The sequence below is a fragment of the Nymphalis io genome, chromosome 4, assembly GCF_905147045.1.
Source record: "Nymphalis io chromosome 4, ilAglIoxx1.1, whole genome shotgun sequence".
NCBI lineage: Eukaryota > Metazoa > Arthropoda > Insecta > Lepidoptera > Nymphalidae > Nymphalis > Nymphalis io.
In genome coordinates this window covers 7,649,819-7,721,907 of record NC_065891.1, presented here as the reverse complement: position 1 = coordinate 7,721,907, position 72,089 = coordinate 7,649,819, and the positions used below count along the sequence as shown (strand labels likewise).

General features: G+C 32.5%; 2 protein-coding genes across 2 annotated transcripts in view; one reads left to right on the top strand and one right to left on the bottom strand.

Annotated features, from left to right (window-relative positions):
• Nucleotides 1-18,259: 18,259 nt before the first annotated feature.
• Nucleotides 18,260-51,170, bottom strand: LOC126768214 (LIM domain only protein 3-like). Its single transcript, XM_050486184.1, has 7 exons — nucleotides 50,804-51,170; nucleotides 28,865-28,955; nucleotides 22,127-22,358; nucleotides 21,577-21,702; nucleotides 20,970-21,111; nucleotides 19,732-19,920; nucleotides 18,260-19,612 (listed from the first exon to the last, which is right to left on the bottom strand). The coding sequence occupies exons 2-6, from the start codon at nucleotides 28,908-28,910 to the stop codon at nucleotides 19,762-19,764; spliced, it is 705 nt and encodes a 234-aa protein (XP_050342141.1). The 5' UTR covers nucleotides 28,911-28,955; nucleotides 50,804-51,170; the 3' UTR covers nucleotides 18,260-19,612; nucleotides 19,732-19,761.
• A 19,281-nt stretch (nucleotides 51,171-70,451) lies between these two features.
• Nucleotides 70,452-72,089, top strand: part of LOC126768175 (DNA repair protein complementing XP-C cells homolog) — an 8,162-nt gene continuing 6,524 nt past the window's right edge. The window contains exons 1-3 of the mRNA XM_050486116.1: nucleotides 70,452-70,948; nucleotides 71,395-71,510; nucleotides 71,837-72,089. The exon at nucleotides 71,837-72,089 is cut by the window's right edge and continues 18 nt beyond it. Coding sequence (XP_050342073.1) covers nucleotides 70,570-70,948; nucleotides 71,395-71,510; nucleotides 71,837-72,089 — 748 coding nt within the window. The 5' untranslated portion in view covers nucleotides 70,452-70,569. The remainder of the gene's footprint in view (nucleotides 70,949-71,394; nucleotides 71,511-71,836) is intronic.

The following is a 72,089-nucleotide window of genomic DNA, read 5'->3' as shown; positions in this document are numbered from 1 at the left end:
CTCATTACGACGCTTGGCTTTAATTACCCGCACGAACAGTCTTATATACATACCGACTACAATTTGATTCTCATCGACTTTTTAACAATTTTCAATGCTAGTGCACCTCTATCATTTTATTTAGACACTTAATGCATTAAAACATTTAAAAAAAAGAAACAAATATTTGTATGTTTGCTTTTATTCATTCATTCATCCATTCACATGGTAACTTCTTAGATTTCTTAGACTTCATAGAGAAGTAAAAATAAAACAATCGTATAGTTTGATGAAAATAGAAAATATTTTGGATTCACAAGCAAGTCGATCAATAGCCGATGCGGGTATCGTACTCTTTAAAAATATCTAAAAATTGATTGTGTTGATGTTTGGAGGATTCACAGGATGTCTGATAATTTTTATATTATTTATCAAAAGCCTTGAATGGGTACATACAATATGAAACTCTGTTCAGGAAATTATACCACTATGGAATTATAGAATGTGTTTTCAACCTTTTAATTTCTTATCTAACAATATATTGCAAAAGGGCGGCGTGAAAAAGAAAGTTCTCAGTTAGTAGAAGGGTACTTCAAAGTTCTGTCTTTGATCCTTTTCTACTCGTTATACTAATAACTTACTTGCGCTATCTTGTAAATAATAAACCTTAAATAGCATTGTTTTTTAATGCTGATACATAATTAGTTTATAAAATAAAAGTAATGCGTAGCATCAGCCATCAGTTAAGTGTAAATAATTAATCAATAAACAAACAATTGTTGAAAATTATTGTACATCAAACGTAAAAAAATGTAAAATCTGATGTACTTATCAAAGGGGAAAAAATCCTGTAAAATCAACCAAATTTCTTGGTATTATTTACTACGTTACATTAAATAAGACAATATATAGATGTTACTACTGATCGCCTGGTATATTTAAGTATTTTTACAATATAATTTGTTAGCAAACCAGCAAAAGAGGTCTATTCGCGCTATATGTAACCTAGGAGATATTAGTTAAGTAATTAATATATAATCGTATGAAATTAAATTATTGTCTTTTGTTTCTCAATACACATTTCTTATTTATGAACGTTTAGAAAATTATTAATAACTTATTACACCTGATATTTGAGAACTCAGTCAGTAAATCTTTTGTGGGTTTTTCTTTTCAATGAATACGGTTTTATAAAAGGGTCAGTGATCCTGAAAACTATAAACGTCCCAATTACTTCTGTTACTAAAAATAAAACGTTGACGTGTGGACGTTTGGTTTGACCAAACAATTAAGAAAGTTATAGGTTAAAACACACCTTGAACTGAGACAATCGTCTCCTGGTTGTTTCTTTCTTCAGTTCTTTTTAATTCTAGATATTTTTTCCGAACTGTTAAATTACAAACTACGAGCACCATGTTCTTTAATTTGAATTTAGAATTTTTTAAGAAGTAATTCAACCAGATCTTGTTTTTAAACTTTACATTGTTCTATGAAAATAAGTATATATAAATACGAATTGCAAGATAAGCTGTCGTATTGTTCATGTCATTTATTTTAATTAAATTTGTTTAATGAATATATAAACTTATGCGTTCTATGAATACTTTTTAATGATAACATACGTTATTAAGAAAACATAAAACTAAACTAATAAAAAACACTATAACTCTTATCACCTATCACCTATCTACTATTAATTTTTATGATTATATATTAAATACTGTTAAAAACGATAAAATAAAAAAAAAACTCCAACATTTTCAATTTAAATTAGTCGCGTTTCCTAATAAAAGACAATAACGTAAATGACAGCCGCACTGTGGTGCAAGGTACCTAATGATGAATTACACGGAATTGCTAACCTCATTCCATTTGCCGTGAGGTTGTTTATTCAGCTGTATTAATTAGCAGACAGGTGGATTACAGGGCAGTTGAAGCGTGGCCTAATTACAGAGGGATACATGTCTGTGAATCTGCTTAACGTGCACACCGAAATTTCTGTACCATATATGCACTCAAAGCGTTAAAACTATACTATAATATAGCTATAAATTAACTTACATAGTTTATATATTGGCGTACGTAACGCCTTTAAATGATCCGCAAGTTCCAAAATGTAATATTGTAAATGTGTACAAGCTGTTCTTAGTTATCAAAAGTATCCCTGCAAATTAAATTCGATCAAAACGACTTATTATGTTATCCATTTTAGCTTTAGTTTAAAATATTTAGTCAATCAAACATTAGCAAAGTTTATAGATGACTAATTTGAAATCGCAGTAAGCTCTTTTAATGGTATTAATTTGTCTAACCAATAGCTAGAAATGGTTATTACCTCTTCAAATATTAATTGATGGATAGTAAACAGTACTCACCGGTGTCCATTTATGTCTATACGATGGCATAGCAATGAAATCAATTAGGTCCGTTTGCGAACTGCTCCAATAAATACTGCTATCGTTAATTAGAATCAATCGTGGGATTGCGTTGGAGTCTATTCTGAATAAGTCTAGTCGTCGTGTAGGCGAGCTCACGCTGACAGCAATTGACTTATTAAAAGAGAGAATCAAAACGTAATAGCCCACTGAATCATTTATTTTGATTAAGTCATTTATAGATGTTCTGTCATGAAAATTGTATTGACAAGTTCTTTATAAATGAAATTGGAGAATATAGATAAAAACACTGTTCTCGGTACTCGGCATAATCATAAAATCAAATGAAGTTTTACGAGTATCTTTAAGCGGCTTGTAGTGTAAAAATAACCGGAAAGAAACTTAGTTACTACTTTCTGTACCCATTAGTATTAAACAATACATTACAAATAAATAAACCAATAAATCGTGCATAAAAATCAAGAACACGAAACACACGCTTTATTATCATATATAATCTTGTAAAAAGTAACAAGTTTTTCTTTATACATTACTAATTATACATGAACCATATTATCATAAGAATTTATTTTATATCGTACAATAATATCGTAATATAGTATTACGATAGGACTACTGAGAGTCTGGCTTCAAATGAGCCGTGAGGTGGCAACTCTGCAGCTTTTATTAAGAGTAACTAAACAATGGAGTTAATTGAGTTAATTATTGCGCCTTTCACGGTATGGCGACTGCGAATTACGATCGTAGTCAGTCAGCTACAGAATAAATATCGTAATAGTAATATTACAGCATAATTGATTAAAACGTGTTATGACAAGCTTAAATTGAATTTTGAAATCCATTCTACAAAGAATATAATGGTTATATGTATATATGTATGTATTATATGTATATATAACCGATTAAAATTCAACTTAGAGCAGTTCGAATTGTCGACAATCAGGTTCTCCTTCCTTTTAATCCTTTGGATTTGCGTAGAGATGTCGGGTCCTCTATGTCGTACAGCTAGTCTGTGGAACCAACATTCGCCGGTGACTTTTCCGAACCAATGTGACATAGAAACCTTCAGGAAAAGAGCGTACTCATTCCTTAAAGGCCGGCAACGCACCTGCAAGTCCTCGGATGTTGCAGGTGTCCATGGGCGGTGGTAGTCACTTCCTATCAAGTGAGTCTCCTGCTCGTTTGCCCCCCTCTCTTACATAATTTTTTTTTTAATAAAACAAGATTGCATATTTATTTGTAAGAATGCCAGCAACGATTAAAATAACATAATATATCGATAATACTTTGCCTCGAATAATAATCTTGGCAATCAGTTGAACCTAAATACCTTTCCCTTTTTATCCTTTGTAATACTAATATTATACAGAGGAGGGCTTATTTTATACCACTATACTACTAATGTACATACTGGCCACTTTGTTATATTATAAGCGTTATTTGAAATAGAGAACGACATTAACTTTTATTTACAATTTTTTGTTGTTTTTTGGATATGTGAAATTGAAGATTCAAAGAATGTAGACGATACGGAGACAAAGGTCAGGGTAACATTGTTAGAAGATATCTTATGTTAAAGGGTGGGTTTGGGGGATGTATTCGTAGAGGAGTGCGTATGATTCTCGTAACATATGTAATGAAAAGTAGTAATAAGGTAATACCATAATTTTATTTATACCAGAAATTTCAAGTGTCCGAAAGAACACGAGAAACATGTTCGTGACATAAAAAAAAACTTTCATATTACTTAAATATTCGCGAACAAAATTGTCACTGGACAGGTTTTTTATTAAAGGAATAAGTAAATTAGCAATCGAGTTTAATTAATAATATGCAAATAAATGTAATTCCAATTAACAGTCTTGCATTATCCGTACGCAGTTGTGCTAAAGTCAATTAATCATCGCTTAGCGTCGATTTGAATACTGATTAGACTTACAAGTACAGTCGGTAACATTAAAGTACCTAATATCATACAGCTCTTCGATATGGTTCTTATTTTTATTCAGACATTTTTATTATATAAAAGTAAAGTAACAGCCTCTTAATGTCCTACTGTGGGGGAAAAGTCTTTTTACCTTTTGAGGAATTGGGTTGGAGTTCATTGCGGATTGGTGGCTAATTTTATTCGACATATACAGGTTTCCTCTCGACGTGTTCCTTCGCGCCAACTACAACTAAAATTATTTGAATACACAACTTTCGTTTAAAATCAAAGTGTTCCATTCACATTCATCTAAAAGCAAAAAACCCTAAAAGCTTTTTGATAAAATAAAAATGTAAAATTGGTAATTCGAAATTAAAAAATGTATGTTCTGGCGACAATAAAAAAAATAGAATAATCCATAGAGACTAGAAATATTAAGTACCTTGTAATTAAAGTTGATTATATTAATCTGTGCTCAATGCATTTAAGGCCTTTAAAGTGTTTGGTGGGATAGATTTATCGGCTTCGCTTAAGTCATATAAATCATTAGATAAATAGGGTTAAATACAGAGCACAATATCACTCATATTACTTTCTAATTCCATTTTGAAATACAGTATCACCAAAACCTTTGTCGACTTATGTACAATAATACCTTGTAGCAATGGACGTGACGATAAAGGCCGTGTTGTACGCATTTAAAGCTTGTAGCGCCCGGTCTGTTACTCCCCACGCAGCCTGTTAAAGTGTTAGTCGGGACAGGTTTATTGGTATCTCTCGACTCTTATAATTTTCAGACATTGTTCTGGATAGCCGCGCTGAGTACAAATAATGTACTCTCTTTCTTTTTATTGTCAAATTTGACGTTGATACTGAAAAAAAATTGTAAATATAATAAATAAAGACACAGTTTTTAATATGTTTTACAAAACAACTTGACTTTATTCATGATGACTTTCTTTTGTGATAACATTGCTATCGCAATATTACTTTTCGCCCGTGCTCACACAGAGCCAGCCCGAACATTCACGAAAGTCAAACTAGATGAGACGGGCTCCGCACTCGCTATCTGTAATTAGGATCAAGAGCCGGAAGAGCTTCTAAAGTATTTGGATGTCCGACCCGGGCAACCGGGCACAATCCTTCCATAATTAGATCCTATGTAAATAATTAAGAAATTAAATTAATTTATTCGAATACAAAGTGTGTAACGTAAGTCAATATTTATGGTCGTGCCAAAATCGCTTGTCGATAATATTCATTGAAAATTATAGCGTTAATGGATTGTTGCTACTGACTTAGCTTAATTAAACAAGCCGAGAGTCGACACTCAGACGCATAATACTGCTAATTAAACGCGGGTTTATAGAGATCCGAAAAAGAGGCACTCAAACACGCTTAGCTGGTATTATTACAGTGTATTCAGGAGGCTCGGCAAACAGGCTCTCGTCGCCGAGGGTGCTACTCTCAAGTTTCGCGTTTAATTAGACAGATAGAGGCGCGGACGGGCCTTATTAGTATTGTCTACGGGGGCCCAATTAACACCCGGGTGGCACCGTGGGTGGCTCCAAGTTCGTTTTAATAATCAAGGGATACCCTTGCCTTCGTTAGCCGAATAACAGGATCGAGTTCTCATCACAAAAACCTGTATACATAGTTAATGTTCCCGCATCTTTGTTACCGGCTCGAATATATCATCCGCTTATTAGTAGAACGTGCCTTGTAATTAGAGCCCGGTTTGGTGTTTCTAAAAAATAGCAAATACAATTTGTTTCTAACAAAGTAATGAAAGATAATTGCGTCGTAATCACAATTTTGCCATCTTATAGCAATTTTTATTAGCGATTATGAAGAAAACAGTCATTAATTAGTGTTCAGTGGATTCTCTTTGCCGGCCGGTAATGGCTTTATTCATTATTCTTTGCTTTTAATTATGATACAAAGGCTTGTTCTTAATTAATTTGTATGTGGGCGCTATCAATTAGGCAGGAGCTCGGGCCGACAGCGCCTGCAGTCTTGCACCGCATGAAGCATATCGCTGCATCTCCGCCATAAAACTCTCATTACTGAAAGAGCAATTTCTCTCATTAATGAACATTGCAGAATATACGTTGTTTCCAATTAAGGATATTACTTAAGCTCAGTTATTTTATTTTATTTCATGTATTACGAACGTAATGTTTAATTTAATTAATTTTATTTTATACTAGCTATTTCCGATGTTTTACCTGCGTATAATTTAAAGAAATAACTAAGAGCAGGCTTTTAATATTTCAGTGTACAGTGTACAACATTACATTTTTAGTTTTATTTTCATGAGATATTAGTATTTATTGGTTTTCGCCGCACCCGGATCTAGATAGGGCAACTATCAATTGGCCATAAGAAAATAAGCATTTCTTTAAATCTATTCCGACATACTTAAATGTCTTTCCCTGTGCTTTATTTATTGTGATTGTAAAGGATACCTTTGCACATACATAAACTTTTCCACATCTAGTAAGCGTAGCCATTTTTAGTTTTCCTTTTTTTAATCAAGGGCATTTATAAAAACAAAATACTGCGATTAAAACGATTACACAAACAAGGACGTACACATATACGATATCATCTAAAAAATAGTCAATGTGCTTGTGAGAGTTCGAGCGATGGCATACGTGAATACTTATAGCATACAGCATTATATTTTTTTGTTGGCATCATTAGTGTATGTATCTGTGACAGATGTTCGATGCGAGTCATTATTAAACTACCCATTTAAATCCGTACTTGGCAGACGTTTACAATAATGTACGTAAGCTAAAATTGTTTAAATAGTTACGTCTGTACAGACAAAAAAAGTGATAAGAAGCGAGAACTAATTAATGTTTTATTTTTTACTTTTAAATTTATGTAATATTATCCTGCAATTATTGCGTTTTTGTCCTGTAAATGGCTTTTGATACTGCGGTTTCAGTCCTAATTGCAATTAATTTACGATTGAAGTAAATGTCAGAAAAAGTAGTATGTGAGTCTAGTTGTGGGGCTTGGTACAAATCCGGAGTTGCTCTTCATAAGGCCTCTTTAATCACTGATTCTGTATAAATGATCCGTTAAAACCACTGTCAATTATAACAATTCTTTTAAGGCATTGGTCGCTAATTAAATGTCATGTTACATGATCAAATAGATAAATAAACGATTGCGTTTTAACTACGGGGGCTTAATTATAAGCTACTTCTGTATATTTTAAACACGTACATAATATCGAATCGTTATCTCAATCATCAATATTAAGTAATAATTTTAATACCTTTTATAAATGACCAGTTATATTTCTGTTAATGAAATAATATGTGTTTCGATTTTTAAACTTAATATATTTAAAAACAAGAATTGTTTTAATAGGAACTGATTTTAATGAATAATTATGTCAAAGTTGTAATTGTACAGTAACATTTAAATAATAAAGATTAAAACATTTGTTTAAAATCCAGAACATGTGTTCATTAAAAAGGAAGTATCATAATGAAAATTGCTTAATGTTAAGTCATAAGATTGGCGCCAACGCTGGAATTGCGCATACTCTATAACATAGTGACCATAATTTGTACAGCTTCATTTGGACATTAAACTTAGAAACAATATACATATAACATCGTAATCATAAAATATACATTAATAAAATTAAAATACTTGTCTCTTTGGTTGTTATTATGATTCAATAATTTTTATAAGCATCTATAAAAATATAATTGTTTATCGTGTATGTATATTGCTAGGTAGTAAAGTATTAATTAATTATTTTATAAAGATTCAACAAAAATCGAGAATGTGCCGACATGGTTACTATAGTACTTGCGGTACTCCGCGTCGACGCCGCGGGCTCGAGTGGCAAAACGTGCCCAGTAATAAGGAGCAAGTTATTCATTAGTGTTTTAAGAAAAAGTTATTAGTGCCGACAAGTTGAGCATGCGCATGCGCTTGCATTTCTCTACACAATTTTCTGGGTCAAAACGTAAATCTTATGAGCTCGAGGGTATACCTAACAACAGGGCTCCGCTAAATTTATGTATGTATGCATTTTCGACTAATATATTAGGAATATATATACAAGAACTAACAAATATAACACAAATATAATCAATGTCAATATTCATTAAAGAGCTGTTGTACATGTACGTGACTTGGGCTGCGTGGATTTCCATGTCCAAAAGAAATAGATATATCAATCAATTGCTAATAAAGACATATAAAAAAAACATCCTAAAGGTTATTTTTTAAAGTTACTATTTATTTAGTATTGATACAAATAATGAAAAAATAAATAAAAATTATAATTCTTACCTTGATTTTGATAAAAATTTATTTCAGAAACTATCAATATTATTGCTAATACACAGCCCCAAATTATCTGTATATAGGCTTATACATTTATGCCCCTAGTCGTCTACAGGCCCTGCGATTCGTGATAAAAATAAATCTAAGTAGCAATTTTAGTTTAAGGGCCTCCTTGATTTGCATTGTGTAGGGGCCTCGACGTAACTGAATCTAACCCTTATAATATACTTATGATTATTTTTACAAAATAATCATACGTATAATATAATAATGACTTATATTAGTAATTCAAGTGACGAAATATTTATATCATAACAATGTTAATAATGTAACAGAAATTAATAAAATTTCATGTCTATCCGTTTGAAAGGAAATACAGCACACATTTGATGTTAGTTTTATTATGATAATATGTGATAAAAATGCGCGGGCGCATATAAAATTTTATGACAAAACCATCAACGGATATCGCCGACGAGAAACAGGTATGTGCACGACCGGAATACTCTTGAATTTATTGTCCTATAATAATAAATTGTTAGTATAACAATATCTGCTTTTTTTCGTTCAAATCTGCAGGCGAGGCGTTATGACGGTTCAAGAATTATGCCATTGGAAATTATTTTATATAAGCTTTTAGCCCGAGTTATCTGGGTGAAATAAACATAATTATCTGAAGAATTTGTATTACATCGTGTACAAACATATACATAACAAAAGTAGGCTTGAACTAGGGCTTTAATAACATAAGTTTGTCGTGTGGTTCCCGTGTTTAAATTCCAGAGAACGTTGAGACACCATCCTCAAGTAATTACAACAAATACCAGCATTATGCACGTAATAACATCGTTAAAGACATTTTTGCCCGCTTTAACTCTTTAAAACAAATAATACTAAATTGATTGCTAATTTTACATATTAAGTTGGTTTTCTGTATAAAATTACAAAGTTACGGGCTGTTATCGAACAATAAAAGCAATAACCGTTTAATTGATCTGCTTCAAATCTTATTTTTTTATTTGTTCATAGCGACGATTAACTTTAGATTAGTACAAGTTTAGTAAAATATATATTTAGTATAATATATATTCAGTAATTAACTTTACTATTTATTATTAAGCAGTAACATGTAAAGTTTATGTCCCAACGTTAATCCTCGTACTGGAGTAGTTCATGAAATCCCGCTAATGGATCAAGCGAGACGATGCTTTAAAAATATCCATCTAATCTCGGAGTCGATTTGGCTAAAACATTCCCGATCCATGCCCGCGCAGAAACGGGAAATGGGACGTCTCGCCCACTTATGATGAGCCCTGTCTCACCGCACTACATACTTTAACTTAATCTACGTTTGGCGAAACACAACTTTGTGTACATAACAAATACAAAAAAAGTGTCGTAATTGAAGTGGGAGTACTTTCGGAATAATTTTAGAACTAAAAACAATTTTTTTCATTCAAATTTACCAATAACTAAATTTAAAATTCATGTTATTTTTTTACTCGTGCCTGACGGTGAAGGAAAACATCGTGAGGAAACCTGCATGTTTCTAATTTCATTGAAATTCTGTCACATGTGTATTTTACCAACCCGCAATGGAGCAGCGTGGTAGAATAAGCTCCAAACCTTCTCCTCAAAAGGGAGAGGAGGCCTTAGCCCAGCAGTGGGACATTAACAGGCTGTTACTGTTATTTTTTTGAAATAAATAATACTTATAATACTGCACAGGATTATATAAATGATAGCAGAGCTGGAGTTGATGTTCATACAGGATATATAAATATAATTGTATATGATTATTACATGTAATTTTTTTATTGTTAAAAAGAATACCTACAGAGTTCCTTATTGGTTCTTCTCGGTTGAATCTACATTTCGAACCTATGGTAGCTTTATATTAAAATAAAGTACATTTTGACTTTTGACAATAGAACATAACTTTTAGTAGAAATAGATAGTAATATAAATAGTAGGGCGCGGTAATAGTTTTTTAAAACTAATATTAAGAAAAAATCTTGAAAGGCAAAACTTAAAAATACATCTCTTTACTTGCTAACTGTTTTGCTATGAAATGAAGCGATAATTTCATTTATATGAAATTAATAATAAAATTACCTAAGGAAACATCATGCAACTTGTCTTTCAAAATTAAAAATTTAAACAAAATTTGCGGAACGAAGTTTTTACGTGAAATTACAACGATTGAAATATTTCTGTAGAACTTTTAAACCAAAATTGTCTCACTACCCATGCGAAGTCGGTACGGATTGGCTAGTGTTCACTTGGTAATATTTGACGGACAGTTAGTCGGTATCACTGGACACGAGAAGGGAGGTAGATGGTATTTATTCAGCATTAGAAAGCAGGCACTCTCTGTTGATGCGGCACTGACATATCCGTTAATGTCTTTTCCATTTCCCGCCACTATACCCCCGCCTTGCTGGCGGCTTGACCGAAATGTTATTTACGAACGAAATTATGGTACTTAACTGTTTAGGCTACTTAATATTAATCTTCTTGATTATTGATACGTAAAAAACATAATTTACAAAATAGCGCCCAAAACTAAAATATCGCATTATAATCAATTTAGGAACATGATATAGAACTGTAACGAACACGTGTAAAATTTACTTTATATATAAAAATAATAAATTACCGACAAGGTTTAAATAAAATCATATTTGCGGGACATAACAACTTAGGTACCAAGGTTGGTGTAAGGAACGGTTAGTATTTCTTACGGTGCCTATGTGCTACATATATTATAAAAAAACATTAAAAAAACGTTTTACTATAGAAATCTGTGTATTCTACCGGAACCTGAATTAAATGCAAAGGCTTAATGACTTTTGAAAGTTCATCATAGTGTAGACAGTAGATATTAAACTATATTTGACTCAAATCCTTTGATACGAAAGTTTTGATGACATTTAACATGACCAAACATCCAATAGCATTAAAACCTAAAGTATATAATGTATATCTTGATATGTTGAACTATTTCAAATGATTTAATTATGCATAGGTAATATCAAAACCAGCTTTTAATCCATTCCGGTTAAATAATTAAAGAAGAATTTATTTTATCATTATCTACTATGCACTGACATTATATGAGAATATTAATGAGTAGCATATTAAATATCGCTATAATTATATTTTTATTTTACGACGAATATAAAAAGAACAAAATTCATGAACGTTGATTGTCTAAACAAGAAGTGAGAATTTGTGTTGAAAAAGTAATTAAAACTAATTCGTAAAAAGAAGACCAGTGGGATGGGTGTTTCTCCCTCGTTGCATCGCCCTCGCGTAGCCCTTGTGGTTGCCCGCTGCCCTTTTGATTGCGCATTATTCGCGTGTTTATATCTCAGCATAAAGAAAACATTACAAGCGGCAAATATTTATACGAAATTCCACAGGAAAAAAAACAACATGTCAGTTACTTTTGCTTTTTTTATTAAATTCTAAACAACCACAAAAAAATAATGTCAGACTGATCGTAAGAATACCATTTCGTTAGTTTTACATAATAAACGTATATTTAAAAAAAATCATATTTATCAAATTCTATATCTAATTTATCAAGTCTACATTGATTTTTATTTTAATGGTGCCATTTCTAACATATTCTATGATCTCGCGTTTATACAGTCAGATCGTTTCCTAGATTGTTGCTATTGTGATAAGGTTTTTTGTTAGCGCAGTTTTGAAGGGGGCTTTAATTAAAAATGCTTGTTTAGACTGAGCCGAGTGTTTTTTTTCTATTCGTATTTGAATAAATACTCAGTTGGTGACATTGGAAAGCATTTTCATACTGAGTGATTTGTGTGTATATAAGTAATTATTCTCGTGTTTGATATAATTCGTTCTTACTAAAAAACGGATTTGTGCTGATCTGCTTCGGTGGGTACCAACACTCACAAGTTACTCTGCTGCCACTCAGAGATATTTTATCAATAGTCTGTGTTCCGGTTCAAATTATGAGTCAGTGATGTTACAGGCATTAGGATAAATAATTCAATACAAGTTGTATTTAGGTCCCACGATTAGCGGAGCAAAACTGATTTATATTAACTATAGTGACATTATTCGTGGCCGAAGGTAGAACTCTCGATTTCTTCTCGAATTTAAAAAAAGATTTATGAATTATTTATTTATTGATAAAAATAAAATTGTTTAACCACCAACAAATTTATTTACTTGAGAAAAAAGGAGAGAGCGAAATGAAACAAACAGAGTACACGAAAAAAGTATTGTATTCTTATAAATTAAAATATATTTAAAAATGTTCACTAACAAACTAAATAATCTTTCCATCATCTCTGCTCCACCCACATCGTCGTCCATTCATTTCTCCATCGTATTTATACATTACTCACGGCTCAAGTATCCGATTATATAACACGCAAAATTTCAATTACAACTTGTAATTAGTTTTTCGAGAGTTTTTCTTTCAGTAAGGGGGGTGGAGGTGTGGAGGTGCGAGTGTGTGAGCGAGAAACGACTTGCGTACTACTCTAACATGCAGCTGCGACGCGCTTTGAGTAATGTCCATGCCACTTATTTGATTATTTTTATGCAATCTGCGCAGGAAAATGAAGGATTTATTTACTGCATTCCCACCCACTGTTAATTAATTTTGCAAAGTCCAACCTGAGTATAAGCGCACTTATTAGCTTTATGAATATTTTTTCCTGCTGGCATATCAAAAGATTCATCATTTCATTGACACATATTGCTATTAAAACCTTTTGCTTTTCTACTAGATAATGTTCGCATCGTCAATAAGTTATAATATTGTTGTGTGTTAACATTACGGGTAATTAATTCTTGCTATAGTGCTAAGTGTTTTAAATCCAAAACTTTGTATTTATTACTAATAGTGGGTACCTTTGAAAACTTTATTTATTCGGAAACCGAAATCACAAAATTCAAATTTTGTTATAATGCTATGAAGTCATCTAAAAATAACACAAAATACATGTAAGTTTTAAATAGATATCTATAAACGGAACTCACTTGACAACAAGGAAATTTCTATATAAAGTAGTTAATAACTTTTATATTAAGGTGTAATATTTATGTTAGTTGTATTGAGTGGGGAATATTGTTCGGATGGTGACCCTTCTTGTGGATTGGCAGCACCAAAGCTGCCCGCTAATGCACGGAAGCCGAGCCATGCGAATTAATGGCAAGAATAATGGCGATCCCATTATGGATTGCCGCCAACATACTTTAGCCATGAAAAGAACCGAAAGTTACATTTGCGATACTCTGAATACTGAGAGCGCTTGGACGCCTCCACCCGCTACCCTCGGGGGTGGCACATAGAATGGTATAGAGCGATGTTATAAAATGAAGACAATGTTTATAATTTTAACCACATTAGTACAGTGTCTGAATTCTTCTTCTTTGTATAGTTTCTTTACTCAATTATCGATACTATAAAAATAAAATCATGAAAAACATTAATACCATTTATTTTTATTTGACTAGTCTATAGCTGTGTTAAATTTCATATTTGATTCAATATATATTTTTTAATATTCAAAATTCTAATAATTTAACGTCTCTATAGTTTTCGTAGTTCCTTTGTCACAATTTTCTATGTAAAAGTTTGAATGAAACTCTTTTAAAACTGCTTTTAAGAAAATTAAAGCATTAATAGCGACAAGTCTAACGGGGGTCTTACGTAGTGTATGTCTTAGAGTCGGGTGGCGGGATAGAGGGGCGGCGTGTCATCCCGAGTCCCGACACCCGCTTGCAGCGTCCCGGGCTTCAAGCTCGAAGGCTAGCGCGCCACTAATTGGCAATTTGTTCGATCCTTAGATCTGACATAATGATGCGAGTTCGTTTATTTAAATGATTCAACAGAAAGTTCTCTGCGGCGCCATTATCCGAACTCTGATGGAAGTCAATAAATGTCAACGCGTTCATTTATTTTCATTGAATGGTGTTTACTGTGACTAAGTAAACTTGTAAAATTGATAACACATCTTTGAAATTAAGAAAGTTAAATAAATATTTATTTTAATCAGCCACCGACTTCTTATACAATTCTAACGTCAATAATTTCTATACAAACATTTATGATAGACACTTTTTTTATATATTTTTATTATCATTTGTATCGTTATACAGAGGCAATTTTTAAAGGAGGCTTTTCACATTCCGTTTGATTGGACGTTTTCAGTTTGCAGATTTCTAAAAAATGTGTTTTTTCTAGCAGAAAATAAAAACGTTTGATTTGAGCTTTAAAAACACTCTAAAAGAGAGCTTTACTATAGCTTAACATACATACAAACACTCAATACACACAAATTATACTACTAATATAATCTATATTGGATAACCATATATTTAACCCCGATTAGATTTCACGTGATTATTTTTTAATCGATTATATTTTTATAAATACATAAGTATAAGCATTTAAACGTTTTATATATTCATTTAATATATTTGTAATAAATATTGCAATATGCAACCATATTTACGGATTATAACATTTTTTACAGGACCTATCTACTGCAATAAAATCAATCAATATAATGTTTTTAAAAAAAATAGGTTGTGATACATGAACAGACAGACCTCGATCCTATAAGAGTTGGGTTTTTTATTTGATGTACGAAAAATTGCGATTATAAAAAAAATTAGCTACATATAATATCAAGTTGCTTAGCATTAAATTAAAAGCAAAAAAAGCCGAGATGGCCCTGTGGTAAGAACGCGTGAATCTTAACCGATGATCATGGGCAACCCGGGCAAGCACCACTGAATTTTCATGTGCTTAATTTGTGATTATAATTCATCTCGTGCTTTACGGTGAAGGAAAACATCGTGAGGAAACCTGCATGTGTCTAATTTCACTGAAATTCTGCCACATGTGTATTCTACCAATCCGCATTGGAGCAGCGTGGTGGAATAAGCTCCAAACCTTTTCCTCAAAAAGAGGAGAGGAGGCCTTTAGCCCAGCAGTGGGACATTCACAGGCTGTTACGGTTACGGTTACGGTAGCATTGAATAGTTTACATATTTAAAGCAATATTTTTGAATTAATTATATGAATAGCTAATTAATTATAATTTTAGAATTAATATTTCGTTATTTGTGACAGGATGTGTCACGCAAATCTTATTTAAAAAAAATTATAATGTGATTTTTATTTTTAGATTCATAAAATATTATATCATTGTGTATGTTTATTAATTGCTTAACGTACCTTACGTTTTTGTTATTTAAATTTAAAACTTAGTTTTGAAGGAAACGGTGATTATTAACGAAATTATGGACTGCAAATGTCCCGGTGCGGAGGCTTGAAAGTTTATTACAATCATTAGCCTCCAGTAACCTAACTAATTAATATAACATTTTCAATAAAGGTCCTTTATAAGAATCTTCATGGCACGAAGAAAAATCTGAAATTTAATTAAAAAGTTTAAGTGGGATTTCAATGTCGAGCGTACGCTTCGCAACTCTTAATAACGCAAGCAAATTTTATTCTTTTAAAAATTAATTTTGAACATCCTAGGAAAAAAATGATTTGGCTGAGAAATTAAATGCCTATGCCAAGAACTTGAAATATAAACGATAAAAAACTAAAATTGCCGGTAAAATAAAGAATGAAACCATATTGTACTTATATACACCGTCATTAGTCAGTGCGCCGGCGTCGCTTGATACAGAGAAATACGCACACATTTTTGTGAGCTCATTAAAATTACATTACTGCTCTTATTTAAACAGCAAACAACTAAACGACGCTCGTTAATGCGTCTCGTCGTGGAGAATTTTATGGACATTCCCAGCGAGCGCGGTACACAATAAAAACGCAGTGCCGACCTAATTATAAAGAATAAAACACACATGTTTGAATTTGTGCTCTTAAACGTATTCAAAAAACGTTGACCGTCGGGTCAAACATCTCACTCTTTGAGTTTTTCTTGATAATTTTATCATGTTCAAGGTTTTATCGTTAATACATTCCAGTAATATAAGTATTAAGAAAAGTACAATGCAATAACAAATAATTTCATAATGTATTAAGAATCTTTTATTTTTCTCGAGCATATCTCCATGTTTCTAACCGCGATTGCGACGCGCGTTTTGTTTAACAACCTGATGTATTTTTAAGTGATTCAAAAATATTGTTGTTGTATGAGGTCTCTTGCCAATTAGCACAATGTTCAAAGCTTTAAAGCCCCAAATATATTAAATGTCCACGTGAGTTCGTTTAAGTCCATTTTACAAATATAATGGTTTATTTACGAGCGGTCTACCTTTATTCATATTTACTCGTAAATATTTTTAACTAGCATGGTTAGTTGAAACATCAGTTTATTTTTCTTTTTAAAGTTTTATAAAATTATTTAAAAATACTGTTCATACCTTCCTAGTACAAGCTATCGATCTTACAATACAAAGTCATCCTATATTACTGTATATATTATTTCTCATGGGTGCCATCGTATTATTGTTTCTTTCGTTTCTTCGTTACTACGGTTCGTAATAAAAAATAATTAACATTTAAAAGTACATATAATCCAAAGTATTGTCATATACATAAAAAGTTTAGTAGTAGTCCTTGGTATAATAACAAATTTAGAAATATTTGATCTAAAAACGTTTGTACATTATACATAATATCATATAATGAATTATTTTTCTATGTACTTTTTAAATTTCGGTGACGTCGGTTTTATATATTTAATAATATATCTACATATAAACACTTTATAACAACGATATGAATATGTGATGTGTTGTTTGATTTAGCGCCGAAATTTATTTCTATATATGTGTAGAAATATATAAATAATGTCTTTGTTATAATATACCATATACCTAATTAGTAAATATGTACAGACGTTAAGTTTTGCTATTGTGTCTAGTATACGGTCCCTCAAAGTGTTAATAATATGTTTTTTTATTTAAACAACAGTAATAGATTTATAAGTATATTATAGGAAATCTGTCTGTCAAATAAATACCTGGTGTTCACGTCTGCTGATAAACGTTGGCCTTAAGAATCTCAAACAATTACTTAAGTCTTGCATTGCCCATCTCGGAGACTAGCTGCATACATGGCAAGTTATTTTTGTCTGTTATAATCCTAAGTCATAGTTAACGCTAACAAGGCTATTTCATAAGACATAGGCATACATGAAATAACATATAAAATAGTATGTAAGCAGGAGTTATTAATCCTAACTAATATAATAATGCGAAATTGAGTATTTCACGTTGACGTCACTACGTCTACTCTACCGATCATAATGAGATTTTAAGTTGTTGTCGTCATTGTCAAGGGTATAGAAAAGGAAATATGATATCTAACACCTGCCCCCCCCCCCCTCATCACATGCGGGCGAAACTAATGTTTTAAAACACTTAAATGTTGCTTCTTTTACAGATAATATACCTAACTACCTAAATATTTCAAAATAAAATAAATTTATCAGTTCGTTTGTTTCTTTGTAGTTTCACTTTTTTGATTAATACACAGAAATAAACGATAAAAACAGCATAGTTTAATTTTAATAACGTCGTATAAGGGTTTCTAATAATTTTCGTAAATATAATCATATTATTGAGGATTATCTTTTGGGTCTATAATAAAACAAATGAGTAGTCATTAAATAAATATATTTATTTACATTTTAACGGTAAAATAAAAAATAACTTCGTCGATGTTTGAGATTTTTATTTGTTGTCTCTATGATACAACGTGAGAGACGAGACGTACTAACCTAGCAGATAATTCTAAGTAACGACAGTTCAAATTTTTACATAAATACATCTTTTTTAGTCGTAGAAATTTTTATTTTGCAATATGTTTAATTAATTTTAAAATTTTTAAGCATATTTCTGAATTCAGAATTTTCTTTTACACAAATATAAAACAATGTAGCGATTTAACACCGCGTATTTTATATACAGTCGGGATGTGCGATCAACATTCACTGAAGCTATGGCAAAGTAAGAAAATACAATTTACAAAATGTCTTAATATATTATTTATACAGAGGTACTTAACTATCAACCATTGCACCACTTTAAAGTACCAAATAAGGTATTATTAATTATAATCTAGAAAGTAGCATCATCTGCAAAAACTAAAACATCCAACGGAAAGATATCTTTGGTACAAAATAACATTAACATACCCACTTACCCGATTTAATAATTGAAAAAAAAAATGTAAAATATAACCACAATCAAAGTTCATACCTTGTATGATAACAATATTAGGTACGCTAATGTACACATATTTAATTTTTTAACAATGAGATCGATTTTATCAATTATTTTCAACTATGGACCTGACTCGTTGTATGAAAATTTATACACAATATTATATTAACTTAGAAATTAACAAAATTAAAGAAATATTTTATGAATGTACGTAATTCGAAGTTTTTAACTATTGTTACCTCAATTGCTAAAAAGACTAAGCGTGAGTTGCGTGTATGGTACAGTAGAGTAGGGGCAAGAGTTCGCGCTCTACCCACGCGACGCTATCTTAACATGTAGACTCAAATCGTATACATAATGGAAATATCGTGTTCTGACGACGTTATCGCGACTCATCCTGGACATTTTGTAAAGTGGCCTCATGCATGTCCCATCGTCTATCCTAATGTAAAGTACATTTACACGCGGCAGTTTTAACAATGTTCGAGATACTTTGATGTAACTGCCCTCAGGATTTGAATAAAATCACTATGTTCGCTTAAACATTATTACTTTCTAAAATTGCACTTTTTCGTGAATCTGCACTGTTTTTTTTTATTAACTTAGTTTATAAATGACGAGCAGAATAATTTTGCAGTGTGAAACGTGAAGAGATGGACGTAAAACGAAGGTAAGTCCATACTATCTATGTTATTGTATGACGTTGAATGGTGATGACTTGATTGGATGACTTGATGCAATATCGCCTCTTGACGTTGAACACGTTCGAGGCTCAGTGAGGCTTTACCTGTGTGCGGAGGAGAAATTATTGTATTATAATGAAATTAAATAAAAAATAATTATACCATAAGCAAAAGAGACATAATAACATCTTAATTATAATTTACTTAATGTAATAAGACCAACCGAGGCAATTAGTCGGCGTGGCATTGTCGGTCATCGCGCGGCATCGCACACGTCTGGGTCAGGCGGGCTGCCGTACCCGCTGGAAGCGTCGTCTGCTCCAGCGCAGCCTCCGTTATCCTTATCGCCTAATGGGACCCCCGGTCCTCCCGCACATCCACTAGCCCCACCGACATATGCACTACTCGGTGACTGCAAAAAACATAACATTATTCAAACAAAGAATAAAAGCGCAATTCCAACGCTAATTCCATTTCAATGTTAGCAATTCTCCTGTCAAACGCCTAACAGTAGACTGTGAGCGCAATCAAAAAGTCGATTAGAAATGTCGTGCGGCTGAATGGGTTCCCTCCACTCGCGCGACTCATAAAATGAAATAGATTCCCCCACATTCGCATTCCGACAAGCGTTCGTACGAGAAAGATTAATGATCACAAAAGAAACATAATAAAGTGGAGATAGAATCTTCCACTAACAGTGTCCTTGTGGGAGTTATTTACTCCTCCGAAGCCTACTTTTTCACGTGCCTTTATTAAGGACAGGACATTTGAAAGAAATGTATTTACATAATAGTTACATATATTATATACAATAAAATGTGACAAATAGTGTTGTAGTTTCATATAACCAAATTCGTAATAATTTGGTAGGTAAATATATTTATAGACACTATTTGTGCTGTACGATAACGATGCTTCTAAACCTTTTGATTTAATATTCATATTTCTTTAAGTATTCAAATTAAAAAAAACTCCCGTTGGTACTCTGAGAAGAACCGACAAAAGAACTCGGACGGTTATTTTCGTCTAATTTTATAATTATTTACAGTTTTTAATATAATGAAGAAATTGGCTATAATCTTTTATTCCCAAGGTGCGCTATTACTAACCGTATAAATAAATAAGTGCTTAGAACGGACATAGGCCTAATAGCGCTTATTGGTCCACGTTACACATAATTCTGTAATTGATACGACGTGGCGGTCGGCCCGCTGTCCACGTGGTGAGAATCGCAATGTGATACTAGCCTCATGAAAGATATAATATTCACGTAATTAGAGACTGTGTTAGCCAATTATTTGTTTCAAATGAATACCTAGCGTAAAGTAAATGCCGGTTAGCTGCCGTTCTTTAATATATAAAATGATATTACATTTAATATATGTTAAATAGGTTTTAGAATTTGCAACCCTAACTTTAGCATTAATAAAATAATGAATTCTAAATAGATAAAATGTATACCTGTAATCCGCTAACTTGTCGCCTGATATGCGCTAATCCGCTAGGATTTGCTGCCATGCTGGCAAAAACCAGCCTCTCCTCGTAATCATATTCGCAAAGTATCTTGTTGTCACACAGATAGAATCTGTCGCCCACACAGAACCTGCAGAGATTTATAGACACTGTGATACTCGTTGCAAGTCATTAAATAGAATAAGATTACTGAATAATATTTTGCATCTGTTATTAGTATGATAAGTCTTCATTAAAATTATTCATATATAACGGGTATGAATATTATATATAATTTGAATATTATTGAAAATTCAATTTGCGTACCATTTACCGATTACTAAAAGATTTAATTGTGATATTATATATGTGTATGATGGAATTTGGCCTCCGTGAATATTACTTAATTCATTATAAAGTAATAAACGTTATGACGTACACCGTGTAATATATTTTAATAATATAAAAATAACATGCATTAGCTATTAAATTTATTTTATTTATAATCAAAATCAAAATAAGTACTTCCTAAGATATTTATATAAATTTCATACGTGAAGCGTTAACAATGTAGTAAACGTGTATTATTATTATATAACTAAGGAAGGCGGTTTACCTGTGATTGCATTGTTGACAAGCAAAGCATTCTAAGTGGTAAACGAAACTTTTGGCTCGCATTACCATTTCGAAGGCGGGAATGACTTTATTGCACGCCACACAGTTGCCTGTGGCACCGAATAACCTGTTAATATATCAAGTCATATTATATATTTGAAATGCAATTTAAAATCTCGCATTTTACTTACATGACGCATGTCAAGTAAATTTCAATTGAAAACATTAATCTTGAGTGCTACGTTATTGGGAGTTAATGTAAACGCGACCGCTCGCTGATAAATATCCTTGTATGGATTACAAATAGCATCAGAAATTCAATACGAATCCTCAGTCCATAGAATTTGTAATCTATTCAATAGCGCGGTGTCAAGTTACGATAGAAAATGCTAGTAAAAACTGAGATCAATTTACAGACGTGTGTCCTTTTATTATTCTTAAACAATGTGCAGCCTTTATCTTATATTTATTTTCTCTTTATTTTGCTTATAATAAATAAAGCTCGCCTTAATTCTGCTATAGTGCTTTATAAATTTTATTTGTTAACTCACCTTAGATAATCTCTCTTGCAAAGCATAAGATCAGCTTTGTAATATAATTTGGAGCCGACTTCTCCTAGGCGGCAGTCGCAACAGCCGCATTTAAGGCAATCTTCATGCCAGAACCTCTCCATGGCTTTCAGTAGGAATCGTTCAGTGATGACCTTCCCACACTGGGCGCAAAGTCTCGCGCCCCCTGTGTTAGCCACTCCACTGCTAAGCGCATACTTATCTTCTTGTTGGCCTATTAGACAAGATCATTTATTTAGAATTAAGTTAAATGTTCAGTAAATTTTTTGTACATACAAAAAATAATTAAAATAATACTAGATTTGAAATAAGTTAGCCCTTTTTTATAAAGAAAAATAATCATCACAAGATGCTTATTTTAATTACGATGACTTGTTAATGTTAAATTACCTGAAAAAACAGCACTATGGTTACTTTAGTTAGCTGCGAAGGAACGTGAGCTCATAACGCATTCTGTTTCGCTACAGGCTGGTAGATAATTGTCCATAATACGCGATTCATTACGGCATTCATCTAAGTTGATTGTTTTCTCCCATGTAATTGCCTCAATTAATTCGAGCAGACGCGTCCGCGTGACGTGCACTCATTGACGTCATTGAGATGCGCATACGCATTTTTTTGAGCGAAAGAATTGCAACTGTATAAGCGATGAGAACTCGTTACATTAATGGAGCATTACAATTTATGGCGCGTCTACTATATAAAGGCTTTTAAGGCCACTATTTAACTTTCTTTTAGACTTTATCGCCTTAGAGTTTTCTGGTTTGCAATGTTTATTTTTTATTATTCTGCGTAATATCGGACCAAACACGTCTTACATAAAACAACACAAATAATGAATAATTGACACAAGAGTTAAATTATTCAACTTGTTTGTCTAAGAAATCATTATTTATAAGTGATAAATGCATATCAATATCAAATAATTAAAATAAATATAAAGCGGTCACAAAAGTCAATCAGTTTCATGTGACGCGTCGATCCTATAATAATGGCACGTCAAACCAATCAAGGATCCAATTGAAAGGGTAACTAGGTGGACATAACTCATCTCGATCGATCTTGCGCATCGCCGATACATCTCGTTTATTGGAGTCGACGTCGTGACAATAAAGTTAATTGGACTATATTAATGGTGGCTCGTTAATAATAAAATAATAAAGATGACGTACCGCCTCCGGGCGTTGCAAGGAGCAATTAGTAAGCTGCGAGAAGAGCTCCGCCCACATTCGCGGGATTATTTCTTAAATAAGCGCAGTAATTTATGCAATAATTCGTAGCTATGAAACAAAAACTTTTAAATATATTTTTTTATTTAAAATGTTCAATTTTATTAAATTAAATAATAAAAATCACTACCATAACGAGATTTCAAATTATATAATATCTCTACAAATCATTAAAAAATATTTATATATCTGATTTATACTCAATACTAGGAAAATATGTGGTAAATTCTCTTCGCTATAAAAAATCACTAGGTTTATTCACAAACACAGCTGTAATTGTATTTTTCCAAGGAATGCCTTTCGAAGCGCAGCGCGCGCGCTGTTACCAGCACATTATGCCCATTTCAGGCTTCGCATGATGTTAATGTTGTAATTATCGACTTGTTCTAACTAGCGATTATGAAAAATAATAGATTCTTGTCCTTTTTTATACATGCAGTGCATTGTAAACAGAATATTCTTTTATATAATCTTTATTGCAATACTGCAATTCCATACCGATGCTGACTTGATACAAAAACATAACAATAAATATATTTGCTGAGTATTATCAGTACATTTAAACCTATTCAGGTTTCACAACGCAGTGAAACTTTTTATAAATGTCAGAGACATACAAATATTATATATACAAAATATTTTTTAATGGTATTTACAACAAAGGTGTGGCTCGGAACGTGTTGGTATTAACTCACTGAGGATACCAATAAAGTGGAGCGAGTTAATAAAGTTAAATTTACATAAATGTCCGTTAGTGAAGGAAGTCGCTTTGTATTTTCCATTTTTATTGCTACCGCGTTGTGAATTTGATAGAGATTTGGCTGCGAACTGGCCTGCTCGTATAATTTCGCCAACACAGCCGGCAGCCAACGTATTAAGGCGCTGAAATGAAAAGAAACCCGGAAATGGATGAAAAGTAATTTATTTTAGAGCGAGTGAAACGACAATAGTGCGACCACATATTAGGGCTATTTCGATTCCGAACAGCTACATTAAATTTCTAAATTACATATTCCCTGTTCCTTCGTATGTTATTAATTCTAATTTATTTTGCATGTGAAAATATGATTTATTTTACCATAGTTGACTTTTACAGCATACTCAAACAAAAATAATTAATTATTCTTTTTTTTAAACTATAATGAAATTATATTATTTCCAACTATATCTTTTTTTTTAATTTTTAATTAAAGAGACCTCCTGATCAAGTGAGAATAACCAACTGCACCGAACTATAGTAGGGAAATAAGCACAAGTGCACTTTCTCTATTTTACAAGAATCCAATGGGACAGCAAATCCAACAGGACTGGAAAGAGTTCACGTGCTTTCAACGCAAGGGAGCGTAAACGTTGCAACTTCTAGACATCAGACTGAGAATTTTTCACAGAAAAATCCTTAGTCCCGACTTAGTGGGATTTGAAATCGTCTTGAGATCTGCAGCCTTAAAAGCTAGCCATTAGCATTAACGAGGCATAACAAAATAAACATAAACTAGCGCATAACTAATTAACAATATGACGCTTCGTTGAGTTAGTTGTACTGTTTTGTTAATAGAATTTATTTTTAATCACTATACATATAAAAACAATCAAAATACAGTGCAGTGTACAGAAATGTAATAACAAAATGGGTGTAGTGGTCCGTATCTCCATAGTAGGTAACATTCCTTGGATTCAATTAAATGCCAGGTTATTGTAATGAACCCGCATCACGACCACTCCGCAATCATTCCGTGCAATTTACAATCGTTCACTGCGTTTTGCAATTAACGTGGCCTTTCCGTACCAACAAAACGTGATGAATAGTCAATGTGCTACGCACATATTATCCTCCACGGTAATGATTTTAATTTCAGTTGAATTTGTTTTTTATTACGATACATGCATGTATGTTAAATTAATTACATATTAAATATAGAAATTAATTATTAGAAGCGTAAAATTTTATATTATAAAAATAAAGTTGTTTGTTGTAATGTTAAATTAATTTCATTTTGCTTTTTATAATGCACATAGTTAATTAAATTTACAGTGAAATATAAAATAAGCTGATTAACAGATACAATTACTGCGGTTGCTATTCCAAATGCTTTATGGTTTATTTAGTTTCACTTGTCGGTCACTCATTAAACAATGGAGCTGATTGCGTTGTTGCGATATCCATTATGCGGGCTTAATTAGATTTAACCAAATGCGGGTTTTGCCTTAATAATGAACGAATGTAAAAACATAACAAGCAAGTTCTGAATATCATTATTATACTTTCTAAAAACAATGTTCCACGAATACATAAATTGTTCATTATGAAGACGTAGTTTTAATTACTGCGATCGAATAATTAGTTACTTAGATGTATTTAAATGTAGATTTTTTAATGTAAGGCTACACGTCGAATGTTGTAAATATAAAAGTGTAATATAAAGCAGCGCAAAATAATGACCAGCTTACGTAACATGTTTTTTTTTTTAACTTTTAAATTTATTGCGTACAATGGAATGGTGGCTTAGTTATTACTTGGATTTTCACTCGAAAATTTTAAATTTTAATTTCAATCTTAGAAATTTCATAAATGATATATTCGCTGCAGCAATTCATGATATTTAGTAGCGTATATTAAAGATAGACTGATTATTTTTGTTGCTTTCCATTAAAAAGTAATAACATGAACCCAGCTTCATGAGGTGTAACGTACACGCTTACAGTTTATGTTTTGTCAACAGCTTTATTAAAATTCCCACTAAGCAATGGCTAAAGAGATCTCGCCATCACCCTGCCCTTTTCCTCCCCCTCCTAAATCCACCATCGTTAACATTTCCGTTATTAAAAAAGTACGAGACTTTGTCATCAGAGAAGTTAGTTTTTTTAATTAAAATTATGAAATTGATATTGCCTTTACGCTGGAGCTCGCTTCCCGACGCAACCTTGTGAAAGTTTAAATTAATTTTTGAATTAAGCCTAATGGCAGTGGTAAACGATTTCTAAAGAAAGAGTTTTCTGTTTGAGCAATTAAAATTCCAATTATTTAATGTCAGAATACCGTATCTTAATTACTTTTCATTGCTGGTATTAAAAGATAATTTGTTTTTCTAAGAAAATAAGGGTATTTATTTATGCTGTAATTTTCAAGCAATAACTGTAACCACGACCAATTAATTTCTGTTTAATTTGTTTTTGTGTATAATTAATATCATTTATAATTGCATATAGATTGGGAAGAGTTCTCATGGAAATAATCATAATAATACGTGTCGTTAGTATTGTATATGTAGTATATTTTATCGGAAGATTTTATTATTAGTATTCAAAGCTCGATTTAACCCTCCAATATCTATTTTTGTGTTACCAACGCGGTGTCTGATTTATCTTATACCATATTTTTCTTTAATTTACGCTTATTCATTTTTATAGTATGATATTTCGCTTTATATATTTTTGTTTATCATATTATCTACTAATATTTAATATTTTTATGAGAAAAATATAAATAAAAATATTTAACTAATTATGAGTTTAAATTATTTTATTAATTCCGGCATCCGAATTATTAAACCTTTATAATTGTTATGAACAAAACTTAATATGGTACAGATTTTGTTCCGGCAACACCTAATACGATGAACGCTGCCTGCATGAGACGATCAAACGTTGACTAAGTCAACACAATCAACGTCGTAAATTATTTTCGTTGAGAATGGCTACGAGGGCAAGTAAGCCTGACATAAGTGGGCAATAAACTTCAGCCAATTTAGAGATTCGCATCTGGAGGCTCTTATTAAAGCCCGAAAGTTAGTCCTTTTCATCCATCACTCGTAATACGTATGTGAGTTATTGTATGAAAAATTGAAGAATAAATTGAGTCGCTGCAGCAGCGGCGAGACATAAATCCCAACTGAGCCCTCAATATTGTTTTAAAGGGGAAGTGGCCATAAATTTTATCAGGGCCGCCCAAGCAGCCTCGGGCGCCGCGCTGCCTCCGCCACTACGCCGCGCAACGCTACGCCTCGCCACGCCACGCCGCACCGCACCACCACAGTGCGCCATGCACGCTTGTACCCACCCGAATGTCTTTGCAATTTTCCGCAGTTGCTTGTGCATTCACCGCATGAGAATATGTAGCGTTATTACATGAAAAATCACAATACTTCTATGAAAGTCTTTAAGATGCAATTCAGCTGCGATTTTATTAATGTAATAACACCAAGTAATCATGATAAAATGTCAATATTCTAAAAATGTAATACCACGTTAAGATATTCGATTTTCCATCTCGTCGATTTGCTTAATAGCTGTAATAACGCAAAACATGATTTTGATTATGATAAGGGTCCCATAAACTGTGGCAAAGTCGAAACGGAGTTGCCGTCTCAGGGAGTTACTGTAATATTAAGACCGGATAATACAAATTCTCTTAGAAAATAGAGGGAATAGGAAAAGTAATTGGATCATGTTAAACTGTCATTTCGTGTTGGGTAAGTAGATAAGGTGATATTGTGGGCAACAATAAAAAATCGCTTATTTTTATCAATACGATCTGGATGTTGGACATTTCGCATAAATGTGATATTGCAATATCGTTCGTCCCCTTTTTAATATCGCGACGGACGTAGCCGGCGGTTTATGGCACAACCCTTCCCGTTTTATTCACGACCTGTTTGTCCTAATATTATAAAAAATTACGTCAGCGAAAAGAGCATAACTCTGGAGTGTTTTTGTTTTTCCTATTGTGTTAGATAAAGGATTTTTCTTCTTATATAAACGTGTTATGGCTAGGTAGATTTAAGTAGACAATGCAAAACTATAAATAGATTCTGTTAGTAAAAATTGTTGCATGAAAACTACTACGAGAGCCGACGACAAGCCCTGAAACAGTATTTATATTGCGGAATGGAATTAGCGCTTGTGAATTGTTGTACCTTATACGAAGAATATGAACTATCACGATGTTGAGATTTATTGAAATTCGTTTAGTGGAATACGATACCTTCTTTTAAATAAAAATAATATATATATATATATATATATATATATATATATATATATATATAAATATTGGACCCATCCGTATTATCCGTATAGCATATCGACAAATTTAATACCGTTATATTAAAAAATCTAATAAAGTCACTAATTTTGCAAAGTACATTTAAATATAAACATTAAAGACGTTTCACGTCAAATAAAATATCTTTGCAACACATATAGACTAGCATGGCTACTAGGCAATAGAACACTTTGCACTCGCACTGAAATCGACTAAAACAAATCAATGATTTGACTTTCATGATTCAAGCTATTTCAATAAAATATATATAATTATGTTTTATTTTGCTTAAACGGACCTTTTAATTATACATTAATTTACCACGCATTATAATTATATATGTATATTTGTATGTCATTGTTCAGCTGTAAAATTCTTAAAAGTTTATATATATTCGGGTTTATTGCTAGAGTGCCCATTGTTATTAAGGCAAATTAATTAATTACTTACTGTTGGTATTGTCGGGCTTGTGCATGGCCGGCGGATCACGAATCATATTGAGCTTGTCACTCGGGCATCACACAGCGGTAATATTATTATCCTGAAACAATAGAGAAAGAGGATTAGTTGCAATCACTGTATAATCAAATAAAATTTAATTAGTAAATATTATTACAGTTACCGGTAGAGTACAAGTGGCAACATATAGCGTTTCGACAATACTTTTATAAAATTGCATTTTGCAAAGATCAAAGGAGTTTTTATTAGACAGTATTTATCTTAAAAGGCAATACAAGATATATAAATATATATATCGCTGAGAACGTCGGACTTGAGAAGCACGCGTCTCGCAGTGAAACCTCATTAGAATAAACGATATCCTCTCCTTACGTCCACTCTGGACGAGACCTTATTACTCCAACAAAATGCCGTCAAACGGCAACACTAAGCAATTTACGTTTTACCAAAATGTGCCTTCTATCTCAGTAACAAGGTCTTATGTAGAAGAATGCTTATTTATTTATATATAAACATATCTTTGTTCCTTGTGGAGAAGACACAGAGTCCATATTTGAATACAAGGAAAATAATAAACGCATTATTAGAAGTGACTCTCTCAAAAGGTTGACACGTCCATACATGCTGTAAATTGAAACTCGAAGGAGGTACTAATATCTCTCATGTTCGAAACTTGATACACTGAATATAGAGTATACCTACCTATATTATACTACCTATAGGTAGGTATACCTACCATTTATGTAAAAAACTCTAAAATAATGAAATATTTATAATGGTTACAAATATCAAATTGTCTATTATTTAAATTAAAAAAGAGGTATACTTTTCAATGTAACCTTATTATAAAATACATCGAAAAAATAAAGTAATAGTCTGTAAGCGTCCCATTGCTGGGCAAAGGCCTACTCTTTTCTTGGTGAGAATATTTGCAGCTTATTCTACCACGCCATTCAAATGCGTAATAGCGAATACACATGTGGTAGAGTTTCATTTAAAATATGCAGGTTTTCTCGAATTGTTTTCCTTTACCGCCGAGCACGAGATGCAATTACACAATTAAAATTAAGTACGTGAAAAAATTGTGGTGCTTTGGTTAGGCTTCACGTGTTCTTAGACACTGGACCGTCTCGACTCTATTAGTAATGCGTATAATCTTGAACAAATAGTGAAATATCACATTTTATGATAATAGAATAATAATCATATGTATTATAGAATATTTTGCTGTTTAGTCGTATTATTTTGCAATATTTTGTTCCAAGTAGAAATCCTATTTAAAAGGAATAAATAAACTTTCAAAGCCACATCAAAACTCCCATCAGCACCTGTTACAAAGGCGGCTATCAAATTACTCGCGACATACCCGCGGCAGATCGAGCTCGCCTCCATCCATAAATACGATATTCGTTATGCATTTCTCATATTCATGAATCCGTTTTATTGGCCCCAATAAAATATGAACATCTCAGAATGGATACGAGAGAGCGGGCAAATCTAATATGGATTGCTTGCGCCGGATTCGGTCCTATTGGATGGGGGCAGGCAGCTGAGCCGCGATGCGACTTACTGCCGACGTAAGATTATAAGAAGATACAACTATCGTAGCACGTTCTTCCCGACTTAGATATTATAAAAATACATTAATAAGAAAAAAAATCTCAACTGTCCGACTGATCAGTGTATCCCATCCTAGTAACGCAATCACTCATAGTGGGCCCTCACAATAATCTGACACCATAAATCACCGACAAAGGAGTAATTGTCTCCGTGCCTTACATGCCGCATAATGCGAATTTAAAGGCTACTGTCGTGCTAAACCAGGCATAAAAAAGATCAGTCCTTCGCCGACGTGTCAAAAATTCAACAGAGTGCCGGGATAAGTGGAATGGATGGCGGCGACGCAGGCTCGAATAAAATATTCTATGTCAAATCGTACGTCACTGGCTCTCAACTTGTTCTCACCGAGAGTGCTTTGGGGGAGTCTCTTATTTATTCGCTTTAACGTCAACGGCACGGCTCTTTTGTGCCCTTACCGATTTACAAGCGACCATGCGGGTACTTTATAACGTTCTAGTGCGTGATGTGGGTGTTGATTACCTTTGTACTTCGTTCGTTTAACAATATTTTACGTGTTTACTCATTTAAGTAGTTACTTTTATCAACTAGAATATAATCAAATATTTCTTTATATAAATAATAACACATGATGAAATACCGTAACCATTTCAGGTACCGTAGGTTTTTGTTAAATAGCGAGAGTATACCGGAAGTCCATTAAGGCGCTCTAGGGTTGGTACTGCTAGCAAATATACTTTTATTATGATTTCGTTATCAACATGATCAATTAAGCAGCATTAGTACGTTAAAATTCACCCCAGCCGTCAATTACGACACAACCGTCGACAAACGCGACGGTAGACTATCATGGACATTACTACCACATAAGTTTTTATTATTTCTGATTCAATTTTATAATTATTATGTAAAATCTTATATATATTCAAGGCATTTTTAAGTCTTTTAAGCTTATAGTATAATATATATTTACATAATTTTAAATACAAACGATTTTATCTAATCACGCAAAACTAATCTGGCTCCACTCCCTTCTGACTCGACACTGATCGAATTCATTATTCACCAGCAGAGAGCAATTAAACCTCCACTAATCAATCTCAAACTTCAGCTAAAGCTGAACTCTAATCAAGAAAACTCTTATACCGTGAAAGCTTTTCGAACAAAATTTAACTTAATTAAAAATGTAAATTAAATTCCTAGGCGCTTCCACAAGCATCACGTCGGCCCGCGCACCGAGCGCTCGGGGCTTTTGATTGCAGCTAAAAGGTTTGGGATTAGTGCGCGAAAGAGCTTTCAGTGCATTTGTAGAGCTTTTAAGTGGGAAGCTTTCGCTTAAGACACTTACATACAATGTAAATTTTATGTACTACCTCGGAAATGTGTGTCGTCGAAACACAAACAAACGGAGCAGATGTTTATGAGATTTTGTATAACATTAATGTACTCGTAGTAATCTATAAATATCCTAATTATGAAGTGTTTATAATAAGGTATAACCTTATAAAATAAAAAATTGTATAAAAATAATGATACGTCAATTTGTGTACTTGTATGTTAGGGCAGAAGAGTGATGGGACTGCGAAAGGGGTGTGGGTGTAGAGGGCGGTTAGGAGCGCGGGTCGGACCAAGCAAGGAAGTTCGGTGTCCGGAAATAAACCGCCCGTAAAATTGTCAATTCCGAGAGAACTTCGGCGCCTGGACCCGACAATTTTGAATAGTCCGGCAGCCGGCCCGTCGCGGTCTCTCACGCTATACGGTATTGAGAAGTCATTACTTGTTGGTATTTGTGCGAGTCAGCAGCAACAAAATAAATATGTTATTTAAATTATTAATTTGTAACACTTTATATATTTTTCTTTAAATTCTAATGATATAATAAATTTTAGGCAAAAAATTATATAGTACCGATTAATATACTTTTATCCGTTCTTACTTTTGTATAAGCACAATCAACAATGCTCAACAACGGCACGTCAGCAAAATACGCCATGCCATCTGGGTGCGCGCCAAAACAATCACTGTTATTCACTACTTAGTTGTACTATAGAGTAACATTACACTACATTCTCTCTTCGGTTATGCTCACTGTTTAAATTGATGTCGTACGCAAGTAATGCTATTTAAAACTTACGTAATCGGCGCCACGTATACAGAGATAACAAACACCAAAGCAATCCAATCATGAAGAGCAGCGAGCTGGAGCTTATTATCGGTAAGCATTCTACCATCAAGTGTAAAATAAGAGCGGTATAAGGCCAGCGAGCCCGCCCTCGGACTGCACACGTGCATCTCTACTCTACACGAACCCTAGCGCTTTTTGAACTGAGATCATCGCGACACTCATCCGTGAAATTGATTCTCGAGAAAGAAAAGACGAAAAGATAAATAAAAAGGAAATAGGAAAACACAAGCTAAGATTTGGCGTGAAATTGTTTTTCAGCGCCCACCCACCGCCGACGCGTCTATGGCGCCCGGCTCGGGAATTTCCCAATTACAGAGTGTAAATGTATTTACTTGATTATGTTGGCAATGCGCTTAACTGTTACGCAATAAGTTCGGATGTAAGAATAGTTCTTGGTAATGCAAAATTACGTATTACGTGAACACTTAACAAATTTTAAGAATAAACAAATCTTTCTAAGTATTTATTTTTATTATATTCACGTACGTAAAATCCTTTGTCAATCCAAATATAATCAAAATATATGAATCCTACATAAACAATATTTTAATAATAAGAGCATGTTTCGGCATCAGATCGTCCGAATTGGTATCTTAAAACACTGTGACATCTCATCCACTACGTGATCCATTTGGCGAAGTAAGAAGCAATCTCATTCAATACCGGCCTCCCCCACCCAGCGCTAGGGTTGCTAACAATACGATACTTTGTGCGCGCCATATCACTAGACGTAATAAAACTTTATATTTCTCTTTAACTACTTCCTCGTAGTTATCAACGTGTGATACGAAACGGGGCATAAATATTAGCTTTCTTATTGTTTGCATTAAGAGAAATAAAAATATATTCATAGCGAACTTAAAACGTTTAAAATATGTACATAATAAATTATAGTATAATTTTAAAAACAGTAAAAAAATATATATTTGTTTCCAAGTGTTATCAACCCTACTATAGTTGTCAGTATCGCTTTTCCCGATTGTATTAGATTCAGCTGCCCTTTTCATCTACATGTCGTTCGTACCTCTCGAGGGGATCAAGCAGTAGATATGTCTTATAAGTGATAGACTAGTGAAAACAGTGTCATTGGTGACTGGCTGGTGGGACTGGAGGTTAATGAACGACCATGTTCGTTATAAACAATTGACATTAAAATAAATACATGTGAAAAATATATGTAAGTACAGTAATAAAATATCTATGTATCTAATATCGAATAAACTTGGATATAAGTTGTGAATTCGAAAAACTATGAATATGATTATCTACTCCATTCCAAAGGCTATCATCCAATAAAGCTAGTACGTAGCAAAGGTATCAAATCTTTTTCGTCCGTAGTGAAATTGAATATTTATCCGGGTAGTATCTCTATTCTGGAACAATTTTTATGTAGGGAGAACACAATCTCGAAATATTCGGGAGGGCACTCCACGAAGATATTGGCAAATATCTTGCCTACATTACCTTTATTGCCTCACGACGTCGCGTGCCCTACCTGATCTTATCTGAGATTATTTTCGAATTATTCAATATTCCTAAAAAATCCTATACAAACTAATCACCCTTAGGGATGTTTATATTATGTATCCTTCTTATGTGCTATATGCTTGCCAAAACAAAGAAACAGTTTTATTTCATAATATATTAAAAATGTATTTTGTTTGTAGCAATAGATAATCATTTATCATTAAATGAATAACGTTTAAATTATAATAATAAAAACTTTAAAAGATAGACTTTTATAAAAATCAATGCGATTTGCCAGTTATCTAATCACTACATCTATATATCTATGTTGCATCATTAGATGCAACATATATATGTATGTATGTATATTTGGATTCCCAAAATACACGTAAATATTCTATGAATAAGATTATCACATATCGATTAAAATTCCAAAATAAATAAGAAAACTGAAGTAGTAGGAATTCTTTAAAAATCAATTTATATTTATTTATAAAACGTTTATTGGATCAAATCTAGATTTTAATAATTATCACCCATAAAATCTTGATATGTAACCCAATCATTTTCTTGGTTTTGTTTTTTTAGACTTGTCAGTTCGAACCTTTGCTTGGCGAAATATAATAACTGCATTTAGTCATTGTTATTATATTATTTCTTAGATAAAGTATTGTTTTAAAAAAAGAAAAAGAAAATTTTATTTTTTAGAAATTCATATTTCTCTCAAGTTATCATTCGCATTTGTGAAAGTCTAAAATCGATATTCTTTACATCACTAGACGATTTTGACAGTGCCACCAATCAGTGTTGCCTTTGTAAAAAGACTGTGTATAATATTGTATAAAACTAAAATTAAATTTTGTGAAGTTTTTCGAAAAAAATAATAAATATGACATTTTTGAATATCATATTTGTTTCAAATTCTATTGTGATTTAATCATTTTTTGTTAGATACATTTTTTATCGTAAGTTTTCTATGTAGGTTAATCATATAATCGTTTTATTCTATGAATGACTCGATTTAAAAATAAAAATAATGAATACTTAGAATTTGGTAGAAATTGGCCAACGGTCAAGTGCTTGTATGTTTTAAGGAGGTTATCCGTCGTCCTTATCTATAAGATTAGAATCATTGTTTTTTGTAATCTTGCCGGCAAAAGTAACAATTTAAAATTAATATATTTGCAATCGGAGTTTTTCACTTTACTAAGGTATACGCTTTGTTCCAATTCCTCATTTCATTTTTTAGTTGTTCTATCTTATTCTTATTTAAGAATTCATTAGTATCATTTAATTAAGCTTCTTGTAATTAATACAATTAAACAACTGGCTTGTCAGTGGCCACGTGGTACGTACGTGTCGATAACAGAAAATGAATTGTATTATGTTTGCTTTACGTTCGATTTTGTCTTGTAGTATATTGGCTCAATTTTCATTTACTTGAAGGTATGGATATTCATTATTTAACATGATTTTAGTGCGTTTTTTGTTTGTAAGTTTTCTTAAATAGATATTATATATATGTTATTTATTTTGCAGTATTTCATTTTATGAGTTCGGTATACAGTGACGAATTTCAACTGCTAAAAACAAAGTGAAAGTAACGTGCTCTCAGCAATCTTCGTTCTCAATCAGAATTAATGTTCGTTCAGCAAGTGCACTAGTATTTGTCCTTGAAGTGACCTATCAGAGCTAGTGTATAGGAAGACTGTTTGATGTGACTTGACTCCTGCATTTGGTAATATACCTTTTTATTTTCAATCGAATACATAGTATAAAATATACATATTATTATTTTCATTAAGCAATCGCTAACTGTTTCTTGTCATTTTTGTGAACTTAGACACAGATTCGACCAGGCGCGTTTGGGTACGTTATTATTCATTATATATTTCTCTAAATCTCAATAAATATATCAATTAAAATACGTGAATAAGTGTTTGTTACAATTTGTGATGTAAATCAAACAATAGAACCTCGACCAAATCACAATTCTCTATTTCTATAGTATAATCATTTAATTGATTTATTTGTTAACTGTGTCTATAGTAAAATTAAATTAAGTATTCAGAATAGTCTTATTTACATTAAGCATGAGATCCCTCAATGAGTTTTCTTTTCAAACATAATTATTACTAGTAACTTTTCAAGCAAACGAGATCAACACTTTATAGTATAAATATATATATATATATATATATAAGGATAATTACATTAACTCTATAATTTTAATATCAGAACAGACTCGATTTAAGAACTCTCCGAGTTAAGAACATAATTTTTCGTACATGGTTATCGCGTGTACCACAATAAACCCTATTATATATAAATATCGAATTATTAAAAACGATTATTTCGATTGAACTGGCTTAATATATCAAACATGCCAAAAAAACCACTCATTAAATTTAGCGGTTTAACCCCATATCATTTTCCGCTATGTTATTGCTATATTAAATACATGTAAGGCGATTCATGCCACAGATGACTGTTCAGTTTTAATAGTTACCAGTGATTTAATTGTGACGTAGTTTAAAACAAATGCGGCGGTCGGTTTTAGGCCACTGCAAAAAAGTATGCGTGATCGTTGCAAGCAAAGCTATTTTAATAAACTTTAGCAGCTAAAGCATGTTATAAGTGTATAAAGATAAGTAACATTGTTGCCATTAAAAACCACAACAGGTATAAAAGGAGAAAATTATTTTAATTATAGTTGATATAATATTCTGAAACCACCAGTAAACCTGCATTACCTATACTAATATTATAAATACGACAGTGACTCTCTGTTTGTCTGTCTGTTACGCGTTTCTGGCTAAATCACTGAACTAATTTTTATCAAATTTGATACGCAGCAACTAATTCTCGCTCGCTAGAACTAGTTTGTAATAAATTGAAAAACGAATTAAAATTAAAGTGTGGGCGTTTGATGGGTTGATCATTACTTAGGCGGATTAATTTGTTATGTTGCAACGCTTGGAGCGGAAGACGCATAAATTCGACGAGCTAGTGGCTGGCTGACACCTGTGATTGCATTTACAATGCTAATTCACGGCACAATATCACGTCAACAGCCGACGCGCTTCTCGTTTTCACAATCGCGGTGTGCGTGAAATACGAAGCCATCCATCACCACACCCAAAAATCCTAATAGCATAATATTATGTTGTTACAAAACTCAAACTTTTGTATATGAACGTTTAAAAAGAATATATTAAAAATGACGCATTCATTGATTGTTTATTTAAATCTTTAGCATAAATGTTTTAATAATAACTCGTGATTTAGAAATTTAAATATAAATTCGAAATTTATTATTGTGGTCTCCTCGATTCCGTTGAGAGAGTGGGTCACTACACGTTCAGATAAACTGTCGGATATAAGCGACCGCAATCGATTATCGAGCAGTTAATTGATAATTACTTTCTTCCATTACTGAACGAAAAACGCGGTGATTAACTCTGAATCGCTTTAACGAGCACAATGGGTCGGCGTTCAATTAAAAACCCTTGTCGAATGTCGACGACTTCACAGAACGAAATCGAAGCTGACTTAATCTCGTATACATGGAAATAAGGAATTACTCGCGTGCGGAAAGTTTTTAATTAAATATTCACCAATTTATAATTAAGACATGATTCAATTGGGCACAACAGAATTACGTGAATTACTCTCGAAAGAATAAAAAATTTAAACTATGTATTAGTTACAAAGGAAATAAAAAAGCAACAACATAATAAAATTAGATGAGGTTGAGATATTTTTTATTTCACGGGATAAAAATGTTTAATACATCAAACTTATAATATACTAAATAGTTTAAGCGTTAATCGCGTGAAAGGACCGCAAACGACCGACTTATTTTTTCCAAATTTTTTTATGTTTACTAATTTTAATATTATAAATTAACACAAAAACATCCTGATCTAAAGGTCAAAACTTTTGTTTTAATTTATTTACATAATCAACTCACATTGTTATAATATAATAAGCATTATTTTTTTTTTTAAAGGAAAATATATTTTTATGCATTTCATGCATTGCCGTTTTAAGTACAAACATTTTCGGTGTTAAATAAGTTGTATCAGCTAATTAAATAAATGGACTAATATAGGTTTAATACAAGTTTCGCTAGAACAGTTCAATATACGTCTTAGTTATCTCTAAGTGATCCCCAAATGGTCCCACTGTAATCTCCTAGACATTTAATTTCGCCGTTTTAAATGAATCGCTGAGCTCATATCCCATCCCGAAATCCTCGCTACGATTGGCTCGTTCCGGCGTTCGTATAAATTCTGAAGGAAAATCATCTGCAGAATTCCAATAGCAGAGTGCTGATGTCCAAATTCATGATATATCGATGCGAGGGTCGACTCGCCTGTTTATGAGATATTTCATAACACGATTTCAAGTAATACCTTATGTTCATCCCAAATTATTCTACTACCTACAAACTTGGTGCATAATATGGTTTTTGTATCATAAATTTAGAATCAAATAATTGATAATGCATTTAAATTAAATTAATATATTTAAATTAGATAATATACATAAATTGCTATTGTACAAACATTTATTTATGTTTGCGTAGTAAGTAATAGAAACGTCTGGTATAGCATTGTTTTACGTAAATCCTGAAATAGATGACATTGTTCATGTTGCACAATTATATTTGCAACTGTTGAATTACTATTAGCAACTAACTGCTACTATCTACATTTTAGAAGGTAAGGTTTAGTCTATGATCAATTAAATTTAAATATTTTTATCATTAAATTATAAGGAGTTCATTTAAAACAAAGTAAACAAAGTTAAAATTTCAATAAACTACTTAGAAGAAAAACTTTGTCACGTGAGCACTAATCTTTTTAGGAAACATGTCATCGTCTTGCTAATACATACATTTCAATAAAAAGTCGTAACACAAATTGCTGCTTTTAACAGACACGTGATAATTATTAAAGTGCCGCGCTAAATAATACTTATTTTCGAAAGGAATTTGTTGTGATATGAATATAAAACGGCATCAGTTACTTAAGTAAATTATAATTACTCTATATAGTATTAATGTATTTGTTATTATTTATGTAGACTTGTAGACTTTAAATTTATCGTGCAAAGCAAGGACAATAATTTTCCTATATGTAAGATGCAAATATCAACATTATTTTATAATTTATTACTCATAAAATGAAATACAGTTACTTATCTGAGTGCAGTGATTTGATTAATAGAGTTTAGTTATTATTACTTATTAGTGTTACTATCGTTAAATATTCGTATAACCTATTTTCTTAACAAAATAAGCTCGTGACTGTGTTGTGTATTATATCAAAAATGAATCAGAACCCTTTAAAAAGTTTAGCTGCTTATGTAAATATAATTTGAAGTGAGAAACGCAACGCCTGGCCGGGCCAGGGACTGGAGCTCACTTGCTTTATAAACAGGCTTCCGTATTTTTCAATCAGAGAGCTGTCAAAGCGTTCTGACACCCTCATCCTATTGGCTCGCACTCGCCGAGCACCGAAATTGGTTTTCTACATTCAATCCATACAAAGTTTAATGTTATTCGTTTGCGATATCACCGGGATGCCGCCGATGTTTACCGACGCGCCAAATCATATTGGATTTGCAAACTTTTGTTTGCGGACTTTATTTCATTTCTCTGTTAGTTCAGGCCGAGAGAATATAATTTTATATATACCATCTTCCACGAAACTCAACATGATCAAGAAATTATTGTTCTGGAAATGAACATGTGTTTTCGTTTTATACATCAATATATAAATGCCAGTTACAAATTAATATAATCATCCATTTAAAGTCAAAAAGTAAGAGCGTCATGGAGAAGGCTGTAGTATGGCCGCGAGCGTTCATAAATTGAAGGGCTGGTACCTGCGGCTTAATACACCGCTGTTTCCGATTCATTTCCGGACGACGCGCACGGCGCCGGATATTGCTTTTAAGGTTGCGCCGCACGCCACCGCTTCGAAATACTCGCATCATCCGCTCTCGCTACGCCACCCGCTTGCCACTTACAATGACACGCATTCCTCGAAACCAAAAACAACCACCTAAGAAACATTTAATAAATGAATAAAATAATGCCCTTTCTAAATGTAAGAATTAATACTCTAGTTAAAATCCGTAAATATACTTTTAGCGTTATTCAAAATAACGCCACAAATGTGGGTTATTTAAAATGTATACCTAATATTTCTTAATTAAAAATAGTAATAAATAACTCTAAAATAATGCTTCGACGCTAATTTGTATTTTGTTAAATAGGTTCCCACATGTTTCACATCGCATGTTTTAAGTTTGTTTTTTTTTTCGTTTTAACGTTACCCATGTGATTTGTGTAGCTTGAAAAGGCAAAACCTTTTACTGATTATAATAACGTTATAGCATGCGGATTCAATTAGCCGGTTTTGCAACACATTCAGTAATTAAAAAATATGAATTCGAATAAACTATTAACAATTTTTTATATCTACATACATACTTTACTCACAATCTTGGTAACCAATTGATTATTGTATTTGTTTATATAAGAAGTTCAAGTCGTAGTATTCTTAAGTTACACTCACAATTATAAAAAAAAAAACATTAAAAAAAATTCAGTTGAATTTGACCGAATAGTTTCTGATTTAATGGTATATCTTCGTTATACTTGGGTACACGCTATCATATTTCTTAAGTATTAATCACTCATAATCTGCTCCAGATAGTCAATGTATTTTGTGATGTATTCTTTTAAAATGTGATAGTTATAGTATTTATATAGGAAATATTAATAAAAACAAACATATTACCAATTTAAGAACAAATTATAGTTTTAATAAAACCAAAATAAAACCATAAAATATTACAATAGTTCGAACACAATTTAATAAAAATAAAATGTCATAATAATTATAATTTTCAAAGTTTATGATACACAATACTTTTATAATCAGCTAAATGTAGTTTCGGTTGGTACGCTATAATTGAACAAACTTGTTAACTGTTTCCATAGTTTTGGATTATGTACAAATTTATAACGACTTGAAATATACATAAAACCATTTAGAAATTTTAGTAAAATATTACGTCAAAACGGTATGTAAATAAGAAACTCGTCTTATCGCAGCCTGATTCTGGTCGCGAGTATATTAAATCGTTTCCATTACTTTAAGTAGATTTCGATGTTTATGTCAAACGCAGCGGCGATAATACAGCGATTTATTATAATATACTCTCATACTAATGGGGTGTAGGTGGAATGAAGCGTTCACTCAAATTAATAGACACGTACATATTTTCACATGATTACTATGAATATTAAATCGTATCTTATACCACTAAGAGAACACGCAGACTTATGTTTCATTTAACGTTGTTAAGTCATAATTTATACATGTAATGTCTATGTTTGGTTTTCATTTTAAACGCTCGGAGAATTGCATGTCTAAAAACCTGAATAGTAATTTATATTTATATTAAGTATATTTTAACTTAAATAAAAAAGTATAAAATAATTAGCTAAATCATAGATTAACAAATTCCATAAAACAGTTTTTAACAAGCTTGCGTACTAATCTTTGAAATGGTTGTTTTAAATTTTTACTAACGCTTTTATACTAAACAAGATTATTAGCTATTTATCATTTCAGATAATTAAAAACACACATAATTATATATATGCTTTATCACAAAGCGTTAGTTAAAAATATTTTGAGCATGAAATTTGTTTTAATATAATAAATAGGTTCATTTTAACTTAATTTTCGCCAACAACATTAAACATAAAAAGAACAAAACTTTTAATATTTATTTAAAAAATTGAAACAAAATTTAAAAATAAAATTATGACAGCCATGAAATTATAATAAGCTTGTATTACTATGGGGTAAATCTCCCTTCCAACATAACAAAACCCTACGATCCCTTTTAATACGATAATGTTCTCTATCTTTCGTCTGCAGTCACACACACGACCCTCGTGTGCTAATTGAATTTAAGGAATAAAATCCAATCGGCCCGATTCTTTATTATTCAAGATCCAATTTGGATAAGGCTTGATCGGTCCGCGGGGGGCGGCGGGAGGCCAGTCGAGAATAAAATTGGATTTGTCACTCAAAACATAAGACTACCTTAAAGTTTCGCAAGAAAGTATTGTGTATCCAATTATTATTGATACATCGCTTGTTCGATTATTATATTGCGTGATTTAAATAATTCATCTAACTCATACTGTTAATTTACTTTGGCATCAGCTAAGAATTAAAGTATTTTCGTTTTGTATTTTGATTTCGTTTGTAATATTTCCTTTTATATCTATATAAAATTGTATCACATTTCAATGGCAATCTATAAATAGAAAAACTTACTGTAGCTCTACAAAGCATACGCGACAGACCAGTATCAGAACTAACCCATAACATTAAGTCGTGCAGCACAATCAATGATAACAATCGTTGTTTGCCTTTGAGTAATCCTACAATGTGTAATTTTAATTCTTTGCCAATATTTAAAGAAAATTTATTATCAATTACGAGTAATGAATGTGACATTAACGAGATTTAAATACCACTTAGAAATGGTTATTTATTATAGACGTTGATTTAAAAGTCATATAAATTAAAATAAATTCTGAACAACTTTTATTTTAATAGTGATCTTGTTGTTGAATACTTCTTTATAATAATATTTTAATTTAATGTATGTGAATTAACATACATTAACATTTTCAAAAAAAAGAGATTGTTCAAATTGAAAAAGAGACGAGTTAATCACCTATTTGATGAAGAGGGGTATTCCTCGCACATAGACATTCTTGTTAAAGAAATATAAACTATTCTGTAAGCCATTTAATCCAGAGATCTAAGCTGTGTTAGTTGTTTCATTGGCTTACACAACCTTCAAATCGGAACAACGCGATACAAAGTAACAATTTGGCGGTAGAATAATTGATGACAGAAAGCTACCAATGACATAAGGTTTTTTTTATCCACTAGACACCTAGACTGGACTGCTCAAAGATTTTATTCAATTTATATATTATTTCAAATCTATAATATATGCAGACCCTCAAATTATACGAAAACATCTAATACTGAAGATATTCCACCGCATCGTATCAAAATATTTAAACAATATATTTGAGTGGTTAGAAGGTAAACATTGACTTTATATTTGTTAGCCACCCTTTAGATTATTATCGCATAAGACAGATCGTCCCGGCTGCTTGGCGGGAATCTGCAAAGAAATCTAATACTTATAGTGAAATGCACTCTATAAGATGTGTTGAAGAAAATTTTATTTAGATACTTTTTTTTAGTATAAAATAATTATTTTATGTAACTTATTCAAGTAAACTCCTTCTAAGAAGATATTTACTTAACTTTGTTTCTACCTACTTCTACTGTAGTTATGAAATCAAAAATCTCGTAATAAGAACGTTACAAATGAGAGGCATTACTCTACAGTTACAATAACTAGATACTGTCATACTAAGTAACTTTTCACTTTCTGTATTATTTTTACTGCATCTTAGAGATATAATGTAAAGAGCAAGCAATATATTTTGTTGACGACTTGCAGAGCGAGCGATGCGGGAACATCGTGGTGTGCAAACGTGAACCCGACGTGCGCGACCTGCCCTAATTGCCGCTCTCTTGTCTTAGTGTTTTCGCGCAAAAGCTTTGAATCTATTAAAATAATTACAGTAGAACGTATTTTTTACCCCCATAATTAATAAGTATTCTACTTATCGTAATATATAAAACAGAAAATCTATAATTTATATATTTAAATTCCACTATGATTGTTATTACATCAAAGTCAACTATTAAATCGTTTACATATATATATATAAATTTAAAAAATGTATATTCGTAGAATTAGAATACATTATTTACATAACATGTACTATACGTACATCTAATTAAATAGGTCTTCTCATTTAAATAACCATTACCAAGAATATAAACAGTAACCTAATGTTTATTTGAGGCCAATAAAGGTCAGCGAAGCAGCAGTCGCAATGTTACAATAGCAATAAAACTTTATGGATTTGATATTTAAATGCGAAACTTACGATATATAAATAAAATAGGTACTTCCAAAGTAGTATTGAACAATAAAGTATAATATTAAAAATAAAATATTTCAATGCGAATATAAATTTCTCTCTATTATGCAATAACTACTAGGACCGAATGTTCGCGATATGTACTCAATATGTTTGACTGTTGGCGGTGTAAAATTACTTTCATTAAAAAGTTGATTCAATGCTTATCTGACGTGTCACGAATAATAATCTATAAATACACTTTTAATGGAAGCCTTATAATAATATTGCGTTGTTTTAATTTATATTTTATTTTTATTTTATCGTTTTTTGTACATATAATATCTGATGACGATAATAAGATCATCGATCAGACGTAAACAAAATCATGTTTGCGAATGTTGTATTCGGTACTAACATATTCCGCTCCATCATAGTTATTGAATCCCATTCGAAACTAAGTTTTTTCTTTATTAAAATATATAAATAAGAAACATATATTACAGCAAATTATGTACCCAATAATATATACTAGCATTTCATTACTCAATTTCTAATCAAATGATAGTGATAAACGATGAATAACTAAACGGCTATAAATGACAAATTAATTTTGCAGCAATAAATAAATCAAAGGTAAAATATGAACATGCACTTTCTCCAAGAACTAAGCAAAATAAATCTCATCATGCAATAATTGCATAAACTTTCAGAAGATGTTTAAAGCGCTGGTGTAGTGAATCATTCGACGATTCACTTAGCACTAATTAAATCCGCCGCGGGGCGTGCAATACGATTGAATCATGCCGCCTCAACTGAATCATATATTACCACTGACTTGCGGATTAGCGTGTAACGAACTGCCGTCTATCTGTTGCACACTTAGTTGAATTTCAATTGTAAAAATGTTATATTTGTAGTAATTTGTCTGCTTATATGAGCAGAGATAGCAGTGGTTAGAATACGTAAAAATCACCGATGATTCAGAGTTCGTGTCCGGGCAAGTAATATAATATATTTTTAAGTGCTTAATTTGTATCAATGTGTAATTCATCTCGTGCTCTGCGGTGATAGAAAAAATCCTGAGGAAATCTGCATGTGGCGCATGAAAATCTACCACAGAGAGAGGAGCCCTTAGCCCAGCAGTTAAGGACATTTACAGGTGTTTAATTTTTGCATGCTTTGTAACTTACAAAAAGGAGGTGTCTCTCGGCAGTATATAACATATTAATGGATATTTGTTTTGTTTGTGAATCGATATTGATGATTATTCTTGCATTGGGCTCAGTACAGCGTCAAGACGGCCCCAGCTTAATTTCATTAGTATTAGACATTGTTTTTATCTGAAGCATACATTAAGGCAAATATCTGAAGTTAGTTTTTATTTATTATTCAAATAAATATATTTGTTATTATATTTGTAAAAGTACAAAAAACTGTTTAGCCTGATAACTCATAATACATAATAAATAAGATATTATTCTGCATAACTAGTTATAAATATATCAAATAATATTACATGCAACGAACGAGATCAGAAATTTAAAAATTGATATACAACTAGGCACACAAACGATCATTGGCGGCGCGGAAATTAAATAGCCGCTCATATCCGGACTGTGAAGTGTGCCTCGACGCGCCGTTCTCGATAGACCGATGCACGTACTCGTACATCGTGCATCGGACGCAGTCTTCACAAGCCATTCCAGTTTTACAAATGGCTATTCTCACTCTTATTCATGTTCTACGTTTCATGGAGTGTAAATATTGCTCTTTATACTTTAATCTCTTCGATTCCATGAATTGTTTGTTTCCGCTGCTCATCGTGGCCTTTGACACAAAAGCCAACATTTCGTCGTGTAACTTTCAATAAAAGTGTATATGTAGTCTATGTTTTATTAACATAACATTTTATTAGTTACATATAAGCATACATTACTTAAAATTGAAGTTAGAACTAATTCTACTTGAGATCTTATAAATGCAATCGATTGTTATTCAAATACATTTATCTCAATAAGCAATTAAAGCAATGTTTACAGCCGTTCCGTCGTATCAGCGCACGCGCAACAAACGTGAGGCGACAATCAAAACATATTATAGCCAATCAATTCTGATCAAATGCTGACACAGATAGATATTACCAAGAATATAAACGGGGCAATTAACTCTGACAAATGTGTAGGTACAAAATAAATCGTAATAAACTGTTTTAAGTACAGACAATTATCACAAGATCTTTGTTTATATCATGCATGTAATTTTTTTTTATAGTACCTATTTCGTTAGGAACACGCTAAACTTACTTGTTATCTTCTATATAACGTATCTAGGTAAATCATAATTAATACTATTAACAATGACTAAAATAATGTAAAAGAATTGAAGACAAACACGATCTTTTATATTTTTAAGATATTCTTTGTTCGCTTACATATCAGTTCGATTATGAATTTTTAAAGCTGTGTAAACACAGATTTAATAGGACAGGTGTAGTCAAGTACCGAGACCCTATTATAAGTAATGACGATGAACGAACATTTTAGAGAAAAGCACTCCTGTTAGTGCTGGCGAGCCAATTAGAAGTGTTAGGGAGGTAGCTACTGCCACGCCGAGTCGCGCCGCCGGCTCTCGTCTTCCAATTAAACTCACACCCGTCGACAACGTACCGCCAGAGCCCGGAAGCAAGTACGTTCGCGTAATTGTGTAACTTGTTTCTAAACAAACCTCAGTTTTTTATACCATAGATAACAATAGAATTATGTCAGACAACACAAGAACTCCCCCTGCATTCTGCGTAAGTATTGAGTTGTTAATTAAATTCACACAGCTCTATCGCCAGTCACGACTTGAGCCTCTTGACGCAGTATTACAATTAGATAGGGGCGATTTCGCGTCGATATGAGGGTTTCGATCGAAAACGTTGATGCTTGTTTAATTACAACAATAGTGGCCCCTAATGAGAGTTTGCGCTAATAAGCGCAACAGAATGTAATCAACATGCTTCGTCGCTCTAATGAGCTGAGTTCCTGGCAAAAACAAGCGACGTCGACATTTTACTGAAGATTAATTAGGCGTTCTGCCTATACAGGGACTTGCACTGCCCGCACCGGAAACTCTTCTGTTTCTAGCTTGTTACTTATTAACATGTTCCTTAGGCGCTGTACGCTGAAAACTCTCTTAATTAATGATTCCATAGAAATCGCTATTTGCGTCATTCGTACATTTTCACTCTTTTTATAAAAGACTTTATTTGTGTACAACAAAGACGTAACTACGAGCAGTCTTCTTTAAGTAACTTCTATTGACAAAAAGTATACAAACCTGTAAACGTCGTTAACTTAAATAAGCACGTTTGATTACGTCGTAGCTAGCTACCCCATTAAAACTTAACGAGGGGCAACCCTGGGGAAAATAACTAACCCAATTTCCCTTTGCCGGGAAATCATTAAAAGTCTTAAAAGGGTCTTTTCATATATTTTTTAGCCTGAAGCGTACGTGCAAATAAACACATTTTTACATACTCGAACAAACAATTCTCGTAACGAGGCGGGAGAGTAACGAGCGCGCGCAGGCGGCGGTGACCAGCGAGCCGCGGATCCTATCCGCGCTCGCGTCCGCAACTCCGTCCGCGTTCGCTCCCGCGCTCGCCATCTCACTAATTGGGAATATACAGCCGGATATGTGTCTCGTTACTCGCGCCTACCTATCCCATCTCACTGACACTGCCGCTGATTTATCACGGGCTATACATTAAAATTGACTACTAACCCTTTACCAGATTTGACACCAATGACACTAATATACGTATGTATGTTTATACTAATCGACTAACGATACTTAGTAGCAAAACTCTTAACAGTGGTAGTAAAAATTATGTTTTTTGTATTGTTATAGGAAATCATGTAAACTCTATTTATAGTACTTAATTTAATCTATGATATATATACCACATAGATGTATATGTTTTATAATTATTATTTTAAAATACAAATAAAACGAACCAATTAGAATACTACCCAATTAAAAATAATTATAATTAGCGACAGTTTCAAGCTTCTTAATTAATTATTAGATTTTCCAATTAGCTATGTTTGCGTTCACTGTTTAATTAATGGATGTGTGCCGTATTAGTGTCGGTTACAATCTGATCCGAGACTCGGCAATTACCGACGACTACAAAACACATCGAATTTCGCGTAATTGCTGAGAATATTACGGCTCCAAACTAAATTGTTCTCGACTTAATTAATTAAGCTTTTGTTTCAAACTAACAGCAAAGTGTAGAGTTGGCAATTCTAAATTGGATCTTGTAATTACCTTACCCTCTTGTGCAGAAACTGTCTACTTTCAATTATAGCCAAAGCTTACTTAATGGAATCAATTATAATTGGGACACAATACGGAACATAATTAGTTAATGTTTGTATAATTAATTCTAAATATTCTAGCCATATTAGCACTTATAGAATACGTATTGAAAACAACACGACCGACAACTTTCGTTAGGACGATTCATTGTCTCGTAGATTCGGAAACAATATCATCTACAAATGTGTTCGAATAGCATTACAATATACTATAATTTAACAGTAATAATATGTAATAAAGTCACAATTAAAACACGATTTTTTTTAAAATCCTGATTATATTGTACGCCTTATATTTAAGAACATAAAAATTTCAAACATGTTTTGAAAGCGATAAATTTATTTTGTGGTTATACTTCTGTTATAATCGAGATTATTTGATATTATAACAATTAAAATAATGGTGACTAAATGCAATACATTTTAATAGCGCTGATACCACATTTTAATTAAATTTAATTCGACGATAGTTTAGAATTACCGACCGCTTCATTAATTGGAACACTAATAAATTATATCATTATTAATTAAAACATAGCCCGTTTAATTAATGATTATTTTTTAAAACACAGGATGGGCCCGTTTAATTAGCTTAATCTTGTTAGGGAGATAATGTGTAGGTATTACTCCTTTATATATAATCGATAAAAACGTTATCATTGTAAATTATAATTCCATCATTAAGTTTATGATAAGCTGAACTTTAATTAAATCTTTGTTATTTGTTGTCACATTTGGATTATTGGGCGATTTGAAGTGCTTGCTTATAAGAGATGCATGTACATTTCGGCGTAATGAAATAAATTCTCGTTATTTAACTACAACTTCAATACGCGATCGAAATACTTTGTCCTGCAGTAGGTTGAGTTTAAGTGATTCCAGCTGTTGTTGAGTGTTGTCGAAGGGGAAAGAGTCTAAGAACGAAGTTTAATTAAGACACAACAATTAAAATAACAAGCGACGGGCGTGGCGAGTCATTATGCGGGGTCATGGGAGCGCATGCGACGTCACTAATCCACTAGACGTACTTTGTTGCTTTTTCTTTTGTTCTGCTCATGTAAAGCGTGTGATAAAATAATAATGTCATAATTAACTGTTTCATATACCTAGATAGTTATTTAATTATTAATAATGTTGATGAGCATTCATTTGATTCGAAATAATAAATTGCCATTCCTTTTTTTTTGGATTAACGGCAAAATTGTTTTCGTTTATACATTTTGTTTATACTTCAGAATTGATAACTTAGTCGTAGTAGTGACAACCGGTTAATATCCCACTACTGGACAGAAAGCTTCCATCGTCTTATAGAGACTGTTTTGAAGCCTGTTCCACTACTCTGCTCCATTGCGTGGTGCAGGAAACTTACGTGGTATTTCAAGGTTCAAATTTCTTAATAATCTTATTGTTTGGTAGAAAACATTTACAAAATAGGTAACCTATGTTAACTTATTTACATCGTTTTCTTAGTAATAAAAAGATATATCGAAAAAAACAATCTACAACAAACTTAAATAAATAAATTAAACAAGGTATAAGCAATATAAATATGGTTATTAAATGCATAATTGCAAATTTGTTCATTACTGCGTCAGTTCTGCTCAATGGCAATGATTAATAACTCGAATCATACAGGATTACCTATGTGCGCGTGTTTAATTTGTTGTCGTAGGAACAATCGCGTAAACATAAATAAAAAATGATATAAAATAAGTTTATCTTTGTGATTGTAATGGATGCCTTTCCTAATTACAGGTTACTTCTAATACAAGAAACTTTAATTTTTCCTTTTTTTTTCAATTATAGTAAAATGTTTGTTTACAAAATTAATATATGTAGATCAGTGGATTTTTTTACACATATATATGATTTATGTCTTCTATATATAAAAATAACATTTTACGTGTTTAAAAAAATACATCCGAAAGTTAATAAAGTAAGCTTATTCATGTTGCAAAATAATTTCATGCTTAGAACTATTACAGTGCAGTTAGCTACTTCCATTTAACTAAATCCCTTAATCAAACGAGAGCAAAAAGATCTAATCTCTAGAGATAACATAATATTTAAAAAAAATAACGTAAACAAACTTTCAGGAAAGAGCAAATAATATTAAATAAACAAACACAACAATAGTTTTATAAACAGAATAAGTAACACTTTTTTCTAAAAACGATTAAATATTGTATACTTATAAATAGCTAAAAAAAACCTTTTATAATATTATTATTTAATGTTCTATCACTTAGAATGTAATAAAATAATATTAATCTTACCTTTGCAGAAGTTGTCTTACGATGAAATATACACTTTAACTAAAGTGATCTTTTTCAACGTATCTTTCAAATCCAGAAGAACAAATTCACAGTTATGATATTAAAACACTAAACCAAATTTTGCTTGTCCACTTCAATTGTCACTTTTATTAGGATTTATGGCCTCAATCGCTTCCGAATTATTAAGTCTAAACAGCGGGCAGTAACTCACTCGAGCCGTCAATCTTAACAATGATATCGCCTCGGTCTATTAAAATGTTTTACAATAGATAGTTTTAAGAAAATATCGTAAATATTTTTAATGAACGAACACGTGTAAAGTTTGCTGCTCAGAAGAGGCAAAACTACACGTCCACTCTCAACGGGAGCTCACGGCGGAATGAGCCGAACGCGAGCGACAGCCGAAAGAAGGCCGACACAATGTGGTTCGGGCGCAGTGCTAAGGGCGGGCGCCAGAATACGGGGTGGAATGGAACAACACTCTAATATAATGATGGGGTCGGAACACTTTAATGCTTTAATTTGAAAAGTACACCAACAACAGCTTTAAAGTCTTTAGGAAACAGTCTGCAGGTGTGTGCTCTTTAATTCATTGATAAACGGTTTGCCTTTTAAGAACCCTTTAATCATATAAATCTAGTTTACTTATAGAAATGTAAAGGCAGGTGTTATTCCATATGAACATTCTACAAATCGCTAAGATTATAATATTCCATCGCTAGTGAATACCAGCCTAAATTCAATTCCACCCCATTCTCCATACCCTTTTCCGTAGAAAACCAATCTTCTTTACATTCCCTCGTCGACAAATTTATGCTCGTCCATACGTCCCCACGATAGGTAGCCACGATAGGTTTGCGAGTAGTAGAGTCGATAGCTGGCGGGCAGTGTACATTATTAAGCAACCGGTGGTCAACGGTAGCCGCAAAGAAACGGCAAGTGTATGTCCAGTGTCCGAGCAACGTCTCTGAGAATTTAATTTCCCCGGGCGGGCCGCCCTTGCCGCCATTGTCCGCTCAGTATTTCATTACGGCTCGAGCTTTTCTATTAATAAATCACTCTTCGCCTGCGCCGTTTAATTACGTCCCGGATCCGGCCAACGTCTGATTACACTTTCATCGAACATCTAATTGGGAGTGCAGTCAAGTCGGGAAGGGAACGTGTGTATTCTTTATTAGAGATATTACTACCAGCCTATATTACCTCGATATGAAGCATTATTCTTCTTCTTTCTCTTCTCTATCTTTCTGAATTAAGTTGCTTCCAAACTAAGATTGATTAAAATAACTAAATGAAATATTAGTATGAGATAATATATTACACTAAAATCATACAATAATGAAAATTATTTTTTTAGTTTTTTAAAGCTATCTATAAATTAAATTGAAAGTATTTTATTACAGTTACTTAAATATAACATTTTACAACAAATTATGTATTATACTAACTATATGAACTTTGTATTCTACATCGATCTTTAATAATAAAATAATTAAACATTATATACTTTTATCGACTACCAAATCCAGTAACTGGTCACCTAATCGTTTTTCCATTTCAAGTAACACGAGATAATTAGTGTCTCGAAAGCAATGGCGAATACGTGGCAGCGAAAGGCCGCGGTTCGACATTGTGGCTCAAGACCTTTTTTAATTTCCTGGAGCGGACGAAGGCTCGGCGCGGCGCAGCGGCCGCGCGGCACCGGCCCACCGGCCCGCCCGCCCGTTTAACTTATTGCCACGGTTAACGAGAATACGCCGCTGTGTGCCGGCGAAATTGAAGGATTTACTTCGCGTCCCTCCTTTATTAAACGTATTGCACACTCGCCTGTTCAATGTGTGCGTGCCACACTACACGCAGTATGCCGAAATTACATTTCGCATGAGTCGTAATAACAAGGGCGGGCGTAAATCACAACCATTATTAGTTTCTCTTGTAACTCGTGCTATTTGTCATTTATATTGATGCATGGTAATGATATCACAGTAGACAATAATAAATACCAGAATTTAATATTTTTTGCCATAAATATTTTTAATTTAAAAATGACACCTTTACTAAATATATATCGAAACCAGCGTCAAACTAGAATATGTCCTACGATAGCTTTACTCATTGACCTTTAATAAGCATAAATTGTACTAAAGCACTACATTCAAGACAAAGGCAAACCTACGGTCAATAGGTTCGAGCACAAGATGTAATATGAACGGACTTCCCGTAAGCTAAGCGTATCGCTTAAAGTTTCGCAATATTCGCACTCCGGGTCCGTCCTTTATTAAAAACTATTCTCACATTTTTAATTAAAACTTGTGTATCCCACTAAAACTTTATTTAAGCAATAAAGGCGGCGCAATTAGCGGCGCTGTCCCCGCCGGCGACTTTACCTACTTTTTCTCTGCTTTAATGAGTGTTTTTTAATAAAGCCGGAGACTGCTGCAAGTTTATTAATTTAGTTTAACTCGTGTCACGGCACCGGTTCAACACTTCTGCCTTAGCTCGCACGCTGTTAACGTACCTTTTAATTTGCATACACTATTATTAGTGACAATAACTAACATGTGGAAACCAATTAATAGACCTGTATATCGACATAATATTGCTGCTTAGTTTAAACTAATAGTAAATATTGTAGTTTTCTTTAAATATAAAGTATAGGTTACACTATACACAAAATTGCATCATCGGCATCTCAATCTCATGTTCGCAATTAAAACAGAACCAGTTTATTTAAATGACTTGAAAATGTAAATAGCATTACATAAATTGAAATGGCATTATTATATTCTCGGTTTATAAATGTTATTTACATTAAACATTAGTATGTTTTATAGAATATTATTTAAATATAAAATATGGTACCGTATTTTGACGAGCAATCAAAAAATAATGTATTTTTGAGCATACACCAACATTCCAAAGTAAGTATCGTTGTCGAGCAGAACTAAAAGCTTGAATGACGTGCGCTGCAGTCCCCGCGCCGCCCGCTAAGTGTTCCGGCCATAATTACATTCCCGTGTCTAACAAATGGAGAATCGCTGTTGATTTGTGTTTAGAGTCCGTGATCCACACCCGCCCGACCGCGTCGCCAAACCTACCCAGTTTCATTAATCGATATTGCTGCAAAGCTTATAAAGTTGTTTTGTGTTTTACTACAACATAAAATCGGAAATACAAATTTGAGTGCTCTTGAGTTTTACTCAAGAATTACTGGTGTGTACAACCATTAAAAACTGTATTAATAATGTTTTCAATTAAAATTAGTACATAGGCGTCAATAGAACGTGCGGGTGTTTTGTCTAGGCTGATCCTTAATATCTCACATATTAAACTAAGTGTAAAGCGAAACACTCGGCTAGACGGCCTAAAGGCTTAGCAGATTTGATCAGCACATGGATTTTCCATTACTGGTTCTTTATGCAGCTACACATTGGACCTGTAGTGATCATTCGCAATAAAATTGAAAAAGCACTTTCCAACGATTTTTAACGAGTTCCATTTTTAGTAATAGTAGATTAGGTATAGGAAAAGAACTTTAAGCGAATACAAGTAGATGCGGAGTCCGATAATTTTGTTCGTTGGCTATTAGTTGTTCGTTGCTAGTTGTTGCAATGGTTCACATGGAGCGTGCAGTCGTTAGACCGGTCGTATATCCCAGGATAACCGCGAATATTGGCCGCACTAACAATGTGCGTCTTTATAAGTTTTTAACGAGCTCGGACGGTATAAATTATGTGCGGTGCGGGCATTGGGTCTCGTTATCTCGCTAACGGCGCAATAGCGGAAGCTTAATGTAGCAAGAGGTTTATTGTAGCCACTTACGAGGCGCGGTGCAACTCCTTTGACACAGTAGCGTTGATGATAACATTTTACCAATGTTATTGCTTTAAGATATAGCAAAATTTATTTTTAAAATGATTATAAAAACACTTCAAATATTTTGCAACATCGAAGTGACTGAAATTTTAAGTGCAAAAACTCCGTAACGTCTTTTAGAATTTCCAAAACATAACTTATCTCTTCTTCAAAATATATACTAATAACATTTTTGTGTTTATCTAAGTAAAGCAATTTAGCAATAAAATCATTGCGTTTATATCCTTTTAAAAGCTTTAAACACGAGAGCCATTTTATCTTTTTTATGAAATACCTGTTACGGTACATTTTTTGGTTTCTTCACAAAATTGTATGTTAAAAGAGTTTACAATAAAATTAAAACTATTAGTTTATTTTATGGGGGTCAAATCTCTTGAATTTAAATTAAAAATAATATCTAATTACTTAACATCTTTAATTAAGAGGAAACTGTGCATGTAACCAAAGCAACATTCCGCTTGAACTGTAATACCGAAACCATTAAGGGCGGTTGAAAGTTAATAAGTAATAGGTACTGTAATTGCCTGCCAGAGTCGAATTCAACATCTCTTATTAAACTGCCGAACAAAATGACAAGTTACATTAATATCGGAACGCATTTGCCTAGAAATGATTTATATAAGTTTTTACATATTTTTTATTAATTTAATTTATCAAACGGCATATATACATTTATTAAAACTTAACAATTGCAGAAGAAAATAATAATAGACACTGTTTGAGTAGCATATAAAAATATCTAGGTAAGTTTCAAAACTTTATAGTAGAATAATATGTTACAGAAATGTGCTAGTATATTTGTGTTTAGGTTAAGGAGTAAATTTATAGAAGATTATAATTGCAATCTTGCGAAGTACATTATTACCGTGTCTACATACGGCCCTGGCCGGCCTCCAACAGGGGCGTCACGATTAAATGAAGGTTACCTACCCTGCAATTAGTGCCCCGCAATATTAATAAAGAAATCCTTTAATTCTTATTTTAATAAGGAAATTCTTTACGTGTTTGCTCAAACGAGAAATCATTAACGAAACTCATAATACTTTAATTGGCGAGCGATATATCACTTTTATTTTTGGCAAGGTCATGCTTACATTAAAAATTATAAATATTTTTTTTGTAAAATAACCGAGTCGGTTTTTTGCATTAATCTTTAATAAAGTTATTTACCAACTCTTTTTTTCTTGTTTCATCACATGGTTAGAGATATTAATTAACATTACAAGTTTTTTTATTGCGTTCCTAAATAAATAGTAGTTAATTTAGTCTTAACATAAGTACCGTCCGCTTCACTTTCACCGATTCTGTGAGTAATTATGTGTGCTAAGAAATATGTATCAAGAACTGACAACATATTGGAATAATCCTTCCCAGCTGTGTTATATTACATATTAAAAAACATGATCCAGTTAAATATCATCCCAACGTATCTTAAGTAATCATTTATTTTTATCTTTCTTTTTATTTTTATCTTTCTTCTTCTGTTATCGTGTAGTTGTATGAAAATCATTTTTTTTTTAAATAATAATATTAATATATCCCGAGACATTTTTTCACACACGACCATCTGATCCCAAATTAAGCTTGTACAAAGCTTGTGCTATGGAAACCAGACAACTGATATACTACATATACTACTTTTCTTTTGTAAATACATACTTATATAGATAATTACACCCAGTTTCGGGACAAGCAGACATGTTCATGCACAGAAAGGTCTGTCCTGGGTGGGAATCGAACCCATAAACTTCGGCGTGAAAGGCAAGTATCTACCAACCACGCCAACCGGCTCAATTTAATTACATAATAGTCAATCTGATAACTAAATCAAATACAATTTCTCTCATACAGCACACAATGATTAAGATATATTTTAAATAAAAAAATTATAACAAAAACAATGTAGTTTTTAAGATAACACATTGTTTACTGAATACATAATTAATTCTTCACAACCACATTGTCAAATATCAAAACTGTTTTGTCAGTTTCCAAAAAGAAAACTTGTTTGTTTATCAAGACAACTTTTAAAACGAACCGGATGGATATGGAATGAAATGGAAGAAATCTGTCCATTTCCGCTTCTAGAAGAATGTGAAGACACACCTATATCCTATTTTAGTAGCGAAGTAACAAATCAATATTTGGAGTGAGTGCTTTTTCGTGCAATGGAGAAGCTTTTATCTGGACAAGGGCCGCGGCGCAAACACTCAAAGACAGAGACATTCACTTTAACATAACGCGATTTAAACCCCTACGTGCCGCCACAGCTTTTTGCTCTTTACTGATTAAAGAATGTGCCTTTTCTATATGTATTACATTTTATTTTCTAAAAGCTTTTATGTTTCTTGATTTCTAATGGGATAGTTTTTATGTTTGTTATTTTAATAACAATATACACGAAAATAACATTATAGATATTTTTATAGCTCTAAGCTGATTAAGTATTTTTATGGCCTTCAAAAGTCAAAGATCAGAACATCATATGATCAGAAATACGAGTAAGCAACCGTTGATTTATTTACAAATTAAATTATCAATGTATTATGATCAAACTCCTAATGATATATTTCACCTAAAAATATTCATAAATCTTAAGTGATTTTAAGAGTTCAATTACAATGAAATCGTAGTCGACCTCGTAAAAAAAACAATGAAAACTTTTGTTTCGCGACTTATTTTTTTATAAATAAATAAAAAAGTCGTCCAAAAAAGGAGAAGGAGCTTCACCACACTGGTGTCATAATTGAGCAATTTCAAAATAAACTGTACCCTTCTGTAAAAAATATTTTATTTGTAATGTTGTTTTTTATTACAAACTTTACCATAATATATTAAGAAATATAGTTTATTATAGAGAAAAATAAGAAGGAATGCGGAATCCCAGGTATTTTCTCTTAGATATCGAAACAAAACGGACTTTGTGACGTAATTGTTTCCGTTGTGCGACTATATTTAAAAGCAAAATTAAAGAAAAGTATGAAACTAATGAGCCTTTTTTAAATTTAACTAAACTAGTAATCCGTATTATCACTTGATAAATCAAAGAAAATAGTAGCCGTAGCTTCAAGGATTTACACAAAATAATAGTTTTTTATTCAGTTTTGTGACTCTGTCGCTTTTAACTTAGTTATTTTTTAATTTTACTGAGTAAATATAATATTTCACTGGATACATAATAACGGCCGCACGGATTTAAAAAAAAAACTCGTGGATTTCATAGATTTAACTTCATAATTTTGAAGGGACACAATGACAAAATGGAAGTCTTAAAGGAAAGGTTGTGTTCGCATGATTTCAAAATTGCCTAAATGTGTACCTATTATGACATACATTTTGCTTTCCGACCTATAAACAAAACGTTAAATTTATGGCATATAATGCCTGTTGACCATTTTTTTTAACTTTTATTTTCTTTTCCAAGTTTTTGTCCAACTGTGTTTTTAGTTTCCTGTGCAATAATAATTGGCATAACATTTATATCCATAAGCTCAACATGATCTTCGGAATTGTTTAAGTTCTTTCAATATTTAAATGTTTCAGAGATTCCAAATATGAATTATTAAATATCTCTGCTAATCCTGGCAAAACAGTGTCCAGCGAGTCTTCTTCTAAGGAGTCTGATTCCTATGTTATTAATGATTTCATTATCAACTAAAACCTGGTTTTCGGGTTGTACTGGTACATGTTCTGCCGAGTTGCACTCGTTGGATTCTGACATCACCTCTATTTGTAGTGGATACTACCGAGTGGATTTGCGGCTTGAAGCAGGTAAAGCGTCCTCGAAAAGTTCGATCTAAGTTTCTCTTGCATTGGGCAGCATATTCATACGGGCGTTCATTTTTTTAATTTCTCTTTGTATCTTCTCGTGTTCTTCGCGCCAGTAAGCGGCATTGCAATACCTAAAAGGGTTACATATTACTAAAGGTTTTATCGGTTTTCTTCTCCTTTTCGCATTTAGACACCATGAAGTCGTATCCTATCTAGTCTTTATTTCAGAATTGTAGCCGTAGCCTGATAAATTCGGAAAGCATCGGGCTTACAAGATTTACATATTTTTTTTGCTTGGAACTGAGAAACATCAATACTACTATTAATATTTCACAACAAAAAACACATAATTTTAATGATAATGATTGAGAAATTAAAAAGTTTGATCATAGTTTCTGATACACATATTGTCTATATTGATAACATTTTGTAACAGTATACATTTATTTGGTCAGTCAGGTGCAATATGAACTAACCTTTATGCATTCCGACCTGTTGTAACCTGCTGTTCCGTTAAATGTGACCGTAGAATAAGTCACAAAGCTGAGGTCACATAATGCTATCTTTTCGTAGTTTTAAATTGTGTAACAATTACCTATTCTACTATAAATAGATAATAAATATTTTGCAACAATAACAATTATAAAATAAAAGTGATTTATAATAGTAAAACTTGGTCACATACCTGTGGAACGAAATTGAAATACAGAATATTTCAACACTGCGTCCGCGCTGGACAAAAGTTAATTTGAAAATGAATATTTTAAAATTTTTGTAAAATTTATATTTGGTAAAGTAACAACCAATCGAGAATTTATATATAATTTTAAAAATATCTTTTTTTTCACTTAAATCAAATATTCTGCTAGACGTCATTCATCATGAAAAAATAAATAAACAAAGTTAAGGGACACGGCGGAAACCTACGGTTTTTTATAATTGTTCAAATTTTAATTATATCGACCAAGGATAACATTATCAGATACTTCTGGTAACAGCTGTAATTTTACAATTGCTATTCACTTCGAAGTTTATTGATAAGACTGAAACCGACACTATTGCAATAATTTTAATGTAAATATAAATATTTTTTTTCATTTATATTAAGAAAAAGATGAGCAAATAGGGTATCTAATGAAAAACGGTTTCTTACGCCCACAGACACCATCCGTGTAATAATTTCTTTAAGCCGCTTTTTACACCGTCAATGTGCTTAATCCATGACTGCAGTTATAACACTCATGTCTTTAATTACACTGGCAGCCAACATTCGAACTTTGCTGTTGTGGGTGAACCACAGGACAAGTTATTATTAAAATAAACTTAACTCAAGAATACTTTATTAAAAATATATTATCATACGTAATATATTGCTGCTAGTCTATAAGGCCGCAGATCCCAAGGGCCTGGTTTCAAATCTCAGAATTAAGAGAGTGCACCTATGTTTGTGCACATTCTTGTAAACTATAATATGTCCCGCGCAGTTAATCTAACTTAAGAATGGCCGCCGTTTGCCGAAAGCACTCAGGAGGACATCATCATCATTATAATATAATAATTGAATAACTAATTACTAACATTACCTATCGCGTAATGCCCTATTTTAGTGTAGTAACTAATATAAAAAAGGTACAAATATATATACTATTATTGATTTTAGCGTGACACTTTATTTAATGAATATCATATATAACGCTGATAATTTATTTTGGAGTATCAAATAATGGCAGAAATTGGTCTGACACTTTCTTTAAAATAAATTTTTTGAAAATAATTTATTAATGCAAGGTGCATTAATAAATATATATGTTACCAATAGAAAGGTTTCAAATTTTCAAGTACCATAGATACTTTATGATACTATATTTATTATATTGTATTTTTATGTATTATGTGTTGTAGAATGAATAGAATTGATTCTTGCAAACATAATCTTATTAATAATTTATTTCATTTCTTACAACTCAATTTTATAAAAAAATATTTATACTTTAAAATTATGTTGCTTCACATATGTCATGCAATTATAAAGTACAATTTGAAATGTATTATTGATTCAGAAAAAACAAATGTAATCTTAGGAACCAGTTTCCAGTTTCCAATAATAAAATGTAAATGAAAGTCCAATCATTTTATTCCTATATATATATATATATTTTTTTTTTTTTTTTTTATAGAAAAGGAAGGCGGACGAGCATATGGGCCACCTGATGGTAAGTGGTCACCAACGCTCTTAGACATTGGCATTGTAAGAAATGTCAACCATCGCTTACATATCCAATGCGCCACCAACCTTGGGAACTAAGATTTTATGTCCCTAGTGCCTGTAATTACACTGGCTCACTCACCCTTCAAACCGGAACACAACAATATCAAGTATTGCTGTTTTGCGGTAGAATATCTGATGAGTGGGTGGTACCTACCCAGACGAGCTTGCACAAAGCCCTACCACCACCAGTATATATACGCAAATTTCAGCCTATTATTTAACTTTGTGTCCGACATAATAAATTCTAATACGAATTATCGCCATCAATTAAAATAACTATCTTATATTCAAGCACCGAAAAAAAAACCATTTAATTAAGTCAGTCAATGAGGTTTAAACGTTACGGACTTAGTGGAACTAAACCACAAGCGTTAATTATTATCTGCGAGAGTGCTCTTTGTTTAGTTGCCAACTCTAAATTAGTTTTCGAAATGGATCATTCGCACCCCGTGCACCCCACCCCCACCCGGCCCCATTCCCGGTAATTGGAACGTTTCAAGATGACACCACTTCGCCTCTAATCAGTTAACAAGATACCCACAACATACTATTGTCATGCCGACGTAATAGAATATTTATGTTACGTCAACATATTCAAAAAGAGTCTTTATACCGCTATTCATGTACAAGCAACTCTATCAATGAATTGTTTCAAACTGGTAGGACGTTGTACAAATATTATAAAATTATTGCATAATTAATTACGACACTAAATCAGTAAAAATTTGATTTAAACATACATCATACATCCATTTTCAATAAGACTACACTATTCATTACTTTATGATTGAATAAACTAAAAAAATAAAATAAATAATTTATTTATGACATATTTTTTATTTCTCGCTATTTAATATAAAAAAATAATAGAAAAAACGCATCGAAATCATAAAAAAGTGACATTCTAAGCTTTCCACGTTGTAAGTAGGCAGATAGGCAAATATGCCACCTGATGGTAAGTGGTCCCACTACCCATAGACGTTGTCGCTGTGAGAACCATTAACCATTCCTTAAATTGCTAAGGCACCACCAACATTGGTAACTAAGATGTTATATCACATCTAGCCTGCAGTTACGCTGGGACACAATAATACTAACTATTACAGTTTTGTGGCCGAATAAGCTGGCTTGTACAAAACCAACATGGGTTTGTATCCCATATAAAATTTTAAAATTTTAAGACCGCAAAGTTACTGTAGGCTGAAATATTTTTTTATATTTTTATAATAAATACTTTATAATCTAATAACACTAGCAGTAACTAATGAAACTTTACCCGCGGAAAGTTTTAAAATAGTATACATATTGGTGCGTTTTCAGTACAACTACTAAGTTAGCCGGTGATTGCTTTATATTAAATTAATCTCGTAAAATGACGCCTGTGAAGTTAATAAATCTGAATAAAGTATATTTTTTATATATGTCTATAAAAGCTTACCACATTTTTTTGTTTAAAAGAATACTACTTTAAACATGTTGATTAGATGAAGTTAAGAACGCACGGTTGATTCAAAATTCAAATTTTACGAAATCATTCTCGAATCTCTCAGATCGCCTCTACATTACAATATGAAAATCTCTTCCATAATTCCTGTACATTTATGTCTTAGAAGCTGCAAGGACTTTCTGTGCTTTACTTTGAAAGTGAGTCAGGATATTGTCTTTTTACATGATATTAATATACTAAGGTGCTCCGCGCGGGTTTAGTAACAGCCTGTAAATGTCCCACTGCTTGATGATGATGAGAAGGTTTTGGAGCTTATTCCACCACGCTGCTCCAATGCGGGTTGGTGGAATACACGTTCGATGAAATTAGACACATGCAGGTTTCCTCACGATGTTTTCCTTTACCGAAAAGCACGAGATGAATTATAACAGAAATTAAGCACATGAAAATTCAGAGGTGCTTGCCCGTGTTTGAACCCACGTTCATCGGTTAAGATTCACGCGTTCTTACCACTGGGCCATCTCGACTTTATATAATAGATCTTTGACTTTATATAATAGATAATATGTAGATGTAGAATATATTATATTTTGCAAATCTGCTTAAAACTGCTTGATCGATAAGGTATATATTTAGTCAAAATATTACGATATTGGAACTACATTAAGCAGCTTTACTATTTTATAATTATAAAGGCTAATTAAAATACACGAATAACAGCAGTATCTTGGCAGTATTAACGAATCGTAAGTACTGCTTGATGTTAGCTAGCTTTATCATTCTATTATATTATTTTTATGTTTTTAAAACAGAATTTCTCTCACTCTAGTACATTGCATAAAGCTACCGGGATGTACGGGTCTTTTTTTTCTTTTTTGGCACTCAGGAGTAGGTATGGGCACTTATCTTAACAGTTCGTTCATTAAGTCGTCGACGATTAAGACTCATTAAATTTCATTATAGCATTGGTCCCGCGGCGGCCGGCCGTCGTCGCTTAGACGGATAATCTCCAGCTGTCAGGCGCTAATGCGTTTTAGAGTACGTAATTTGAACCGGCGAGATCGGCGGTAATTAACGCCCGTAATTAAGCTAAGTGATTATTATTTAGTAGATGCAAGAAAACCTAGATATGTAATTACTTACCGATGAGTCTTATGACTGTAGATATAACGATTTGAATTAAATTAACCTGTCATTGGTACTTTATTATAATTACAGTAGTACCCACACGATGCACATGCTTATACACACATATGTGTTACTTATAAGAATACAATTTAACATACGATTTCCGAACCATAAACGTCTTTGAGTATTATCCTGTCAAGAGAAACTGCGTATTCTATGGAGAAATAAGATTAAAAAACATTTTAGCTGTTTCGAAATTACAAATTTCTTTAAAGAAACGAAGCTGATTTGATGCCAAAATTGATATTACAAATGCAAAATGAAATCCTCAGTGAGATAATAAGTAAGTGCTATGTGTTTCAGATTTCAAATACAACGTAATTTAAGTTAACATACACCCGGGAGCCGAGTGAAAGCTTTACGTCACTTCAATTTTGTGTTAGAAGTAAGTGTGCGCCTCAAGTAACCCGAAGGAAGGGTAATGTATTCCCAGATATACATAAGTGAAAACATTTTAAGAAGCTCCACGGACCCACTGCATCACCCCCGGGGTTAGGGCCTAAAAGCACTATCTCGAAGCCAAAGCCTTACAACTCTTCTCGAATTCAACTTACTTTGCTCTGCGCAGAGATACCCATATGGAACCGTGTACTACTAAAGATAATCTTGACACTTAGTTTTATCAAAGCATATAACTTGAAATATGTATTTATATTTTTGTACCTAAGTATTATATCATTTTATTTATAGCTTTGCTTACAAAGTATAGAACGATTTAGATATTTAAAGTTTTATTTATAATTTTGTCAGGTATTTTATAATGGTCAAATGTGCATCTTAAAACTAAAATTTAATAGACGAACGAATTAATTATTAAATGTTAAAAATAAAAAATAATCACTACTCAGATATCAATATTCAGCCAGATATACATTGTGTTACATCCAAGGTATACTGTTAGAGTAATGAGATTAAAATAATTATTAAGATGTCTTAAAAGTGGTCAGTCGCAGTACCTATATGAATTCATGTAACGAATTCAAGTTTAGCATCGCAAAACGTGAAAAAACCGCATCGCACTGGGTCACGATAGAGACACGCTTCAAAAAACAACAAGTTCTCTGTGCTTAAATTATAGCGGCCGTAATAAGTAACAATTATAAATTTATAATGAGGTACCTATTAATTTAATTTTCAAGCACACCACATTTTCTTTCCATTCAAATATAAGTATTTCGGTTCGTGTATAATATATCAATAATAAATTTTTGGTTTTAGTTCCATTTTGCGAACTCACCGTCAGCTTACCAGATATGGTGGCGGCGCTGTGGCGGAAGCGAATCTCGATGTTTTGTAATGGAGCTTTTTAAAATGGAAGTCGAACTTTTGTCAGACACTTTTAGCCGCGCCGGAGATACATTTAAGCTTTTTAACTTTTCCACTCCGGTAATGTATCCCACTCTTTCCTAACGTCGTAGAGGTGTCGTATAAGTTTATTTTTTATTTGAACAGAGGAAGTATCAACTTTTTATTTGTTTAACCTAACACGTCCCCAGTAAATCACAATAATCATAAAATATAACTATTTTATTCGACTTGTGACTAGATTTTTTTTAATAATTTACCATTAGTTTTAACATTTCGCATATCGTCCATTAAGTAAATGCACTCAAGCTGCCACTCGATACTAAATTAATATTGCATTTCTAACACTATCTAATTTCTAACACTCCCTTTCAGCAACCGCCACTACTTTCTATATACCATACATTTCTTGTTGAAATCTAATTTAATTAATAGCAAAAATAAATATTGAATATATGTATATTATTCTATAAAAACTAATTACTTAATCTCTCTTCTAAATAAAAAAATTTATTAAAACTCATATTTAGTTTCAATAAATACGATAAATCGTTTTTTCCATAGAGTATGATAAAAAAGATTTCTAAATATTAACGAAAATTATTTAAAAAAATAACAATAGTGTAGCAATTGGAGACTTTCTAAAATATAAACTACATCAATCTCACAAAATCAATAAGTGCTTGTAGGTAATGTAAGCGCTTAACGAGCCGCGAGCAGAACTCCTGAGCGGATCAGTAAATGGAGTGCTTCATGCATAATGTAGCACCGACAGAGTGTTGTTTTGAAAAGCATTCTGAATTCGTTATTTTCATCATGCCAGGTGATGCCTGCACACCTCATGAAACATTAAACGATATATCAATGCGATAACAAATTTGGCACGCATCAAATTATTCTACTTCAATACTGCTGTTGATCCGGGCGCTGATCATCGACTAACTGTAAAGCGAGAATTCTATACCCTAACATAACTTTATTAAATGATAACAGGAGATAACCGGCACCTCAGAATTAATTAATCCACTCAGAGATTGCATCTAAAAGCCCCACCACCCGCGCCTCATCCCCGGCCGGGTCGATCCGTTTCCAGCCACTTAAACTTCACGCGCCGCGCTCTAGCTTCCGTTTTAATTACAAAATTAATTCAAAATGTAATTAAAGTTAACAATAAGGCAGCAAACAATTGAAGTTATTTACGTTAGTTTATGCTTTATGGCGAGCACTGTCTTCTTGGAATGGCGTCTTAGAATAGCTAAAACTAACATACAATTAATTCCATAATATAGCATTTTACAATTTACTATTCAAAGTTAAAATGTGAATTTAATAATAAGTAAACCTTATTCCACAGTATCAGTTACATAATATTTAAATATTTGATTAACTTAATTTTTGTAATTAAATCATTTCTAATATATTTGTTTTGAGTATTAACTTGAATAAGATTTTAAAAGATCACCTAGGTAATGGAAAGGGTGTCAATAGACATTTCTGCAGGTTGCGACTCATCCACTTAACATCGCTATACAAGCAATAAAGCTCTGTTGAAAAGCACTTAACGGGATTGATTCAGACCATTTACCATTCTTTAAACAAACACAAAAACCTTTCCATTATCGTAAATTATAAAACCTTTTAGCAAAACGAAGTTAAAAATATTAGATGTAGATTACGAATTTAATTGATTAATTTTAAAATGTAATCATAATATTTTAATTTCAACTTGTATATATGTTACGGTAAAAGTAAATAATGTGGTAAGTATTAATAATAACCTGTCATTATTAATAATTACCTTATCGTTTGATAAATGTGATAAAAACTTTAAAATCCATCACTTTTATCGGTTCTGATTAATAATTCACTACAGTCTGCGGTAATAGTAAAAATAAACAAGAAACAAACTTCTTTGTTTGAAGTTTAAATGGTTGTTCAAAATAATATACCTTAAATGAAACTTAAAATTAAAATGTTAAATATATTATTAACTAAATTAATGCTAAAAAATAATTAGTTGATGATTATGATTAAACCTTTTTCTGACCCGACCTAGAGTTAGAAACCAGGACCTCGTGATCTAAGTAATTAAAACATTAATAATTTTAGCAAGAAAAGCTTTCGTGGCTTTTAAAATTACAAAGAAAAATTGCACTCGCCGATATTTTTATGCCAAAATTTATTACATTTACCAAAAGTAAGGTATAATTATTAAAAACCTTAATAATAAGCAATTATTTCTTTATAATGTAAATTTCGTAATTATTAATAATTTTCAATTAATCACATTTACCGTCAATCAATCAACAGCCAATCGTTGTCCACTGCTGAACATAGGCCTCTCCCAGGGTGCGCCAAAGCTCCCTGTCCTCCGCCTTCCGCATCCAGTTGCTGCCCGCCACCTTCTTAAGGTCGTCGGTCCACCTGGCTGGAGGGCGCCCTACGCTGCGCTTGCCGATTCGCGGTCTCCACTCTAGGATTCGTCTGCTCCAACGGCCATCGGTCCTACGACATACGTGACCAGCCCACTGCCACTTCAGCCTGCTAATTTTGCAAGCTATGTCGGTGACTCCGGTTCTTTTCCGGATAATCTCATTTCTGATCTTATCCTTCAAAGATACTCCGAGCATAGCTCGCTCCATAGCACGCTGAGCGACTTTGAATTTGTGGACTAGTCCCGCAGTTAGTGTCCACGTTTCGGCACCGTATGTCATGGCAGGTAAGACGCATTGGTTTTCGTCTTCAAACATTGCGGTATAGACGACTTGAGGACTTGACGAACGTTGCCTAATGCTGCCCATCCCAAGCGAATTCTTCGATCGGCTTCCTTCTCGAAGTTGTTCCTACCGACTTGTATTATCTGTCCTAGGTAGGTATATTCACTAACAACTTCGGTTTCCCCTCGACGTATATCGGTCCCGGCACGACATGCCTATTAAACATGACCTTGGTCTTGTCCAAGTTTATACCGAGACCGACACACCGGGAAGACTCGCCTAGGCTACGCAGTATTTCGGTGAGTTGTTCCAGCGACTCTGCTATGATGACGATATCGTCGGCAAATCGAAGGTGTGAGATGTACTCGCCGTTTACATTGACTCCATACCTAGTCTAATCCAGCGTCTTGAAAACGTCTTCCAACGCGTTGATGAACAGTTTCGAGGATATTACATCCCCCTGTCTCACCCCTCTGCGCAGTTGGATCGCCTTCGTCTTACAGTCCTGGATGTGGACAGTCATTGTAGCGGCGTTGTACAGACATCTCAGTACCTCGATATATCTCCAATCGATATGACATCTCTGCAATTAGTCGAGCACTGCCCAGGTTTCGATGGAGTCGAAGGCTTTCTCGTCGTCCACAAATGCCATACACAGCGGCTGATTGTACTCTACGGTCTTCTGCACAATCTGCCGAACAGTATGGATGTGGTCCACGGTTCTGTAGCCTGATCGAAAGCCGGCTTGCTTTGGGGGCTGGAACTCGTCAAGTCGTCTGGCGAGACGGTTCGTGACGACTCTTCAGAACAGCTTATACACGTGACTCAGGAGGGAGATTGGTCTGTAGTTTTTCAAGAGGGTTTTATCACCTTTCTTGAAAAACAGTACCACCTCACTCCCGCTCCACGTTTCCGGGGTCTTGCCATGTTGGATGACGGAATACACTCGGATATTTATGTACGTTACATTTACCGTAACGTACATAAATATCCGAGTGGTTATGTATATAAACGAGGGTTGATATACATCAGGTGATCTTGTCTAAATATAAAATTTAAAACATAATATAATTTTAACAATTATATTATTGTTGATACTTATATTAAAATTACTATACTAGTAGTATAGTGTTAACAATAAACAATAGCCGAACAAACGCCGAACTGTTTTTACTCTTTAATTTCAGTAAACAGATATTGAAACTATATTATATATTACGTATAGACATATAGAAAACTGTGAGTAGATGAAAATGCAGTTGAATGATACTTAACTGAACACTGACAGTTAGAATCCTAAATACTTAATTTTGTGGATAAAGCAAAATTATATCGCAAGACCTACATATTTTAGGAATAATTTTTCTAATGTAATCTACTCAATTTTTACATTTTTAAATTAAATCAGTTTCAATAGGTTTTAAAATGACTTAATAAAATTCATACATTAAAATGTAAATATTTAAGTCTCATACATTTCAAAAATAATAACTGATATATTACAAGTCTTCAAAAAACATAATACAGTTATCGTAATTATCTCCAATTTTTCTATTTTTATACATAATAATGTCACTATTCCGCTTTTTGAACCTACATATACTTTATAACTGATTTACCCGATTATTAGTTGGCTTTAATTATCTTTCTCTTCACAAATCCAATAATTAATCATGATATGCTTCAACCGACTTACATTTATTATTTGTTAAAAGAATCTAGCATGAATCTCAACGTCCAAGAAACACAACTATATTCAATTTCATTATAAAACTACCCAGGAGACAACTAAATTTTGAAAAGCCCTAGAAAATATGTTGCCACGTGCAAGGACGGAGTTTAGCTTTGGAAAACAACAAAAGCTCTAAAAAATAGCAACACCTCAATTCTCTTGTTAGAAAATGTTAACCTTATGCATTATCTCGAAATACTTATAATAGAAAGAATGTGAAGAACTTATTTAAGCGGAAAGCGCAATTTTGGTGGTGATAAAACTGATGTAGACATAATACTCAGACAGGACTTGTAGACTTGAGCCTACCAGTAACACTCAAGTCGCAACAAAAAATGATGATTAGACCCGAACAAAGCCTCAGTAAGCTTCTGATCTCATAATTTAAACAATCTAATTTAAATCTGCGTCCAACCCTTGGGTGGAAAAACGAATTTTGTGGAATTTTTAATTAGTAAAACTCCTGCAATTGTCGTCCGCAGCTCTCGTGGCTTAGCAGAGATTTTTTAGAGGGGTGAAAGGTAATAAAGTCCCTCCGCACTCTATGGCAGCGCTAGGTCATCCTGGCTGCTCCAAGGGAGCACAGAGCCGGCTGAGATAGAACATGCGAAGAACAAGGCTCCAGGCTCACGCCCTATCCTTCCTACCCTAGCTTCTGACGGCGTATTGTCGGAAGTCCGGGTTAATGTATACATGCGACCGAATTTTTCCCGGTCCCGCTCTGCCGTCTCCGTCGATTACAATCATGGTGGTCTCACAGAACTAGACAACTACCCTCCACGTTTATTCTTTGAGAGATGCTCGTGGACCAGGATATGGCTCTTCGCGATCAATACGGAGCACACATCCAGCGTATGCAAGGCGGTGACTTGACCAATCATTATCTGCACAAATCGGCTGGTAACTCGTCACTTTCGCTATCCAAGCATCGAAGTGCGCTGGGTTGAAATAAATAATAAATAAATAAGAGTTTCTAATATTGCAAGAATGGTGCTACTGTAGCTAAAGGGTATAATCTAAAATTAACATTTAAATGCTTTCATTATTACTATATTTATTAATTAAAATTGATAAATTAAATTACCAGAATAATTTAAAAGAGACTTTTAAGGACGAATGTCTAACTCTCTATTTCTCGCTTTCTAATACCTTTTGTTTTTTTACTGAGTATTAGCGCGTTTTTCAGGTTTCACTTCCTGCCTGCATTTAAATTTCATTCATTTTATGGGACACTTTTTATACTCAAAAATGCTTCTCCTCACCTCTACAGTATCGTCCATCAATAATAGACTGTAATTCTTGCGACTGTCAATGTCAGATCTTAATATTGTTCCCTAGCAGGCTTTTTTGTTGTTATTTGATTTTGAAGGTCATAAACTTGTCTAAACACGCATTTAAATAATTTCTAAATATTTTCGATATTGTAATATATCGTGAATTTTAAATTGTTTTAATGGCATAATGCCGACGACTAGGAAAAAGACTATAAAAACAGTTTACAAAGATGAAGAAAGTGAAAATGAAGGAGGTGATTTTAGTGATTCCGGTTCGGAAGCTGTTATAACTGAACATAGCAGTTCTGATGATGAAGAAGAAGAATATCGTCATTCTTCAGATGATGACTTTCAATCCAAAAAATCAAAACCAAAACCTCGATCAACGTTTAAAAAGTCCAACACTGTTAAGAAAACAAACTTCGCAAAATCTTTTATCCACAAAATAGATAAACAAAAACAACTAGATTCCGAAGAAAATGTTGATGTGTCATCAGCGATTTTTTCAGTCAAAGATCTAACTGATACCGATAAACTTTTGCCTATTTTGAATCTTTCAGAAAGTGGTCAGTATTTATTTTGTTGTGGACAAATTGAATACTTCTTATTTTCAAGTACCATGTGGGTTACAGTAATCATAATTTCCAGTGCAATATTCTTTATTAATAAAACATAAAATACAAATTAATAAAACATAAATAACATAAATATTTATGTGATGTATAATATTAGCAATAAATGTTTAATTTACAAATTTTTGTAAGTGACTTAATAAGTAATGAGTTACTTACTGTTTATTGATAGAAACTATGTTCAAAGCCTGAACTTGTAGCAATAACTTTTATAATAATTATTATAAATCATAATAATTTCTCTAAAACTATCATTTTTATTATGAATTGGACCTACATATTAAAAAAAATAATTTAAACAAGTAACATTCAGAAATCATAATACATGCGAACACAAATCAAGCAACTTAATATCAATTATAATGTTTGTTCATATTCAGATAGCAGTGATGACGAATCTCCAACAGTCTCAAAAATAAATTATCAACCAAGTTCCACCTCCATTAAAACAAATGAGTCCGATAATGATGCAGATGACAAAATAGAATATAAGGATGTAAGTTTTTCAATTTGTTAGAGATATTTTCATCATGACATATGCAATGTAAAGAAATTATGTTGACTCCATTTTGTATGATTTTTTTCTTTTTTATTATAAAATAATTGAGTTGCCTGTAATTTTTTTAATTACCTTTTAATTTATTATTGCACTGATACAAAAAAAAATTGTGTCACTAATATTAAAAAATAATAAAAAAAAAACATATTAATGTTATTTACAAAAAGCTTTGTATAAATTGTATTGTATTAAAAGATAATATTATTTATGTCAGTGATTTATAATTAATTTTTTAAAATAACATATTTTATATTATTTTCTAGGTATGGTCAAACAATATACAAAATGATAGTGCAGAGATTGCTAAGAAAACTTTCCTAGAACTTGAACAACATAAATTGAAAATTGAACAAACTAAAATATCAGTCCAAAATTATTCAGCTAAAAATGATAAAATCAATGAATCTGATGTAAAAGATTTGCTAGCTCTTGGTGAAGAAGAAACAGCATTAGAAATTTCTTCCAAGAAAAAGAAGAAAAAAAAGCTTAGACTAGATAGTGATTCTGAAATTGAAG

Bases quoted from the DNA above. Each gene is read 5' to 3' on its own strand.
- LOC126768214 (XM_050486184.1), bottom strand. From the start codon at position 28,910: ATGATTCGTGATCCGCCGGCCATGCACAAGCCCGACAATACCAACA. The intron at 22,359-28,864 runs GTAAGTAATTAA...CTTGTCTAATAG, and splicing joins CAAGCCCGACAATACCAACA to GCCAACAAGAAGATAAGTAT. The intron at 21,703-22,126 runs GTGAGTTAACAA...ATATATTAACAG, and splicing joins TGCAAGAGAGATTATCTAAG to GTTATTCGGTGCCACAGGCA.